The sequence below is a fragment of the Drosophila takahashii genome, chromosome 4 (assembly GCF_030179915.1).
Source record: "Drosophila takahashii strain IR98-3 E-12201 chromosome 4, DtakHiC1v2, whole genome shotgun sequence".
In the NCBI taxonomy this organism is placed as follows: Eukaryota; Metazoa; Arthropoda; class Insecta; order Diptera; family Drosophilidae; genus Drosophila; species Drosophila takahashii.
The window spans coordinates 2750955-2803165 of record NC_091682.1 but is presented as its reverse complement, the minus strand read 5'-3'; the positions used below and the strand labels follow the sequence as shown (position 1 = coordinate 2803165).

Here is a 52211-nt window from a genome sequence, read left to right as displayed (position 1 = left end):
TTCCGACCCTATAAACTATAAATGTTCTTGATCAGGATCCTTAGCCGAGTCGATCTAGCCATGTCTTGGGCTTCCTACGCAGCGCAAGTTTATTTTAGCCGAGTGCCACGCCCCCTCTAACGCCCACAATCGCCCACTAACGATTTGAAATGTGTCTAGCGCCCACACCTTTTAAGATTTCCGAGAAGTATAAATGCAATTTTGTTGTGCATATTTATACCTATCGAAATGTAGAAGACATTTTTCAGGTCGGACCATTCATTAAAAAGTTATACGCAATCAAAATTTCTATATATATCTCCCTCGCACTCCCTTTAGCTGAGTTACGATTATTAGTCGGGTCACCAACCCGAGTACAGCGTTCGCACTCCCTTTAGCTAAGTGACGGGTATTAGATAGTCGGGACACGAACCCGACTATAGCGTTCTCTCTACATACAACGCAATAACTTAGAAAATCTAAATAAATTCGTTAAAAATACTTTAAAAAAATGTATAAACTTGAAAACTTAAGCATTCGGGCCATAGAATAACCATTGACCGAAAAATCATATCGATCGGATCAGCGGTTTAGATTTTTAAAATCGAAAAGTTAGTTTTAAATGTAGCCCCCAAATTATGGGGGATATCGAAATTTCTTTTAGATTTCTAATTAGGCCCTTTCAAGACCTAAAATTCTGCAAAATCAAAATTTCGAAATTCCAACCATTTTAGAAGTTAAGCTTAAGTACATCTAATGATTTTTTCCTCTAAATATGGATATTGGAGCTGTTTGGGGCCACTGGGGGGACATGTCGGACATGCCCCCAATGGAATACTGTGAAAAAATTTGGCTGCTCTAGCTCCTACGGTTTGGGCTGTGGTCGTATCCCCTTAAAAATCGGTCTTTCATTTTATAATCTTTAGAGATACCCAAGTAGCAACTTAATCTAATCAATCTATAATTTAAATTTGTATTTATTCCTCAGTGTTTCTTAAGACTAGCTTTTTAAAAACAGTAAAAAGCGGGGCAAATGGCCTAAAGCCCGATAACGTTATCGATACGTACAGTATTAAATCATCGAATAAGAATGTATATTCTCTGTGGTTATGCGCACGCATGTCATGTCATGTCAGGTCAGTCATGCCATAAAGTATGCAATGTCATTTAGACCGTCGGACATACAAAGTTCATTTCTTGCTAAAACGAAATCAAAATAAATTGTAATAATGTGAAAAGTCCTGAGGAATTTAACAGACAGTGTTTATTAATAGTCGTCTCGAGGAAATTCACAGTAAATAAATGACGAACATTTTCGCTTATTTTACAGATATTTTAAAAATACAAAGGTGATACATTTTATGAAAACCTCTAAAGTGTAGCCAGTACGCAGGGTTTGGCAGTAAAACACATGTTATTTGATATCTCCCCTTTACGTTGCCGCACTTGTAAGTGTCCAGTCTGGCGTCGTCTCGTCTCGACCCCGTCTGACTGAGTGTCGCCTTGTACATGTCTGTGGCTGTGTGTGTTAGTCAGCCTAAGTACTACCTATTCGGCAGTCGGCACAAAGCCTGCCTAGACTTTAAATAGTGCTACTACATACATACATACATACATACATACGTCTAGGCTAGGAAATGGCTTGCATGGCAAAATATGTACATATACATATGTACCCAAACTATAGAAAATCGACCTTCCTTTTTACGACTTTGGAAAAAACCCGCGATAATACTCCAGTTTAGGGGAGTCCCAACCCGAAATTCAAAGCTATGAGCAAAAATTTAAACAGCCGTTAGATGGAGCCATCAAAAATTTCAACAGACGCTAGATGACTCCAGTAGTTTTGATAACTGCATATCTCCATCTCACTCGCACAAAACAAATATGAGGATTGAATTTTTTTTTTAATGACACAGTTACTTGCTTAATCCTGAACACAATGTATTAAACATTTGTTTGGCATGCGGCGCATTCTTTGCTTTCTTTTTATACCCTTGCAGAGGGTATTATGATTTCAGTCAGAAATTTGTAATGCAGTGAAGAAGACATCTCTCTGTATGTCCGTCCGCTTGTCTGTCCGTTTCTCTGCAAATTAGTCTCTCAGTTTTAAATTTATTCGGATGAAACTTTCCCAAAACTCTTTTATCTATTGCAGGTCGGAATCGGCAGGATCGGACAACTATATCTTATAGCTCCCATAGGAAATATTGGAAAAATAATCGAAAAAATTATAGCTTTCATGTTTTGTTAATAGTCTAGAAGAGGAGCCTGTGCACCAAAAATCGCGAATAAATTACCCTCGATGGACCGCGATTTTTAGAGATTTTACATCCAGAAAAAATGCGGCGGAAATGCATGGTTCCCTTGTAATTGCATTTCAAAGTGGCGTGTTTTTCTATAAAAACAAAGAAGCATTTTCTAGGATTTTCAGCTGTTTTGTGACATATTGCTATAAACAACTAACGGGCTTTCCGTTTGTTGTCAAAATAATAGGCGTTCAAAAAAACTCGACAAAAATGTGAAATTGTTTTTATAGCAAGCCGCGGTTCTAGGAATGCAATTAATGCGCCATAGCACTTCTTTACATTTTCTTAAGTACTTGTATTGTGGTTAGGAAAGCAATAAATGCATGCGGCGCATAAAACTTCTTCTTTACATTTTTTTTACTACTTGTATTGCGCTTAGAATTATAAAATGCGTGCATTATTGGTCTAGACTTTTCTACAATTTTCTTTAAAAATATAAAAATTAAGGTTCTATAACGGCTAAGACCGTGAAAAAGGTTAAAATATGTATGTCTTGGTCATCCATAATCACTCCAGTTCTTAAGGAATCACTGCTTACCGAAGATATTTAATTCGCTGTTGTGGGGTCTGGCGTGCTATAAAAACAATTTCACATTTTTGTCGAATTTTTTCGAACGCTTAATATTTTGACAACAAACGAAAAGCCCATATGTTTTTTATAGCAAATTGTCACAAAACACTAGAAAATGCTACGTTGTTTTTATAGCAAAACACGCAACTTTGAAGTGCAATTACAACAGAACCATGCATTTCCGCCGATAATCTTCTGCACGTAAATTCCTAAGAAATCGCGGTCCATTTTATATATATATATATTATTAATTTTTCCAAAGTGACCGATGCACTATGGGAAAAAAGTCTATTTTTTTGGCATAAACTCTAGTTTTAGAGATACAATTTAGAAATTTTTTATATATACTATTAAGATAAAGCTGTTATTTCGGTTTTTGTTGCTTTTTGAATCGGACCATTGCTTTCATCCACCGCCCACGCCGCATATTCAAATTAATTGGCAGGGATTTAAATAAATTTGTATTTGTTTTGGTAAGACGGTAAGATAATTTTGGTTTACGTTAATTTTTAAAATTTGTCAAAAAAAAAATTGCTGACATGTACAAGAAAAGTGAAATATTATCTAAGAGCAGATGCCAATTTAAGCTTTAACGGGGGTCCGGCTTCATTATATTTGAGCCCTTTGCAACCAGGATTTTCACTTGACTTGTCCCTTTCCATAAATTCAATTTTAAAGATTAATGAAAGCCACTTAGATTGTTTTTTTATTTACAAAATATTTTTTTTGATGTTTATAAGTTGCTGTATTTAAGTAATTTTTTTGAAGAAACGTGCAAAAAGTTGCAAAAATGATTAGTTTTGCGATATTAAGGATACATTTGGTAATAACTTTGCGTTTTTACCTTTTTGCAACTTTGTGCCAATTATAAGTTGTACACCACGGAACACAAACAAACTTGTTAGTTTTAAGCTAAAAATGTGCACATTTAAAACAGTTCACAGTTGGACAACAAACCATAATAATCAAAACATGTAATCTAAGATATATTTATAAATACCTTTGCTACGATTTGACATGATCAGAAATAATAAACCATTTTGTTGCTCCACAAAATAAGCACTGAAAGTTTGCAAAGATTTTTCACTAATTTACGCACACAACAAAGTCAATCGAAGAGCTGACTTTGTTCGCTTATCAACACTATAGTGTTGTTAGTAAAAAATCTTTGATAACTGTTCTTGGCTAATTAGGGTATGTAAATTCACAAAATATATTTAATTTTTAAAAATAATTTGTAAAATAAGTTGATTTTATGCCAAAAAAATTGACTTTTTTCCCATAGTGCGATGTAATAATTTATAAGACCTAGTCTTGTCGCATAGGGATAAAACAAATAAATAAATTAAAATTAATTTGTTCGCGATTTTTGGGGCACAGGCCCCTCCTCTAGACTATTACCCATGTTTTTTGACATATAATTAATTTATAATTTTATAAAAATCGAACGACTATATCATATAGCTGCAATAGGAACGATCGGAATATTGATGGGAAATTAATTCGAAAGAAATTATAGCTCCGTTGGTTTTTTGATTGTATTCTCTACCACTATGGGATATGGCTCTTTTTAAGTATTTCAGAATTTCGAATTAAATTTAAGAACAGTCGGACGACAATATTTTATAGCCTCCATAGGAAGGAAAGAACAAATAACACTAGTTTACAACTTAAAATTTCTTTCGAGATAATCGCAGAAACCATTTTTTATACCCTTGCAAAGGGTATTATAATTTTGGTCAGAAGTTTGTAACCCAGTGAAGGAGACGTTTCCGCCCCCATAAAGTGTATATATTCTAGATCAGAATCAATAGGGGAGTCGATATAGCCATGTCCGTCTATCCGTCTGTTTCAATACCGTTTGCGAACTCAGTTTAAAAGCTAGCGACTTAAAACTTTCAAAGTCATCCTAAAACATGTGTACGCAGATCAAGTTTGAAAATGGACCCGATCGGACGTCTATATCCTACACCTCCCATAGGAACAATTGGATATAACTTGCAAACATTGATGATTTTTCGCGCAGTGTAAAACTTGTTGACAGTGTGAAAGCACGTGCCAATCTATATCCTATAGCCAGGGATCGCAAGTAATGCCCTCTGCTCATTATGGACGCGTCGCGTTTGCATCCATTTACCGTTTAACGCGCCCAAATCCCATACAAAACTTGTAGGCGAGGAGTGAGGAGGGGAGGGTGGAAATTTGTCGCGTTACAGGGCTGGAAAGTGAAATTTGTGGTATATTTAAGCAGTATTAACCAGGCATGAACATTTTTCTGGACCCGAAACTGATAAGAGGCTGATAAGAAGCGGGAAATATTAAAACCATTTTTTGTTGATATTTACATGAACTTTATTTCGTATAGATTGGTATTTGATATATGATATATGCCAAATGATCTGGCAATAGTTCAGAATTCCGAGGATGATCCAAGCGCATAAAGAGCAGTAGCAGTTCGTTTATCCAATGGAATGGCTCGGCTAGAAAGGATCGGAAGCGAAATATTGGTCGTTGCAGCGCAGCCACATGGGCTTTCCCGTCTCCATGATCTTGACGTTTGCTTCGCGTGCGCCATTCGTCCATTAAGGCGACCTCCTGGTTAGACCGTAGATGGCCATTCCATATTCAAATGACACACGTTGACAGGCGACTGCTGGAAAAGGGCACATCTCCCTCTTTCTTGCGCACAATGTTCTTGTAGGATTTCTGCCCCGTATCAGATTCTTTTCAGTGACGTGCCGCCGCAGAAGCTACTGCTGTCGCGGGTCGTGTCAAAGAATTAATTAAATGACTGTTCAGATCTATATATATGAACGCCTTCTGCAGCAGATCCTTTTGCTTTCTGCCGTAATAAATGCTCAAGCAGCGTAACGTGGGATGTTGTTGCTTTCATCATTGCAGCAATGTTTCCAGGTTCAAAAGCTGTTCTGCGATTACAATTATCAATAACAAATTATTTAAATCCATTGTTTACTTCAGCTCGCAAATGACAACAGCACAACAGCTGTTTTCAGACGCGTTTGCCAATGGAAACACCTCACGTCCGCCTATCGCGTTGCCAATCGAAAATACACAAAAATACCGAAAAAACCGCATAGTGGAAAAATGCCTTAAGAGTTACTTTTTTAAAAAAATTGACAAATAAGTTTTATTTTTCAATTTTTATTATAAAAGTTGACAAATAACTCTTATGCTTCAATTTTTATTATAAAAATCAACAAATAAGAGTTATTTGTCATAGTTGTGCCTTTAAGCATTATCATTACTTTTTCATTATCATTACAAAATGTAATGCTAGTGAAATCAGTTTACATTATCATTAGAAAAAGTAATGCTTTTAATGCATTACTTTTGACAAATATAATGCTAATGAAAATTCAATTCATTATTTTTGACAAATATAATGCTAATGAATATTCAATGCATTACTTTTGACAAATATAATGCTAATGAAAAATATTTCATTACTTTTGAGAAAAAGTAATACCAATGATATTTTTTCCTTACAATTAATAATGCTAATGAAAAAATTTGCATTAAAAATTTCATTAAATATTTTTTAACTATCCTTTTTTGATAAAGTATTGCAACCGCAAACCATATGTATCTCAATTGAATACAGCCATTTTTAAGATAAGACGCTACTTTAAAGGCAAGGTTTTACGTCAGTACTACAACATGCACTTGACTTACAAGAACTTAATAGTCGTAATGCAACGCCAAGTGCATTTATTTTATCAATGAAAAAGATTGGTCAAAATGGAAAAATATTTTTTTACTGAAATCGCCATCTTTGTTGTGTACCCTTTACTGAACACCTCTGCTGGTTAGGGGCTGTCTTCATCCATAGAGGCCTGAAGGTTTCGCGGTTTGATTTGTATCTTTTTTTTGCATTAGTTACAAGTTTAGTATACTAAACTTATAAACTATAACACATTCATACTTAACTTACAAAACTTCTTGACAGTGCTGAAGAAGTCGCGGTCCATGGAAGAAAATTTGTTTTTAAAGTTTTTTGGGGGTATTGGCCGCTGTACTGCACAGTTGCAGAAAAGTATCCAATGAGGATAGTCTTTTGGCGGTTTTACATTTAATGTCTATATTGTGGAATCATTGGATCTGACAGATCCTAAGAATCTGTCAACCAAAATGGCCAGGATACAAATGATTTGCCAGGAATCCAGGAAAAAGTAAAAATTTTCTATTTTATTTTGTTAAGTATATATGTGGGGCTTTATTTTGTAAGTGATAGAATTTGAGAAACTTTATTTAATAGAAAACATAATATAGTTTAAGTTTGATAGTTCTTCGATTGAGTATTTATCGTCGTCGCGTCGTTTGATAAAGCACGTTTTTGCTCAGTCGGCCGTCATGACCGTCTTGGCTTCGCTTCAGGTCATCTTTTTGTCGTCTTGATTGCAGTCTTCTTCATATTCGTAACGATGGTAACGGAGTTTTGTATTTGAAAGGAACTATGCGAAGTGCTGGCTCTAGTTTTAATTTTTTTTATTAACTAGTACGTTTTTTCAAACGTTTAAGAAGAATACTCACGAAATGTTGGAAAACGAAGTAATCATTGACTGATTGCTGCATCCGTCCATCCCGTCAATCACTGGTTTATTTTCACTTGCCATTTCACTTGTTTTTTTTTTTTTGTAACTTGCACTGATTTTTTTTTATTTGTTTGCTCCGACACTGATTTTTCCTTATTTGTGTGTTCCGACACCGCTTTTTATGATATGTTTGCTCCGACACTGCTTTTATATAATGGTTTAATCTGACACTGCATGTCATTCGTTAGTGAATTTGACCGCAAAAGCCTGCTGGGATGCTTACTTAAAACTGAACAAAATTAAATAGAATACGGACCCCGATTTTTTATGAATAACCGCCAAAATATGTTGTAAGTTAAGCATAGCACTAATGTACTTGCTTTTACGAATACAAACAGCAACCGATCCAAAAAACAATCGAAATCAATCCGCGAAATCTTCGGGCCACATTGGTTGAAGACAACACCAATGGCACAGCGGTCCATAACTCAAAAAACGTTAAAATCTATTTTTTCTCCATGGACCGCGAGTTCTGAAGAACTACCACCAAGAAATTTTCGGAAACTGCATAGTACAGCGGTCCTAAGCTCGAAAAACGTTAAAAGCTAATTTTCCTTCATGGACCGCGACTTCTTCAGCACTGGCACTAAGAAGTTTTGTATGTTAAGCATGAACTCGTAACTAATGCAAAAAAAGATAAAAGTGAAATCGCGAAATCTTCAGGCCTATTTGCATGAAGACATGGTTTGCGGTTGCAACACGTTATCAAAAAAGTATAGTTAAAAAATATTTAATGAAAATTTTAATGCAAATTTTTTCATTAGCATTATTAATTGTAATGAAAAAATATCATTGGTATTACTTTTTCTCAAAAGTAATGAAATATTTTTCATTAGCATTATATTTGTCAAAAGTAATGCATTGAATTTTCATTAGCATTATATTTGTCAAAAATAATGAATTGAATTTTCATTAGCATTATATTTGTCAAAAGTAATGCATTAAAAGCATTACTTTTTCTAATGATAATGAAAACTGATTTCACTAGCATTACATTGCTTTAATGCTAATGAAATTGCTAATTCATTACAAATCTAATGCATTAGTCACAACTCTGTTATTTGTCAACTTTTATAATAAAAATTGAAAATAAAGATTGAATTGATATAACTCTTGAACTGTACGGTACATTGGTTTAAAATTTATATATATATAATCTACGCTTTAATACCTTTCTGTTGATATGCCATATGTCCCCTAAATATTTTTTATAATAATAATATTTGTTACATCATAAAAAATATTTTGGGGACATATGGCATATCAACAGAAAGGTATTAAAGCGTAGATTATATATATTTAAATTTTAAACCAATGTACCCCACAGTTTAAGAGTTATTTCAATTCAATCTTTATTTTATTATAAAAGTTGACAAATAACTCTTATTTGTTGATTTTTATAAGAAAAATTGAAGCATAAGAGTTATTTGTCAACTTTTATAATAAAAATTGAAGCATAAGACTTATTTGTCAACTTTTATAATAGAAATTGAAAAATAAAACTTATTTGTCAATTTTTTTTTCAAAAAAGTAACTCTTACTTGCGATCCCTGCCTATAGCTCCCATAGGAATAATAGGGTAAAATCGGTAAAAATTTGATGTTTTTCAGGATATTTCACGCAGTGTAAAAGCTAATGACAGAATGACATGAAGGCCAAAAATTTGCAAATTGGCGATATGCATTTTTTAGTGAAACAACCCAATCGCAAAAATGTTCAATTTTCTATTATTTCTCATTAATTTTCCGATTGTTCCTATGGCAGCTATATGATATAGTAGTTTAATTTTGATAAAATTAAAACAGAAATTCGGAAATATTTAAGAAGACTCATATCCAAGAGTAGAAGAGAATACAATAAAAACCAACCAAGCAATAATTTGTTTCCTATTAATTTGCATTTAATATTCCGACCGTTCCTATGGCAGCTATATGATATAGTGTCACAATTTTTTCTAAATTTTATTCGAAATTAATAAATATTTAAAAAAGAACATTCCCAGGAGTATAAGTTAATATTTCAAAAAAACACCAAAGCTAGAATTAAAAAAAAAAAAAAATTTTCCGTTCTTTCCTATGGGAGCTATAAGATATAGTTGTCCGATTTGACCGGTTCCGACTTATATACTACCTGCAATAGAAAGAAGACTTTTGGGAAAGTTTTAAGCCGATAGCTTCAAAATTGAGAGACTAGTTTGCGTAGAAACGGACAGACAGACGGACGGACAGACGGACATGGCTATATCGACTCGTCTAGTGATGCTGATCAAGAATATATATACTTTTTGGGGTCGGAAACGTTTCCTTCACTGCGTTGCAAACTTCTGACTGAAATCATAATACCCTCTGCAAGGGTATAAAAATGTTTTTCAAGCCAGGTGGCCTGCTTTTTATACCCTTGCAGAGGGTATTATTTCTATATATTTCTGAATTTCGGTTTTTTTGTTTTTTAAATCGGATCACTTTATCATATAGCTGCCATAGGAACGGTCGAAAAATTAAATGGAAATTAATGGGAAAAAATTATATCTTTGTTGGTTTTTATTACATTCCCTTCTTCTCTGGGATATGACTATTTTGAAATATTTCCGAAATTCGATTTTAATTTTTAAAAGATCGAATTACTATATCATGTAGCTGTGATAGAAACGATCGAAAAATTAATGTGAAATAATAAGAAATTTAACATTTTTGCGATTTGTAAATTAATAGAATGATCTGCAAGGGTATATAAGCTTCGGTTTGCCGAAGCTAGCTTCCTTTCTTGTTTTAATTTGGTTTTTGACATGTATTCGTGCTAACAGCTAGAAGGAAGCATTTCCGAGTAAATATCTGTCCGTCGGTATGAACGCTGAGATCTCTTAAACTACAAAAGCTAGAAAGTCGGGATTACCCTTAAATGCAGTTTTATTGTGTTTATCAGTACCTATCAAAATGAAGAATACATTTTTCAATATAAATAAATTTACTCTAAGAGTAACAGGTATACATATAAGCAACACCTAGAGGCATATTTTTTAGAAACCACTATCCATCTTTTCGTTTTTAAGGCACAAAATGAATATACACAGCCCCAATGAAAAGGATTTGCAATGGACCGGAAGTTGGATACCAGGAATATAAAACTGCCACTACTCTTACATCTCTTCTAAGGGTCACTGCCAGTATTACCCGTTGCCAAATATCAAGATGCGGTTTGCTTTTGACCCCAATCAATCGCAGTCGGAGCCGCCTTTCAAAGGCAACAGATGCTTCTTTAATTGCCAATGCCTATGCTGTCGCCAAGGATGCTGTGTGGTGGTTGTTAAGTGCTGCTGTTGCTTTAGCTTCAACTGCTGCAGCAGCAATGGATCCCGAAAATCATTTATCCAGCCGGCTGTGGCGCGCAAGAAAGTTCTTGATCCAGAAGTCTTAGGCGTGTCAAAGCTTATGGGAGCCATTTTGGTGCTTGCTCGATGGACGACTGCACTAGCCACCCTTCTTACAAGCTGCATCCTCCTGGATATTTTCTCGGTACTTGCCCAGTCCGATGTCTCCGATGGAAGCAGGGCCAACAGTAGGGCAGTCCACATGCCTGTTCCTACCACGCCAAACGAAACTCCCAGCAGCAATACGGACTCGAAGCTGAAGCTATTTTACGGGTACACCTCGTACGACATAAATAATGACCAGCAGGTGAAGTCCAACAACCTGTGCCGAATGCTTTGCAGCAGTCGCAATCGCAAACGACAACGAAGAAGACGTCGTCGGCGCAGGCGCAGGCGCCGCAGGAACCGAAATGCGGTTAGCGATAAACGGCAACCAGTTCAACGCAAACCGCAAAAACACCTTCGAACCGATCGACCGATGCGAAGGAACGAGAGCGTCTTTCAACAAAGAATACGCCTTAGCGACGGCATATGCCAAACCTTAGAGACAAATTATAGAGTAGATTACGACACAGTTACAGGAATAAAACTGTTGGGTCAGTCCGAAAAAAGCGTTCTAGTGTCGCCTCTGAGGGAAATAATATCACCTTGGGCATCGACACATGGCTCAATTCGCAACTGCTCAAAAATTAAACGCAATAGAGCCAATCTTATTTGGCTTCTTATTGGGCTCGTTTGGTTTGAAGTCAAACTAATAAACTGCAACGGAATCAGCAGTGGCAATTACTATGCTTCCAATCTGGAGTCTCACAAGGGATGCACCTTGTGTCACGAAGGAGGCAAGCTCAACATTTACAACGATAAAGGTAGGTTCTTCCTTATACTCAGGCTTGATTAAATTCCAATATAAATCCAATATATACATCGCGCACATATTTCAATACGACAGGTGTTGCGTATAGCAATTAATTTAAAGATTCAGAAAAGAAATAAATAGTTCCACTATTGCTCTTGTGATGGTGAAAAGTAAAAGAGTAATACATTTTCGTCCTCCACACATAAAAATTGATTGGTAATATATAATAGTCAAAAATTCCCCAACCAAAATATTGTCAATTCTATCAATCAAATAGTTACCCTCACAACCACAAAATACACACAATTAGCCAAAACACACGCCCACTACAAAAACAAAATACACAGGATCACTGGCCGAGTCGATCTAGCCATGTCTGTCTGTCCGTCTGTATGTCTGTAATACAGACTCTGTATGAACGCTGAGATCTCGAAAACTACAAAAGCTTGAAAGTTGGGATTACCCACACATATTTTTGGGTCGAAACGGAAATTTTCTCACTATATGACTTTTGATTGAACAAGATATGTTTGGCATTTATAAACATTGCAATGGGGCCACATTTTTGTAATACATATGTATATTATCAGGGGTGTCACAGACATATCTTTCATCCACATTTCCCCCCAAAAGCAAATCTCGGTGTCACAGAAACCGTTTGAACATTCAGTACACGATTTTAAACCAACCGAATAATAGGTCTTGAAGCAAATGTTCCTAAAATCAGAGCAAATTTACTCCAAAACTCCTACCAAACTCTACAGATTCTGTGACACCGAAAAACTAATTTTATTTTAGTGCGGATTTTGTAGGTTTTCCAAAAGCGGTCACTTTAAAAACATGTTTACATAATAGTTTTTCTTTCTGGGCTCTGTCCGTCTCTCAGCTTTAAAGTTATCGGGCGAAAACTTTCCCAAAAGTCTTTTTTCGTTTGCAGGTAGTATATATGTCGGAATGAGCCGGATCGGACAACTATATCTAATAGCTCCCATAGGAATAATCGGAAAGAAAATGTAAAACAAGAAAGGAAGCTAGCTTCGGCCAGCCGAAGCTTACATATATACCCTTGCAGATAAAGTAAATACCTATAGTTTAATGCTCACTCACTCGCTCGGTGCAGTTCCAGGGATTCCATTTTCTGCGTGCCTATTTAAAATTTTGTTTTTGGGTTGTCAAAAATCAAAAACGCCTACTTCCTACAAAGTTACAATGAATTTTCTTATATTTGTTTGATTATTATGGGAGCCTTAAGTCCGATCCGGCTCGCTCCGACATATGTACTACTTGCAATATAAAGAAGACTTTTGGAAAAGTTTCATCGCGATAGCCTTAAAACTAAGAGACTAGCTCGCATAGAAACGGACAAACGGACAGGCGGACATAGCTGGATGAACTCGGCTATTGGTGCTGATCACGAATATATATACTTTATGTGGTCGAAAATGCCTTCTTCACTGCGTTACAAACCTCTGACTGAAATTATAATACCCTCTGCAAGGGTAAAAAATTATATCTTGGGTGTTTTTTAACATATAACCTCCTACCTTTGGAAATACCTGTTATATCTAATTCTGAATTTCGAATTAAATTTTAACAAATTAATTTTATTGTAACAGGGAGAAGGAAGCGTTTCCGACCCTATAAAGTATATATATTCTTGATCAGGGTCACTAGCCGAGTCGATATAGCCAAGTCCGTTTGTCCGTCTGTCTGTCTGTCCGTATGAACGCTGAGATCTCGGAAACTACAAAAGCTAGAAGATTGAGATTTTCCACACATATTCTTGGGCTTCCTACGTAGCGCAAGTTTATTTCAGCCGAGCGCCACGCCCCCTCTAACGCCCAAAATCGCCCACTAACGATTTTAAAATGTGACTGGCGCCCACACCTTTAAAGATGCTAGAACTCTAGATATGACAAACATTTTTAGCATTTCAACACACTTGCACTCACTGGGGAATGAACCTCGGACTTTCGGCCATTTGCAAATATCGGTACGGAATATGTAATTAAGAATTACATACTTCTAGGATTTTGACATATTTAAAAGCTTTGTCGCTTAAACTTTTAATGAGTGTAAAAGCTATAATGGCTGTCTGTAAACAGCAACATTATTAATTAATTGTTGATTCGTAAAAGATTTTTTTTGGATGAAAAAACTCCTATTCTACATTTATTATTACGTTGAGAAATTTCTTTTCGCAAAGGTGAATAAAGGTTTTTATTATTAAAGAAGTTAAATGAGATCTCGACTAATTTATCTACACCCACATTATATTATACTAAATTTAAACTACAAATACACTCCATACAAAACCAAACGAAAATTAAATCTAATGTAACTTACATAACACTTTACAATTATCACATTTACACAGATAATCCACATACAGACTACAACATCTACAACAAATACCATACCAACAATTATTTCAACAAAAAAACTAATCAACCACATAACAACATTGCACCGAGCGACCAAGTTCGCTTGGAGTCGATTAAACGGCAAATTTTGACGAAGCTTGGTCTTAGCCACAAACCCAATGTATCTCATCCCCTTCCTAAACAATTTATTTGGGAAACTATATATCGTGCAGATGGTGGACGGATGGACAATGCCTTTGAGAGCAGTGGTAATGATTTTGATCAACAGAACTCCAGAGCACGGACGTTAGCCCTACCCGAAACACATAGGTTCAGTGGCCGGGGCGGTAGGAGTTATCCTAGTAGTCAACATCAATATCGATCCCCGTTCGATTATACTTTTAACACAAGTAAAGGGAACGTTTATGAAAAGGTCTTGAGAAATCGGCCTGCAGACCGAAGAAGGCATTATATGCAAAAAGACGATGAGAAAAACGTATTTTTGAAAAGATGGACAGAGAAACGTCAATTAAAAATGAATTCTCGTATTGCGTCTAAATCTACATCACAACACGAAAGCCACCATGGCAGTATTACGAAGATGCTTAAAAACGGAGATGCCAAAAATGTTAATAGCATCGGCGGCAAACAAATGAATGCGAATGCGTACAGAAAATCTACATATCTGATAGATATAAACCGTAGTAGTGATAGTAGCGCCAACACTGGCATTAATGGTGAGATCAGGCGCAATGCTTATGATTATTTTAACGATTACAGTGTTCAGACTAATGAGAAAAGCCACGAAAGTAGCTCTAGCGTTGGATATCATTCAATGGTCCAAAATATTGAAGGAGAAAAACAGAAGCGGCATTACGAATCGGTTGTTCATGACCAGGAAAATATTGATCATGAAGACTTCTTTGGAAATACTCAGGAAATAATTACATTTGCAGAAGAAGGTAAGTGGTTTTCGGTGAGAAAAGGGTCTACGGAAGAAAGCTAAAATTCGTGAAAAGGAAACAAAATTTTTGTTAGACTCTACGTGACTCGAACCACGGACCCTCGAGCTCGCACCAACCGGTTTCATCAATCACGCATGTAATGTATGTGTTTTTTTATGGCTATAATGCTAAGGGCCAACTAAAAATAAAACCTTAGTATTTAAATCTGTGCGACATGTCTCCTTTACTGCGTTGGTGGTCTCTGACTGAAATCATAGCATCCTCTGCAAGGGTATTTAACGACACGCAATTTTGGTTGAGATGCTATTTAATTTGATACAAAAAAATAAAAGGAAAGCCGTTTGCCTTTCGGACATTTTACATTTGTGATGGAAAATGTACAGTTTCGAAGTAAATTTGCTCTAAAAATCCTTTGGACTTTGACGACCTGTGTAATCACGAATCTATAAGTTGTGTAAATGAATTGTCATTTTTAACTTTACAAGAACGTAAACAAACCATTATTTATAATCCGCTCAAACAGCTTAATTCTTTCCATCAACTAATAATACTCAATTGTCATAATATTCTTATTTCAAGGAACCCAATATCGACAATATCGAATACTTGAATTTTCGCCCCAAAATCGGCGTGTTCCTAACCAAAAACTCTCCATACGCAGCGCTCAGATCCACATACGAATAGACAAACCACACAGTTTCTGGATGGAAAGAGCAAAAAATTTGCAAGAAGAACATTTGCCAAATACTAAACGGAAATGGCGGGCAAATAAACCTCACCATAGAATAAAAATCTGGGTTTTTCAATTATCAACTGCGATAAATATTACAGAAAAGGTAATATAATGATGATATGTTGTGATTTTAAAAATGTCTTTATGAATTTTATTATAGGGAATAGACAAAGCTATTTTGTTTCGGGCTTCCTTTGATGTCGACACCAAGCATTTGGGATGGCAAAAATTCGATTTAACCGAAACAATCCGTGAGTGGTATGGGCATGGCAGTGACGAAAAGCTACGACTGTTGATTGATTGCACTGGCTGCGGTGGTCGGTACTCATTGCACCTGTTCCAAACTGCGAAACTAGGAGACAACTCATCAGAATCAGAGTATATGAGCCCTAATCTTAATCGACCATTTCTCGTACTTCACACGGAATCAACGAGGACAAGACGTGTTAGGAGACGCGCCGTGGATTGTGGCGGTGCTCTTAGTGGTCAATGCTGCAAAGAGTCCTTCTATGTATCCTTCAAGGCACTTGGTTGGGACGACTGGATTATCGCTCCAAGGGGATACTTTGCCAACTATTGCAGAGGGGATTGCACGGGGTCCTTTAGGACACCAGACACTTTCCAAACATTTCATGCCCATTTTATAGAGGAGTATCGAAAAATGGGTCTCTTAAATGGAATGCGACCCTGTTGCGCCCCAATAAAATTCTCTAGTATGTCTTTGATCTACTACGGGGATGATGGAATCATTAAAAGAGACTTGCCAAAAATGGTTGTTGATGAGTGCGGTTGCCCTTAGCGTAGGTATTATCCATTTTCAAATCTTGCTTTAATTAATGAATTTTAAATATACTTCCTTTTACAGCGTGCTCAATATCTGCCTTTACATTTTCTATTTTCCGTCCGGTAGACATACACATAAATGTCCTCGGTTGTCTTCAAAGTCAAAACGGGAGTTCTTTAATATAAGTTTTATGTTCTAATACATTCTATTGACTTGGAATGAAAATGATGTGTTATCAACATAGATTAGTCTCAATTGTATTTTATTTTAAGATAGGCTGATGACAATATTTATATATTTACGAACAAACCCTAAATTGTGAAAGTGCCTAAATTAAATCAAATCTAAAACTATAAGAATCATGAAACTAACACTAAAATATCTTTGAATATGGTAAAACCCGCTTTTAATAAATTTACAATCCCTCAATAATATCTTCAGCAAATATTTCGCCTATATACTTATATAAATCAATATGTTTTCCATCTTACAATCGTCCTTTGTGTTTGCCAAAATAATACAATTGCTAATTTTAAAACCTAATATCGAAGAGCATAAAAATTTATTTCATATTACACTTGAATAAAGCATTGGTATATCCTTAAAATATAAGGATTAAAATCTATGATTACTATAGAAGAATGCCTATTTAAACGGGAATAACAGACGGAAGAAAAAACGGTTTGACATATGTAAAAATTTTAAATGAAGGGAATTTATAAAAAGTTTAAAGCATTCACCCATAATACTTTAAAGTTTAAGCTTTTTATAAAGTGGAAAACTATAAATACTATGTTTTCTGGATTTTATTTCTGCCTTAAAAAAATCCTAAAATTATTCTAAGTATTGGGTCTGAAAGAAAAAGAGTATATCTTTTAAAAAAATTTAACATCGAATCAAACCATGCATCCATTTGCCTCTGAGAACTCCGCAAAGTTAGCCAATTTCAGCATTTTTCGAACTTTGAGGTCGTTTTGCTAAGAATCCTTGCGTCGCGGAACTTATTGGAAAATGCAGTTTAACTTGGGAATTCGTAACGAATCCAAAAATGTAGCATCCATCGAGGTGAATTTTTGATGCTGCATAGTGTTATCAGATACCCGTTACTCTGTAAACCAGAGTATTTAAAATACTAGGTAGTCCTTTTACGTTTTAATTCATTTATTTTGTTCACTTATATTTTAGGTGCAAGATTTTTCATTTTAATGGATTAAGGTTCAATGTACATGATACCATTTTAGGCAGCTTTTGGCTTTTTGGTCGCAACAAATGTCGATGACTTGATGACGCACTTGTGTTGGCCATGCAATCCATGGACCGGCAGACAGCGGCAGTCGCTGACGATTTCGGTCTTGAAGAGAGTATCTGCCAGGGATGATGTAATCTGGTTTAGCATTTTCTTTTGGTCTGCTGCTTTTAGCTTGTCAAAGTTTTGTGTCGCAAACACCCAACCGCCGTTATTGAGGACAAAGTCAATGCCCATATCATTATCGAATTGCAGTTTGGTTCGCTTCTTTTGGTCTTTTCCATCTACAGTGGCCACCAAACGAGAGTTGAAGCCTGTGAAAATCAAACGTTACTGATATCATATATATAACGCGGCTTAGATCCAAGATCCTACCAATTAATTTTTCGGCTGGTACTCCTTCCAGTGAAAGCGCCTTTACTGGGGCAATAAGATGAAGAAGCGCACCGTCAAATTTGGTAACGGATCCCGTTAATTGAGCTCGAACAAATTTCCACTAAAACATAAAAGATCGAAATAAAAGAGACTTGTAAGAAGTTAACGCTTTCTTACCCAATTTTTATATTCCAGAGAATCGCTTCGGACACCGATAATGCTCTTGGCTGCACCAGCACGGAATGGATAGTCCAATGCCAATTGGAACGCCTTTTCATCGGCCTGAGGTGCAATGCCCTTGACTATTTCCTTAAGTGAGTTGTAAATATCCAAAATTCGTTTTTCAGTTATAATCTGCTCGACGCAATCGTCACAGAAGTTCTTCACTCCATTTAGCTTTACATCGGCCAAGTTTCCCTTGTAGTTGATTTTCCCATTTTCGCTTGTGAGCAGGGCGGGGTAACGCTTCGACTCGTCAAATACAACAACACCGACTTGGACATCTGTGAAACCACGGCTCCTAAGCGACTCGCGAATGTCATTGATGGCAGGCGCTATTAGGTTGGACAGGACCACGGGCGTCACATTGATATCAACGACAAACACAACGTCCGCCTTGTTGTTTGGCAGCTTGACAGTAAACTCATCTCCAAGATCGCGTTGTCCTACTGGTCCAACGCACTTGATGCAGCGCGGTGGCAGCAGTACCCACCTGTGGAGCTGCTTGACAGCAGAACCGTAGGCCAGCGCAAACGTACACGCAGTAGCCTCCCTGTCCTTTTCAGCTGTTTTGGCAAGGGCAATGTCACACGCCTGGCGGTAAGGTCTGGAGTCAACCGTAGGGAAATGGAAGGCAAGGAGTGATTCGATTCCGAATATCTCACTACAGATGTCCTCTCTTTTCGGGCTACTGACTTGGTCATTGTCAAACGCAACCGCTGCACACTTCCCAACTCCGTAATCGTTGCCCAGGGCGGCAGAGTCTGCGGCAATCGTGCCATCGATTCGCAAGAAGTCATCGTATGGCTCTGCGTTGCCGTTTCCGAGAAGTCCCCGCGTCTTACTTGTATAGAATCCATTAATGTTGAAGTGACAGACCTTCAGATCCGTGGTGCACACTACACTAACTCCGTACTCAGAGTGCAGGTGAACGGTGTAGAATCGGCGCCATGCATGAAGACCAGATAATTGCTGAGGATACTCAACTGGGTTTCCGTTTATCTTCAGGGCCACATTGTCGGCTACTTCGGCATAGTTACCATCCCGATCGACAAGCGTGATGGCCTTTAGCTTTCCATTTGCAAGTTGACCGATTATTGTGAAGTTATTGTCCACGCTGTCTTGGGCTAGGATGTACTTGCAATTTCCAGGATATGCGAAATTCTGACCGTCGAAAGTGAAGATGTGCTGCCCATCGACGACATGACCTCGAAGCTCAAAGTCATTAAAGAATATCCATGACTTTAGTATATTTTTGTTAAATACAGTGTCCCAATTTTCATTTAGCAGATAATTTAAAGTACTGGATCGGAATGAAAGAATGGTTGGAAGAACAGCAAGGGAATCCAAGGAATGCGTCAGAGAACCGAACCATGTTTGGAAATCAATTGCATGGGCAGATGACCCTGGAGCAGAGGTCTTAATCGAGACCCAAATGGAGCGTGCGGCCTTAATTAAAAGCTTACCGAGTTCTTCAAGAGACTTTTCGTCATTAATTGGTTGTTGCTTTAATTTTGCGCTTAAGTAATCGTGCAGTTTTTGAAGGAACTCAGTAGTCTCTGGAGTTTGCGGTAGAATGCTCAACTGATCAAAAAGACTGTTCACAAACTCTGTAGCCTTTTCAATGAGTTTAAGGGTTTTAACTTTGTCATTAACTTCATTACGAATACTCTCAAATGATGGAAGGCTCGCGGCATACTGTTTAAGTTCTTCGACTATACCTTCAACCGCGTGAACCACAACTTTAACTACTTCTTGAACCGCATCATTGATTGGTTTCAAAGTTTCAGCGACAGCTTTTCCATAGTTTTTCAGTGCCGGTCCATACTTCTCCAGCGCAGAAAGAAGATTTTTAACTGTCTTTGTGTAAGCCTTGATTAATTCATTACGCAGAGTACCAATTAGTTTGTTTGCAGTCAAAACAAAATCTTCCCACGCTTTGAGGAGCGAGTCCTTCCAAAGAGCTTGCAGCTTATCATAAATTTCAACAAACGACTTTTGAATCTTTTCAAAGGTTTCCGATATTGCCTTGCTTAAATCATCAATTATTCCGGTTATTTTTTCAAATGCGGTACGTCTAGAAAAAATGTAAGAGAAAAAGTCATGATTTATATATTAGGATTCAATTTATTAAATTACTTACATGCCATCAATAATCGGTGCGATTGATGGATCTGCCTCAAGCTCTTGAATGAGACCCTTTGAATTTTCTACCAATTGACCCTTCAGTTTCGAGAAATCAGGAGTAGCTTCCTTTGCCAATTTAACATTTTTATCAGTGGCTTGCCGTAGTTTTTCGAAACGCTCTTTGATGTTCTTAGCAATATATTCCGAATCTTTATTAACTTCGGTTTCAGCGTTAAGCTGGTAAAATAAATAAATATAACATTAGTTAAAAAAAGGGATTTAATTTATTTATTCTTACCAAGAAGGCATTAACCTCGTCGTCATTAAAAACATAGTTAGTTTGCAAAAAGTTGGTTGCATCCAAAGCCACACGCCCGTTGAATAATGGTTTGCCGCTACCAGAAACATCAAATTTGAATTCCTTGCCCAATTTGATTTCTGCATTGCCGTCAATGAAATCCTGACGCTTTAGTGAAATCTTAGCAAAAGTAGGTTGTATCTCGCTGGCAATTTCAATTGGAGTTTTATCAAGAACTTGGACCTTCGTTGTAAATTTTGCAACTCGTTTTTGCCTATTAATGTCGCCAACTATTTGAATTATCTGCTTATTTGATTCGCTTAAAGAGATTTCCAACTTTTCCTTATTCAAAACCGATATCGCCTTAACATTGATGTCTCCGTTATTATTGAGTTCCAGGCCAAAATTGTACTCCTGGGCCTCAGTATCAACTGCCGCGTTGGTGTTTATTTGGTACTGGAACTTAAGTCCAGCAGACTTGACAGTTGTAGTAGACGCAATGTTGAAGCCATTGCTGGAACGCGAATTACGCAATTCGCTGCTTCCAATAACCTTTTGTTCCGGAATTCGGAAAATATCAAATACTACTTCAGCACTTGCGACTTGTTGATCTACATTACCATTAAGCCTTCCCGAAATACTCAATGGGCGAATAGTTGGGTGCTCAAGCTTAATTTCACCATTGGCGTTTAGGGCAACGCGTTCTTTGCCCGAAACGTCAAGAATAGCAGAAACACGGACCACATCGTCGGGTCTTTGCAGCTTGTCAATAAAGAATGAAGCCGATTGCTCATAATGGCCAAAAATATTTCCATCCGTCGGTATTTTCTGCGCGGTTTCGAACAAAACTTGACGTTTTGGAAGAGTTAGTTTAACAGTGGATGACGTGGGCTGAACGTTTGCTGTTAGTTGGTACTTCAAGTTATTTCCGGTTATAATAAAACTATCTAGATGGTATTGGTACTTAAATCCTTGGCGTGTATTCTGGGACTTTAACTCAAACTCGTATGGATATCCAAGCTCACGGAGATCAACCAGGATTAGGGTGGAGTGTTCCACGCCATCCAGTTTTTGATCATCTATGCTTACAAGTGATTGCACTTGAATGTTTGTGCATTGTCTCTTTTCTTCGCAAATGGAGAACTTCGTGTTGAATTCCTTGTTTGTAATCTTAATTGTGGATAGGCCGTTTTTGTTTCCAAAATTACCATTGAACGTGTACGAGAAACCAACCTCCTTATCCGTGTTAACATCAAAGTGCTGGCGGGTCAACTTAAAACTACCACTATGTGATTTTCCTTGATACTGCACTTGGCCTTGACCATCAATAATAGCCTTATTTTGTTCCTTTTTAAGAGCATATGTGGCTGTTCCTAGGAATATTACGCCACTCACGTTCTTAAGTTGCACTTTAATATTCTTACCCTGAGCGCGTGCTTCAAGTTCGTAACCATCAAGTTTTAATTTCTTCGAGCTCCAACTGCCAACAAGATAGAAATCGTCAATGCTGACGTACGAAGCTTCGCTGCTTAATTTTATGTCCAATTCAGCCAAGTTTTCTACTTCAAAGGTAACCTTTCCCTTTCGCTCTCCCAACACTTCGGCAATACTCGTGATTATAATAGGTTTTTCCTTTAACAAATTCAAACGAATATCTACACCTTTCTTATGGGTCGCCCGATACAATTTTGTGTCCAAACCGTATGACTTATCAGCCTGTTTGGCTTGTACACTGACTTCATACGTCGAGTCGTCAACAGACTTAAGAGTGCGGATATTAACGTTGATGTCCTTTGCAGATTCGAAGCTGGAATCAAGCACATATATTATATCTACTTTCTCGGCCCCAAAAGAGAGAGATGCGTCCGTCTTTACGTATTGCTTTCCATACTGTGCATTAAATATGTACTTTTGCTTGCCGTTAAGGTCACCATCTTTTAAGCTGCCTGTTTGCTCCCGCTGGTAGTTGCCACTGAATTTCAATGGAGACTCCATGTTATTGGTTTGGGCTTCAAAATCATATTTTCCATCATTAGGCGTACCGTTCCATAGTGTGTTGACACGAGCATATTGTCCCTGGCCGGTTTTTGAATCCAAGAAAAACTCAATTTTGTAGGCACCGTTGCTATCACCCGTAGATGGTTTTAACAGGCTTCCATGACTTTTAATTTCCACGGACTTTAAGCTGGATTTTGGGATTTCGACGTTAGCTTGGAACTCATATGCAGCTGGTAAATTGTTTTGCTTGTTATCGTACTTTCCATTTGCACTAATTGAGAAGAGCTCCCCATATTTAGTAGTGATGCTAACCAAAGCGTGCTGAGCACTGTACTCGCCTAAGACAACTGCAGCCTCAATGGGTTGAGGAAGTGGATTTCCGTTGGCTCTAAGGTTAATATCCAAGTTTTTAGCTTCGCCGTTAAGTTGCTGCTTAATTTGGAAGCTTAGCTCAGACTTCTCTCCATCCAATGCCGTGTATACTAACGAATTACTTGCGGAAAATTCCTTTGTTTTAGGATTAAGCCGGTCCAGTTTTCCCTTTAGTGTAATTGATCTTTTTTTGTTACTGCCAGATGGTGTATCACTAATATGAGCATCCATGTTGCCTTGAACCACACCAGTTTTGGCATTTGTTGAAGACTTACGATTGACACTACCGTCTATGACTCGCCCATCGGGAGTGGTAAATGCAAAAGTTCCTTGTATTTCGCCATTTGATCGCAATTCTCCTTTAACACTTCCACTGGCATCGAAAGCAATTTTTTTGTCGTTTGACTCGCCAATATTTTTAGTAGAAAACTTTAACTTATCTATGGTGTTTTCAGACTTAAAGTGCAATTTCTTTTCTCCATCTAGCGTTATGCTCGTATCAATATCGTATTTGGGAGCTTGAATGTGAAATTTGGATTCAACTTCTAGTTTATGCTTCGGTTCAGTCTTTAGAGTTTCAAATGTGGCCGTCAAGTCACCCTTGCCATTTTTCGCTACGCGGAACTCGCCTTTAGCAGTTAATTGATTCTTAACAATAAGATTAAGCTTTGCCGCGGATATTTTGTCTTGTGGATGCTGAGACTCACCAGTTAATTTGACAAGCTCCGCGGAATCTCGGCTAATCCTGAAGTCACTGCTGGTTTTGTCAGGGGTGCCTACTACTTTGAGTGTCCATTGGGTAGATTTGTCTTTATCACTTACTTGAACACTGCCCTGAAGGTCAACTTTGATGTCTTGGGCAGTGTATCGTTGGCCTAATTCACCCTTCGCAGATAGCACAGTTCCCCAACTAGTTGTAATAGTGTTGTCGACAACATAAGTGTTTCCGTTAAAATCGCATTTGGATACAACATCGATAGAGTATTTGTTGAGTTTTGCACTGGCCTCCAGGGAATAGTCTTGCACGTGTCGCTGATTGCTCTTGTATTTGACGTCAAGAGAACCGATTTTTTGCTCACGTAAAATTTCCACGTCGAGATCCAATTTATTTACGTCAAAAGTGGACTTTACCTTAACTGCTCCCACTCGCTTATTTTTATGCTGGACTTCCACATTTTGCACAAGTGAACCTGAACGTAAAGAATTGGAATCACTGTCTCTTTGGAACTTAAAACCAACATCGCTATCAATGGACCAACTCGCAGCTTTGCCATTAGCCTTAAGGGCATACGACTGATCAGCTATTGTCAAGTGTACAGAGCTTCCATACACACTTTCGGGTGTTCGCTCATCGTTTATAAAGAAACCTGCTGCATACTGACCGTTCTCCAGTTCGAAATTTCCCTTGATCAAGAATGACTGCTGGTCTGAAGCGATACGAAGTTCAGAGTTCAATGAACTTTGTCCAACATCAGTCCATCCATTTACAATTATACGGGCGTTGTTCGCATTCGACACTTGGAAGTTTTCAAAATTATATCTTGTTAGCCTATCACTGGTTTTCTTAACAACAATTTTACCATCTGCGCGATACCCGTTTATGCTGTTTGAGATACCATTATTGTCTTGAATTTCAATCAAAGGCTTATATTCATTTCCGTGCTTGCTAAGGCCGATCTTACTTTTCTTTATGTCCCTATCTTGTTCGTACTGACCATATAACACCAATTCGCTATTGTCATTGTTTACACCAGCTTCAACTCCAAAGTGGTATTGGGAATTATCGAAGGATAATCTACCATAAGTCCTAGGCTTTGATCCAAGCTCGAAAACAACACTTGTGTCATGAGAAACTTTGGATCCAGGAGTGGAATAATCTAGCTTCCACTTCTGGCCGGCAGGCTCATTTGTGTGAACTCCTTTGAAGGTAAATTTGCGTTCAGCAGTCATGTAAATGGCCAAGCTGAATGGTTTAGATAAATGAAATTGGTCCGAAATAGCAAGTCCCCTCTCTGCATCATTACCGTTGCCAACTTGAAGATCACTCAAGCTCGTTGAACTCTCAATGCAAATGTTTAGGCCAACGACTTCCAATTGGTTAAAACATATCTCACTGGGCTGAGAATTCTTATTCTTCTTGCTTCCTTTAAGAGCAACTGCTTTTTGTTTGTCCTGCTCGGCTACATAAAGTTCTGTGTCAATTTTAATATCAATAAGCTCAAGTTTTTCACGTGGCAGTTCGACGTCGAGATTAAAGCCTTCCCCATCCTTGATAACCGCTACGGTTACATCGTTTCCAGTCGCGGAATGCGCAGATGATACCACACGGAGGCCGGTGGACAGTACTTGGGCATTGAAGCCCACTTGAAGGTTGACATTAACATCAACACTTGGAACCACCTTTAACCTATACTTGGCCTTCTGCCAGTTCTGTTCAAGAATTGCATTGATATCAAGGTTAACAGCAAGATCAATCTTGGTAGCTGCAAAGCCTTGAGCCACGAGTTCCAGAGGTACTCCAATACTAGTTGGATAGGCAAAGTCTGTATCGAGGAATAGGTGATGACTGCTGAGTTGCTTTTCAAACGAAGATAATTCCTGTTTTGCTTTTTCAAACGAAGCTGAGAAGTAATTTATGATATCATCCAGTGTACTTGGTATGTTGTCACCAAGGCTTAAAAATGCCAATTCCGAGCCAAAGAGCTTCAATGATATATCTAAATTGAGATCTTGCACATTTTTGCTACCATAGGTTTTATATTTCTTCGATGTCTTAGCAACATCTTCGGCTATTGAGCGTCGGGCCCGACCACCAGCTCCAGCAGCTGCGCTGTTTCCAACTTCAATGATCTTGACAATTTCATCAAAATCTTTGTTTAACAACCCTTTTGGTCCGAGATAGTATTCCAACACATCCTCAAGATTTTCTTGTCGTACGCTTGCTTCGAATATGTTGAAGTTAGTTCCAAAAATTTCAGTTGTTATATTGATACGAGATGACCGGGGCAAGAATCCATGTTGCGAATATATTAATTGGTAATCAGAGCTGGCTCCAACGCCAAGGGATTCCAGTTTGTATGAAACCTCATTGTTGAAACTATATCGCCTGTAGTCCGCAGGGAATTTCTTAGTCACTCTAATGTTTCCCAAATGGTACCTTTGCTGCTCTCGGCTGGCATCTGTCGAGTCGCGAATGGCCTTTAAATTAGACGAAATGAAGCCACCGACCTGGTTAACCGTTTCGGAGTTGACTATATCAGAAACTTGATTAGCCACTTCTGCGTTGGGACATGAAATCGCGGACAAATAGGCTTCGATGCGCAACTCAGAATCCTCGTTGCGGTTCTTGAGTAATTCCAACGACTTGGTTTGTAGCGACCCATTGCATTCAATGGTTGAAAATGCCTGCAATGCTGCTACACGTATCCGATTAGACCGGCCTGTGGAGACGCACTCACTAAGGACAGCCGCCGTGTTGCCACCTAGGCTCTTAGCATTTCCTATTCCCTTAAGAATATACACGATGCGTTCTTCTTCCTTTTTGGTATTTGGCTTACAGTGCTTCAGGCCATCCGAAAACTTTTTAGATATGGCTTCGATTTCAGGTCCTTGGCAATTTTTTCCTGAACAAAATTTAGCAACCAAGTTACCGACAGCTAGATATAATTCCTTGGGCGCGTTCAATACAAGCTGAGCAGCCGCTTGATTAAGTGTTTCCTTGTCCACGCTTTTCACCAAGTTTAGCGACAGTACGGCTAGTAACTTCTCCTTATCATCAAATTTAGCCAGCTGCTTTAGTACAACTCTAGCTGATTCTGCGGTGTTCGTGCGGAACAAGCCATCCAAGTACACTTTGCGGGCCAGGACCTTATTCGGATGGGGATATGCAGCCAGTTCTAATAAAGTCTCACTATCGGATTGACGGAGCAACCTAATAAACTCAACGAACTTCTTTCCGCTTTCCTTTTTTACATAATCGCCTGTTGAGTCCACAAGGTCTGATAGTGCCGTTTTCAAAGCGTTTATATTTTTGGATGTGTAGGTTTCTGGTCTCTGGAAAATCACGCTTCTGACAGTGGATCCTGTAGCTGGTGAGTTTGCTTTGGCCCCGGTAGGATTTTTAAGTTTTAGTGTTGTTACTACCTTTGCACTGATTTCGGAATTTCCCTTAGTGGTCCCAATAAACTTGTATGTTTCCGTCAGCTGAACGTTTTCAATTAGACTGTTCACAATCTTTGACTCTTTTATATAATTCGCCTGTAACAGCAGACTGGACGTAATCCCAGCTTTTTCGTTCACTTTTCCGGACACCAGACCGCTGTTTATTTGCTCCCTGTGTGCACAGCTGTTTAAGTTGCGAACCTTTGTAATTATATTCGCGTTACCTAATTTGGATGTTGAAGTATGTGTGGGACACTGGCCAAATACGTCAACCTCATGTTCCGCCTTTGTTCCCGATTGCAGCAATGAAATAACTGCACGCTTAATATTCAGCGAGTAGTCCAAATCGCTGGAGTCGGAGCAAATTTGCGGCTCCAGAAGTCCACTGACCAGTGTAAACTGCACTGGCTTCTGAATGCTGTTCAAAATTTTCTTCTCCACGGACTCTTTCGTGTTGGACACCTTCACAGCACTGAGCTGTAGCGTATACCCACAGTTTCCTTTCGAAAAAATTTTCGCTGACCCGGACACTTTGAGACTGGTGTCATCGGATTCGCTAAAAACCCCGCTACTCAGTCCAATTGTTAAAATACTGTCGAAGGAGTAGTCATAGAAATTGCCAGGTGTGTATTTCAATAGTCCATCGTCCGCTAAGAAAAAGTAACACTTTTTAGTATCCCAATAAATATATTTTAAATTCACGTGACTCACATTTTGGACATCCTAGATTGCAAGTGTTTTCTATAATTAGAAAAAAACAATAAAATTAAGTCAGTGCTTTATAAATTTGTGCCAAGTAAGAAATAAAATGTAAAATTATTTGTATACCCGTTACTCGTAGAGTATAGGGGTATATTGTATTCGTCGGAAAATATGCAATACGGGAAGGAAGCGTTTTCGACCCAATAAAGTATAGGGGAGAGGTCTGTAGGTTGGTACACCTTTTGTTTTTAATCTGCCATTTCGACATTCACTTATGAAACTTTACGCATTTGGTACTGATCGAAAGGTTAGTCTATTAGCTTAATTTGAAAAGTCCCAAAAAACGACATTTTGAAAAAGAGATCTGTAAGTTGAGACACTTTTAAAAGTCAATAATACTCACACAAAAAGTACTCCAAACTATAAGGAACTATTTATTTATGTTAATTTAATCAATTTTAGTTCGTCCTAAATTATTTCCCATCCATTTTTTAAGAACTTAGACCAAATAACAATTAAAATCAAAAGGCTCTTTGAACATTCACTTTTCCCCTAATATCAAAGAAATGTACTAGGCAGAAAGCGACCTCTGTTGGCCTAAGGCGTGTAACGGGTGTCTCAACTTACACGCTCAAAGTGTCTCAACTTACACAAAATGGGATGTTTCGGGAAAAAATTAATAACTTTTGTTCTGATTCTTTTTTAATTAGTTAACAGTTAATATACTAATGTTTTAAATCTCTTACCAAGTTAATTTAAGGACGTTATTAATTTTAAATGGAATTTTGAAAAATGTAGACAAAAACTTTTTTGGTGAAAAATGGTACACGGCTCTCACAGCTTTAATCTGGCTAGAGCCTGGCTTATAATGTTTTCCCCAAAAGTTTTGTCACTAAAAAGGATTAGTGGATAAGTTTTGAGAAAATTGAGTGTCTCAACTTACATACCGTCTCAACCTACAGACCTCTTCCCTATGTAATCTTGATCAGGATCACTAGCCGAGTCGATCTCGAAAAATCTATCTATCTATATCAATATTTGTCATGATTAAAAAACGGTCAGTAGCAAATTCCACCCAGAACGGATTGACCTAAAAATCTAGAAAAATCACAGTAATTACTAAAATTATTAGGAGCCGCGTAAGGGGTACTTTTTAGAACAAAAAACGACCCCAAAGTGCCCCAAAATTCGATTTGTTTTTTTTTAAATTCTTTCTTTTGCCATTTCTCTGTTATAAATGTTGTTAAAATGGTTTAAAAATGTGATGTTCATAATCTTATGGCATACCCGCAAATAACTGCATTTAAATTTCTTGGAGATTCAGCATCCTTAACCAAGTCCCCAATATTTTCAAATTTGGCTAACCTGATGTCACGCGTCCCCATATGTTTGTATGTATGTTCTGCTGGCGCATGTATGTATGTACATATGTATGTCCTTCTGTCGCAATTTAAGTGTGACCGCGCAAGGGGAAAATGAAAATACCACAGCCAAAAAAAAATCGATTATATCGCAAATCTTTTCTTTTGCGCCTTTTTCTTAAGTAAACGTTAAATTTTAAAATATCGGTAGACCTTACAGAAATCCCATTAAGCTGAATTTTACAGTCGAAATTTTCCTTAAAATTGCTTCTGTTTTTTTAAATGCAAAAGACCGATCAGCAAACTATTTATTAGTTTTCAAATGTTGAGTTATCGACAAACTTTGGATTTGTAAAAAACAAAAACAAACAATGATTTGCTCTGCTATGTACACACACACGCACAAAATAAATATATCAAAAAAATGCGTATTTTACACACACAGCCATTAGATACATATGTATATGCGTGTGTACGTTTGTGTGTGTGCATTGCAGCTGACTAAGGAATTGATATTCGCTCAAATTCAAATTCAAGATAATACTGATATCCTTTTGCTAAAAGAATATTTCATTTACGTTTCCACAACATACTTACATAAGACATTTTGTAACCGATTTTTGTGAACTAAAATTCAAATCGCATTGATAATATTAAAAGAACATTAAATATTCAAACCAAGTTATTCTCTTGCTCTTTATTACACGTGCTCATATTGTTTAAACAAATTCAAATGTTTAAACAATTTGATTCACGGCTTCCCCGCCCACCTGCCTTCCCTATTATTAATATAATTCTAATCAAGGTGAAAAATTAATGTGAAAACAAAAATACTGAAACAAAATATCAATGATAAAATGCAGTAATTTGGAATTGCCTTTCTTGATGTCTTTTCTTAAATTAGTCAAATACATAAAGCAAAACATTGCTCCGCATATTTGTTTCCCTTATAATAGTTGTCTACTGTGGATACCTTCCAAAAACCCCCGGTAGCAAATTCGCCAAGAGTATTTGGTTTGTAATAGTTTAAATAAATAGTTTAAAAATTGCATCTTTAAAAAACCAAAAATAGAAATAGAAAATAGAAATAGAAATTGTAGAACGAGGTAGCAAGGCCAATATCAACAGGATTTGTTTTAAGGGACCGATGAAATAAAAATAAGCCTAAAATTATCCTATCTCTGGCATTCATTTTTTTAAAATAAGAATTGGAGACATTAATTTTTTTTAACTGTCGAAGGGTAAACACATTTTGAAGCGGTTGTAACATTTCAAGGCGAACTTAAATTAAAAATATTCCCTCAAATTTTTAAAATCTTAATCACAATTATTATATTGGTTGTTGGAGAGCTATGTAAAACTTTTAGCAATTTTTTTTAAGAATACAAGTTTTTTTCCAGAGTTAAACGCTAATCGATTTGGAAATTAATTACATACTTAAGCGGCGTGATAATCCATATTTTGGCAGTTTTTTGCTTTGTTTTCGATAAAGTACTGCTTTGAAATTCATATTTTTGCACTCTTAATTCATACAAAAAAATGCATAAATTTATCTGGGTAAGAGCGGGACAGCAATAGTCAAAACTCTCCAAAATTGAAAAAGAGTTTAATATTTTTAACATGTAAATTTAATCAAATTCGTATCCTATCTATTTTTTTCTTAAAGAAATTTTTTTCAAATAATGTTTCTACACACAAAAAAAAAACTTGGTAAAATCAACTGTAATAATTGTCAAACAGGCCCCAACCAGCAAAATTGTCAATTCTACTAAGTAAATAGTCATTTCACAACAACAAAATACACACAATTAGCAAAGACACAAACCCAAAGCAAAAACAAAATACACGTAACAATTTTAATAGTTACGTAACTATCTTTGTTGGTCAATTTTACCAATCAAATTTTTTTGTGTGTAGGCTTTAATGGCAATGGATTGGGAATTTAATTACATGCTCAACGCAGTATGACATTCTATATATAAATAATATGTTTTGGACAAAATACTAATGTTTTGAATGAAATAAGTGTAAGGATTTGTGTCGAAAAAGGAATCTGTTTGTTTCTGTTTTGTCCATCTGTTAACTTATGCAAACAATCCATAATAATTTTAAAAAGATTTAAAAAAGACACATGTTTTTTTAAGTAGTTTTCAAAGGACAAAATATTTTTATTTTTACGGATATCAAGGGAAAAAGTTCTGATAAAATCTTTTCTCGGTTTATAGAATAAAAATTAGAAATTTTTTAAATTTAAAATAAGTACCAAAGATAAAGCAATGCTTAATTTTCAATTTTAATTTCCTCAGGCGAAGCTGCGGCCTCCAGACCCTGCTAGTACAATATATAGGCCTTTGGAATTAACCACACTTATACTAGGGCTTCCTACACAGCGCAAGTTTGTTTCAGCCAAGCGTCACGCTCTACAATAACTAGAAAGTTGGGATTAGCCATATATATATTTGGGCTTCCTACGCAGCGCTAGTTTGTTTCAGTTAATACGGCAAGTACCAACATTTTTTGCGGTTTGTTTATACGGATACTAGTTCTTAAAAAGTATAAAAGTCACCTTAAGGGCCGTTTTCTCGTCCGTCCTGCAAAGTAAAATTTAGCTAATAGAAGGATAAATTTATCCCGGTGGCAAATCAGTTTTCGTTTTCTCGTCCGTCATTTAAAACTCCAAATTAAAGGCGCACTAATTTGAGACTGGGTGGCAGGCCCACAATAGAAGAGTTAACTAATTGTCAAAAATTAATCGAAAAACTATCGAAAAATACCATAAAACAGTCATACTAACAGCTGATGATATAAACAAAATTTCAAACTAATAAAAAACAATGTCGGCAGAAAGAAAGTTTCGCGGTAAAAATTATACCGATGAACACGACACAATTCTTGTAGAACTGGTGTCTTCGGAATCGCCTCCGGGAGATTGAATTCTTACATGCGTGCAATCTATGGCTCCTATCTTGGACTTTCGGAAACTTGGCTATTTTATAAAAATCAACAACATTTTCTTGAAGATCTTTAATACGCCGGTACTTCATAAATTGTTTTGAAAAAGACGCTATAGCAAAATTAACGCCCTTAACAACTCGACTGGCAGTGGCCACGCTAACACCACAAAAATTGCCTACAGTTATAAGAAAACTGCCGCTTGCGTAGAATCTAAGAGCTATTAGAAGCTTAACCCATGTATTATCGTTTCCCGATAATAATGGTTTGTGATTATATGGAATTAGTTAAATCAAATGAATGCACTTACTGCTTTACTTTAAATTCAAGTCGCAAAACATTTTTTTGTAAAACAAATTTTACCGCTTTTTCTTAAGAGAACCCTTTTAAAAAATTCTTCATTACTGTAATGTTCGAAGTAATTTCTTTGGTCGTGATATCTGCGCCGATAGGTTCGCACTTCAGACTATTCGACGATATCCCACCGAGTTTGAAGATAAATCGCTCGGGAATTCATTTTAAAATCAATTGGATGACATTAACAATTTTGATTTGTATTTAACTGTAAATAGAATACCCTGTTTTCGAATGAAGAGTGGAACCAGATTGACAACGCTCAAATGTCTGGCAACACTTGCGCACAATCCAACCGCACAAATTTTGCTCGTTGGATGAAGTACCGAGACAAAATTTGTCCCTACCTGCGCTAACATAAGGACGAGTAAACCATTTTTTTTTTATTAAAGACTAATCTTTTGATTGATACCTACTGCGTGAAGTTTCATAAGCGAATGTCGAAATGGCAGATAAAAAACAAAAGGTGTACCAACCTACAGACATCTCCCCTATGTTGTATTTAATTCTGTTTTTAATTAATTCAAAGCCGTATAAATTTACCTTTATCGTGCCAAAGTAAATTTTGTCAAAATTTGCCAATAACAACCAACAATTGATGTTAAAACCAAAAAGAATGAGTGAATTAACGATGTATTAGTACGATCCAATTACGAGGTGTCACCGAAATCCATTTAAAAACAAGAGAGAACGCTATAGTCGGGTTGTTGTCCCGACTATCTAATATCCGTCATTCGGCTAAAGGGAGTGCGAGGGAGATGGATATATACCATTTTTTTATTGTGTATAACTTTTTATTGAATGGTTCGATTTGAAAAATGTCCTCAACATTTCGATAGGTATAAGTATACTCAACAAAAATTGTGTTTTATACTTCTCGGAAATCTTTAAAGCTGTGGGCGCCAAATACATTTTAATATTGTTAGTGGTCAATTGTGGGCGTTAGAGGGGGCGTGGAGCTCGACTGAAATAAACTTGCGCTGCGTAGGAAGCCCAAGAATATGTGTGGAAAATCTCAACCTTCTAGCTTTTGTAGTTTCCGAGATCTCAGCGTTCATACAGACGGACAGACGGACGGACAGACGGACATGGCTATATCGACTCGGCTAGTGACCCTGATCAAGAATATATATACTTTATAGGGTCGGAAATGCTTCCTTCTCCCTGTTACATACTTTTGCACGAATACAATATACCCTTTTACTCTACGAGTAACGGTAATAAGAGAGAACGCTGCACTATATGGCATTTGACCTGTTTTTTGGCATTAAATATTAATTCCAAAACAAAGCAACTTTTTTGAGTTTGGTTTTTTGAAATATGTTTATAATAATTAAATACATCTTTTTGAGCAAAAATTAAACACTATAATAAATTTATTCAAAAAAAAAAATTTTTTTCTTAAACCTATGGTTTATGGTTTCTAATAATAAAGAAACATATTAAAACAAACAAAAAAACATTTTTTTGAAAACTTTCTTCTTTGAAGAGATATTGACTTTTTCCTGTAAAATCCGACATTTTTGTATGCCAAATACTGGATATGCCGTATAAACAAATATTTTCATGAAAATAAGACGCGGAATGTTTTTAAATCAAATGTAATGTTATGGCGAACACTTTTGCATTAAATTTATTTAACATTTCATCTTACAAAACAAGAAGAAGACAAATAAAGTGTTAATTTGACCATTTTTGGCAGTGCCGTAAAAATTGAATTTCTCTTAAAGTCGCAAAAAGTGCACATTAAGACTGGATGTCCCAAATCGAGAATTTACCCCTCTTTAAAATGATTCAACCCTCAGGCTCAACAAATTTCAACATTTTTACTAATCTCTATTCAAAGTGGAACTTTCTTTTTCCAAACGTATTAAGAGAGACTACTTGGTATATGAAGCCATTGCTACAAATACACTCACGAAATAAGCATCACAGTAGTATTAACACAAAGTAAGGACAGTTTTAATGAATATCCATTTCAAGTTTTATGGTTCTACGTCTTGTCGTTGAAGAGATATTAATTTACATATGCACTGCAAAATCAAGCAAAGTATGAACACTCTGTGTTCGCTTGCTGCGCCTGACTTTAACAGCTGTTATTTTAACATTGGACTGTTAACTTAACATTTCATTTTGATCTATTCTTAATACGTGTTCAATAATGTTTTAAAAATTTGAATACTTGTAAAAAACACATTAATGCACAAAAAACAAGAGAGAACGCTATAGTCGGGTTGTTGTCCCGACTATCTAATACCCGTCACTCAGCTAAAGGGAGTGCGAACGCGGGTTGGTGTCCCGACTAATAATGGTAACTCAGCTAAAGGGAGTGCGAGGGAGATAGATATATAATTTTTGATTGCGTATAACTTTTTAATGAATGGTCCGATTTGAAAAATGTCTTCTACATTTCGATAGGTATAAATATACACAACAAAAATGCATTTATACTTCTCGGAAATCTTTAAAGATGTGGGCGCAGGACCCATTTTAAAATCGTTAGTAGGCGATTGTGGGCGTTAGGGGGGGCGTGGCGCTCGGCTAAAATAAACTTGCGCTGCGAAAGAAGCCAAAGAATATGTGTGGGAAATCTCAACCTTCTAGCTTTTGTAGTTTCTGAGATCTCAGCGTTCATACAGACGGACAGACGGACAGACAGACAGACAGACAGACAGACAGACGGACAGACGGACAGACGGACATGGCTAGATCGACTCGGCTAGTGACCCTAATCAAGAATATATATACTTTATGGGGTCGGAAACGCTTCCTTCTAGCTGTTACATACTTTTGCACGAATCTAGTATACCCTTTTACTCTACGAGTAACGGGTATAAAAACTGGCCGAATGCCCCATAGAGCGCTGTAGTCGGGTGAGTATCCCGATTATCTAATACCCGTCACTCAGCTAAATGGAGTGCGAGGGAGATGGATATATAAAATTTTAATTACGCATAACTTTTTAATGAATGGTGAAAATGTCTTCTACATTTTGATAGGTATAAATATACACAACACAAATACACATTATAGAATCGTTAGTGTGCGATTTTAGGCGTTAGAGGAAGCCCAAGAATATGTGTGGATAATCCCAACTTTCTAGCTTTTGTAGTTTCCGAGATCTCTGCGTTCATACGGACAGACAGACAGACGGACATGGATAGATCGACTCGGCTAGTGACCCTGATCAAGAATATATATACTTTATAGGGTCGGAAACGCTTTCTTCTACCTGTTAAATACTTTTGCACGAATACAATATACCCTTTTACTCTACGAGTAACGGGTATAAAAACGATACAAATTACACAGGCCAACGCATTACAATTTGCTAAAACTTTATTCATGTTATTAGTTTAGTGTTAACCAATAACAATTATTTAAGCGAAAGTTATGCTTTAGCTGTTGATTAAATTAAATTAGTCTACCAGATTTTAATTTAATAAAATATTAAATTTTTTTTTTATTTTTATTTACAAACATTTTATGGTAACAAACTTGCCCAGAAGAAATAACACTTATAGTCTCCGAGATCATAGCGTTAGCAGGGACCGACGGACATGGCAAGATCACCTCGGCTAGTGGTCCTGATCAGAATATATATACTTTAACAAATGCTTCCATCTACCTGTTACATACTTTTCACCAAATATAACTACCACTCTACGCCCACAATCGCCTTAAAGTATTTTTGAAAAAACCTGGCACCCACACCCTTCCATATTCTGTAAAAGGTAAAGCCATTTGGTTTGAATGGCTTTTCCGCTAGATGGCGCGTTTTTAAGCAGTCGCTTTGCTGGTATCCTAAAGATGGACTCTCCCATTTACTTAGATGAGTAACGGGTATTTGATAGTCGAGGCAATCGACTACAGCGTTCTCTCTTGTTTTGCATAGAAATTGAGTAAAAAATGGTGCAGCAATCGGTTTTGGCGCTAAGATTGTTTATCAGAAATGGCCATTTTCAAGACAATATAAACCAATCAAATGTTAAACCATATCCCTCCTTAACCTCGTTAAAACAAGTGGTTTTTGTAAAATTTGGATACAAAATAATTTAGCAGATTGAATTTGAGAATAAGACAGCATTTATTGCAATATTTTTTGTATACCCTTGCAGAGGGTTTTATGATTTCAGTCAGATGTTTGCAACACAGTGAAGGACACGTTTCCGACCACATAAAGTATATATATCAGGGACCGTAAATAATCATTATTTGAGATTTTTATTTTAAAAGGCCTACTGAGGTTTTTACAAGTTTTAATCAACAATTTAACTGGTTTTTATGCACTTTATAGACATGAACAAATAACAGTTAATTTGCTTTCCAGATTTGTTAAAACGCATATACTTTGTGGACAAGAGTAAAAAGAACGTTATTTTTGACGTTTAAAACAAAATATCACAGTAGTCTTTTCAAAATAAAAATCTCAAATAATGATTATTTACGGTCCCTGATATATATTCTTGATCAGCATCAATAGCCGAGTCCGTCTGTCCGTCTGTCAGTCTGTCCGTCTGTCCGTTTCTGTGCGAACTAGTACCTCAGTTTTAAAGCTATCGCGATGAAACTTTCCCAAAAGCCTTCTTTCTATTGCAGGTAGTACATATGTCGGAACGAGCCGGATCGGACCACTATATCTTATGGCTCCCATTGGAATAATCAAAAAATAATAGAAAAACTATTGTAACTTTGTAGAAAGTAGGCGTTTTGATTTTTGAAAATGTAAAAAGGCTATTTAAACTTCGGCTGGCCGAAGTTAACTTCCTTTCTTGTTCTACATATTTTCCTAATGAAAATTGCGAGCTCAGGATTTAATGTTTTAACAACAGTTTATTGCACTTACCGGCATTTGCTGCTATTGTTAATAACACAGTCAGGATGATTCCAATCAAAACGCAATTGTTTTTTATCCTAGCCATCGCGCTGGGCCCCTTAGGGATAGCCTGGGGATATGAAACAGCACAATTTGTATTAAATATTTGAAAGTCTACTTATTATAAAGCAAAAATATACATTTTTACCTTAAACAGCACAGATATTATTTCACTTTGTTTATACGATTTGAATTGAGAAACACATAGACCGACCGCGAATTGGACAGATACGAATACGATGACCGCTGACTACGAATTAAGCCGGATTATGTGAAAACACTCACTTTAAATACCTCGAATAAATCGAGAACTCTCACATCGGCACGTAGTACATAGAAATTAGGTATATACATATAAGTGTGTGCCCTGTAAATAAATATACACATACCCACAAATGAACAGATGAGCACGCTAGTGAGCGATCTGTGCGACAGAACAATTCTTTATCACTAGCGAAGGGTGCTTAAGCCGAAGCCGAGTACTTTATATTATCTCATAATAATCGGACTTCGACACACTCGACCCCGGCTCAGTAACTTACACCTACTCTCAATTATTTTGAGAAAATATAGATGGAATAGGGGTTACAGATTTATTCTCATTTCGATTTTCTACCCTCTAGTATGGCATTATCATAATAAACCTTTCAATGTGAAGAAGCCATTTCCATTTTTAAGCGACTCGAAAAAAGTAATCGCTTCAGGTTGCCCTATAACCATGTCATGTAAAAATACGCTCTCGTATAGACTTTCTAGACCTACTAGAAAAGACTTTCCATTTCGTTAGGAAGTGTATAGAGGTATAAATATGTAAGAACATATGTTTTTGGTCCGTACATACAGCGTCGTCATTTCGAGATAGAGCTAGAAGGAAGAACTTTACCCAAACTTCAAACAAACAGAAAAAGAGGGTGCGTAAATTTAATAACGTTATTTTTAGTTAAAAATACTTATTAATGGTATATTTCAAACGTACGAAAGATCAGTATATGAATGTTCGTTCATGAATTGCAGTTAACGCCTGATAAGAAACTTTAATCTCTAATTAAAAGTTGCTTGAAAGCAAAACGCTGCTCGATAAGCACGCAAAATGACTGGCTGTGAGACAGGGCAGAAAAAATTACAGTTCGAAAAAATGTTACTTCCATAATGGTGTTTTGTTCTAGGTTAGTAAATATCAGAAATGTACTTATGTAGTAACAATGGGAGATATACTTTTATTTCGTAAATAATCCCATCCATTTTTGATTGTAAGGATTAATTTCAAAAATCTCTACACATTAACACTTTATTCAATTGGTAGATTAAGTCCCGCTATTAGAGGGATCTCTGAGGGATAAACTACATACATACATACATATAAATAATCTTATTACCCTTGCAGCTAAAATAAATACTTAAAGTTTAAAGCTTAAACTCTTTCAATTTGCCTTCTCGAGAGCGCGCAGCGGTATTTACCTAGATTCTAGTGCTAAGCCTTACGGATCCTTATCTGAGATGCGTTTTGAGCGTATTGGGATCGGTGCTATTCCTGGCATATCAGAAAATTATCGCCTTGATTTCATGCGCGAATCCACGGGGATCTCCATTGTTGTCCGATTCCTTCCAACATGGAAAGTTTCATAGCGATAGCTTTGAAATTGAGAGGCCACTTCGCGTAGACACGGACAGTCGAGCTTATCAAGAATATATATAGTTTATGTGTTCGGAAACGTCTCCTTCACTGCGTTGCGAACTTCTGACAGAAATTATAATACAGAAATTATAATAAATAAATTATGATACAACAAGTACAACACTCTATATATCTATATATATGCAAAAAAATTGATAGGTAAAATTAACCCATACGGATAGTTACGTAACTATAAAAAATATTTACGTGTATTTTGTTTTTGCTTTGGGTGCTTTGCTAATTGTGTGTATTTGTTGTTGTGAAAGTAACTATTTAATTGGTAGAATTGAACATTTTTGTGGTTAGGGTCTGTTGGACAACTATATTGGTAATTTTACCAAGTTTTTATACCCGTTACTCGTAGAGTAAAAGGGTATACTAGATTCGTGCAAAAGTATGTAACAGCTAGAAGGAAGCGTTTCCGACCCCATAAAGTATATATATTCTTGATCAGGTTCACTAGCCGAGTCGATCTAGCCATGTCCGTCTGTCCGTCTGTATGAACGCTGAGATCTCAGAAGCTACAAAAGCTAGAAGGTTGAGATTTCCCACACATATTCTTTGGCTTCCTACGCAGCGCAAGTTTATTTAAGCCGAGCGCCACGCCCCCTCTAACGCCCACAATCTTCCACTAACGATTTTAAAATGGGTCCTGCGCCCACATCTTTAAAGATTTCCGAGAAGTATAAATGCAATTTTGTTGTGTATATTTATACCTATCGAAATGTAGAAGACCATTCATTAAAAAGTTATACGCAATCAAAATTTATATATCTATCTCCCTCGCACTCCCTTTAGCTGAGTTACGATTATTAGTCGGGACACCAACCCGAGTACAGCGTTCGCACTCCCTTTAGCTGAGTGACGGGTATTAGATAGTCGGGACACCAACCAGACTATAGCGTTCTCTCTTGTTTTTCATCAGTTCAAGCCTGTTCAAGAGTTAGCACATTAAAAAACAGATCATACCTATTAACTTACAAATCGCAAAAATGTTTAATTTCGTATTATGGCAGCTATATAATTCCGATTTTTGTTAAACTTAATTCGAAATTCGGAAATATAAAAAAATAGTTTAATACTAGAGTAGAAGAGAATACATAAAACACCAACCAATTAAATTTTGGATCGTTTCTATGGCAGCTATTGATATAGTCGTACGATTTTTTAAATATTTAATTCGAAACTCATAAATATTACCAAAAATAATATTCCCAAGAGTGGAAGGTAATATTTAAAAAAACACCCAAGCTAGAATTTTTTTCGTACTATTCCTATGGGAACTATAAGATATAGTTGTCCGATCCGGTCGGTTCCGACATATATACTACCTGCAATAGCAAGAAGACTTTTGGGAAAGTTTCATCCCGATAGCTCAAAAACTGAGAGACTAGTTTGCGTAGAAACAGAAAGACGGACAGACGGACATGGCTAGATCGACTCGTCTTGTGATGCTGATCAAGAATATATATACTTTATGGGGTCGGAAACAAATCCTTTACTGCGTCGCAAACTTCTGACAGAAATCATAATACCCTCTGCAAGGGTATAACAAACGCTCCGAATCCCCTACCTCCGTATGGTGTGGAAATGAGGGTTTATTAAAGTTTCAGCCAAAACTACAAATATATTTAAGGTAACATCTAGAATGCAAAATTATACAGTTCTACTGCAATAGAAAATAAGCTGCAATAAGAAAATTAACTTTAGGATATTCGGGTTTCTCGCCGCGACTTTATCCGCGGTAATGAAATGGTTTAACAGTGGTCGAAATGATTTTAGCACTATTTTGTCTCCATATATTCAAACCAATTTATTTAGTTCCGCGGAACTAAAGTTTGGGGGTGTAGCAACCTTTAGGGCTGCGTTTCTGTGAAACAATAAATTATTTTGCTCTTTGTCCATATTTTTTGGGAAAAAATCCCACCTAGGTGGCAATCTGATCGCAAAAAGATGACAAATACGCTTAACCACAATATAAGCAACATTAATAATACAATCAATCCCTAAACTGTTGAATTGCTGAATTGTTTAAAATTCAATAGAAAATTTCAGCAATTAAGGGAACGACCCAAAATGATTCCTGTTGAATTTTCAAACAGCTGTTATTTGTTGAAAAGTTTTACGGAACTTAAAACATGTAAAATTTTATTTAATCTTGCTAGTTACTGTCTAAAATTAATACCAAGGTAAAAAGAACCGCAAATATAATTTCTAAGTTAATTTTAAAATAAATAATGCGTACTGGTGATACTAAAGTGTTACAGAGTTGCCATGACTTTTATTAAAAAAGGTGGCAACTCTGGCTTTTCAGCAATTGAATTGCTGAAATTTCAGCCAAACGCCATGCCCCCTCTAACGCCCACAATCGCCTTAAACGATTTTAAAAGGTTTCTGGCGCCCACACATTTAAAGATTTCAGAAAAGTAAAAATGCAGTATTATTATGTTATATTAAATACCTATCGAAATTTTTCAAATCGGACCATTCGTTCAAAAGTTATGCACGATCAAATAATAATAAGTTCGAAGCTTGTAGCGTGTGACTTATTAGATAAATAAATTCAAAGTTAAAATACAAAGATTTATATCTCCATCTCCCTCGCACTCTCTTAGCTGAGTATCGGGGCATCCGACTATACCGTTCTTTCTTGTTATACCCGTTACTCGTAGATGTGAAATTTTTAGTAATTATACCCGTTACTTGTAGAGAGAAGGAAACGTTTCCGACCCCATAAAGTGTATATATTCTTGATCAGGATCACTATCCGAGTCGATCTAGCCATGTCCGTCTGTCCGTCCGTATGAACGCTGAGATCTCGGAAACTACAAAAGCTAGAAGGTTGAGATTTTCCACACATATTCTTGGGCTTCCTACGCAGCGCAAGTTTATTTCAGTCGAGCGCCACAATCGCCCACTAACAATTTTAAAATGTGTCTGGCGCCCACACCTTTAAAGATTTCCGAGAAGTATAAAACAGAATTTTGTTGTGTATACTTACACCTATCGAAATGTAGAAGACATTTTTCAAATCGAATGGTCAATAAAAAGTTATACGCAATCAAAAAAATGGTATATATCCATCTCCCTCGCACTTACTTTAGCCGTGTGACGGGTATTAGATAGTCGGGACAGCAACCCGACTATAGCGTTCTCTCTTGTTTTTAAATGGATTTCGGTGACACCTCGTAATTGGATCGTACTAATACATCGTTAATTTACTCATTCTATTTGGTTTTAACATCAATGTAATAATTTAATGAAACTTTTACTGTAGTTAGTTAATGTAATTAGCAATTTTCTGGGATGCCGTTCAATGTGGAGCACGCTCTGTGAAAGGGGAAATAATTCATTTTAAGTCGAAAACAGGAAGCACCCGATGGCCATTGGGGGCACTCCCCCATGCCGCTAAACTGTTGGACAAATATCTCGAAAACTGACGATAATAATTGTTTGAAACTTTTACTATAATTAGTTAATTTAATTTCTGATTTTTTGGGATACCGTGCAACATGACGCACGCTCTGTGAGAGGCAAAATAATTAATTAGAGTTAGCGTCGATATTGAATTTGTAAGTCGGTAGTAGTGTCGGATACTGAGGTTCATGTCATAGCTGGCCATGGTTCTTGTACTGGAGTTGGCGGTATTCTAATATCCGTTTAAAATTCAAACACTGTTAAGCGATTTTCTCGAAAACTGACGATAATTTTTTAATGAAATTTTCAGGGAACATAGCTTATTTAACCCCCCGTCTCGAAATTGTGGATCACGCTCTGTGAAAAAAGTTATGGATAAATTAATTTTTAAGATCTTTTTTTTGTATGGGCGGATTTAGAGGTTGGTCCACTGTTAACAGATTTTCTCAAAAACTGACGATAATTTTTTGATGCAATTTTCCTATATGTCCTTTAAAGCACGACCTTTAAGCTAAGCTAGCGCGCATTGTGAAGCACGCTCAGTGAGTGGAGATATTCCCCAAAACGTGGGGACCTGATTTTTTGAATGCATTTTTTTCATACTTCCGAACATAGGCCAGAATCGCGAATTACCTAGATCGAAATAGAATTTCATTCTAAACAAATTTGCATTTGTAAAATTGTTCGATTTGGCCCCCAGAAGTCCCAAAAATCAAAAAATAAAAAAATGGTTCCATGTTCCAGATTCCACCATTCCGCTATCGACGCTAAAGTCACCGACGCTAACTTGACGCATATGATTTTCTAGGCGTTCACGATCTTGCTTGGGCAGGAAATGCGATTGTACTGCAATGGCCCAAGAATACAAGAATATAATATAAATATATTATAAGAATATAATATATAGAAAGTGATATTGCTATGCCTTTTAGGTGATGACCAACATCCAGCGTATATCCTTTTAGCAACATTTGCTTCAAATTTCCAAACTTGTTTAAAAAAAATATAGTCAAAGAGTATATAGAGTAAGGTGTTATAAATATTTGAAATAATTTGCGAAAACTCTCGTTCTCATTCTTGGACAATTTGCTTATAGCATAATATTTCACTTTGGTTTCGGGAGTTGTTTGTGCCGTTCTGCTGCGCGCCTAACCGATTCTCTGTGGGGAAAAGCATTCGCAAACATGTTGCTATGTGAGGTTCAAAATTAAAGCTAAAAGTCAAAAGTTCAATTTGGCTTCAAATGACCGAAACAAAACCAAATGTGTGTTTTCTTTTACAATTTTCATATTAATATTATTATTAATATGGGCGTACGCGAGGTTAGGCTCTCCCCCAGTCAGCCATTTGAATGCAGGCTTTTATGTTTTCAACAATTTACTTATTCTATTTAATGTATTATTCTACAATCGAATTAGGAGATCGAAATTTTAAGACTGTTTTTCCAGGTTCTAGTCCCCCTTCATTTATGTTGAGTTGAGCAACTGCTCTTCAAGTCAGCTGTTATCGGATGGCGGATGTGGATGTGCTTTGTGGGAATTGGAGTTTCACATTTGACAAAAAAAATCCAACGGATGGACTCCTTGGGAAGGGGCTATAAAGTTCTTGATGAATAGTGGAAGCTAGGCTTTGCAAACACGAACTAAGCCTAGAAAGTCAATAGTGTGGATCTGCTATTAAGAAACAAATATCGATATCTTAAGTCTTTAGTTACAACCTTCTTGTCTATCAATCCAATGGCACTAAATACATACATTTAAAATAAGTTAAAAACAAACCAGTTCTGAAACAAACCAAATTAAAGTGATTAATCTTATTAGTGATAAGAACTGGCGAAATAAACTAAGAGGTTAGAACGGTTAATATAATGTTTTCGTATGAACATAATCAAATTTATCAGGTTTAAGAAAAGCACAGACAATATTTCAGTTTTCACTCAATTTCCAATGGAGTCCTTGGACCAGCAACTTAAAGAGCTGTCTTTTTTAAAAGACGAACCACCAAATAGCTCCGCTCCTGCTTGTATTGGACAAGTTAAAGTAGCAGAGTTAGTCAACCAGATACGCCAGAAGCAAAGTGAATCTTTTCATAGGAGGATGGACGTACCTCCTAAGCCACCGAAGAAATATAATGAACTGCCTCAGGTACCTTTTTACTTTATGAGATATGTAGCTATGAGACTTAAACCCAGCGGTGAACATGTGAATGGGGTCTGGAGAAAAAATTCATTATAAGTGTGGAAAACGTAATCTATTACGATTGTTGTTTTTCGTCAATGAAGTTGTAATCAGAGCTCCGATGACTTCGTTTTTTTGTTTGTTAACGTAATATCAAGAACATTCATTTTGAGTAAAGTTTAAGGACATAAAAAAGCACAGACAATAACCAAGCGGTTAGCCTTTCCTTCCATTATACAGTTATACCCATGTTCAATTCCTACGTGAGGAAAGTATGTAACAGGGAGAAAGAAGCGTTTCCGACCTTATAAAGTATATATAATCTTGATCAGGATCACTAGCCGAGTCGATATACCCATGTCCGTCTGTCTGTCTGCCCGTATGAACGCTGAGATCTCCACAACAACAAAAGCTAGAAGATTAAGATTTGCCACACATATTCTTGGGCTTCCCACGCAGCGCAAGTTTATTTCAGCCGAGCGCCACAATCGCCCACTAACGATTTTGAAATGTGTCTAGCGCCCACACCTTTAAAGATTTCCGAGAAGTTTAAATGCAATTTTGTTGTGTATATTCTTACCTATCGAAATGTAGAAGACATTTTTCAAATCGGACCATTCATTAAAAAGTTATACGCAATCAAAATATCTATATATATCTATATATCTATACGATTATAGTCGGACCACCAACCCGCGTACAGCGTTCGAACTCCCCTTAGCTGAGTTATAACACACATCATTTTTATACCCTTGCAGAGGGTATTATAATTTCAGTCAGATGTTTGCAACGCAGTGAAGGAGACGTTTCCGACCACATAAAGTATATATATCAGCATCAATAGCCGAGTCCATCTAGCCATGTCCGTTTGTCCGTTTCTATGCGAACTAGTCCCTCAGTTTTAAAGCTATCGCCATGAAACTTTCCCAAAAGTCTTCTTTGGGCTCGGAACGAGCCGGATCGGACAACCATATCTTATGGCTCCCATAGGAATAATAAAAAAACCATTGTAACTTTGTAGAAAGTAGGCGTTTTGATTTTTGACAATGTAAAAACCACATTTTAAGTAGGCATACCGTCAAGGGTCTATAAACTTCGGCAGGCCGAAGTTAACTTCCTTTCTTGTTAAATAATTAAAACAGGTGGATTGCAAAAGCGGCCAGAGTAATAGCGCACCAGGAGAGTGTGCATAGCGACTACTATGTATATTGGGGTGGGTAGATTTGGAGGTCAACAAATCGTAGGGGGGGACGCATTCTATGGACAATTCCAAGCAATATTGCCAAATAAACTATACCTTGAAAATAACGTTTGACCCTGCGCATTTGCCAGAGAAAAATACTGGATTTTTAATAAAAAATATCTCAGTTGCCTGAAATTTTGAACATTTGTATCGACGCGAAAAAAGATATAAGTCGTTTGATCGGAACATAATCAATGGACCTTTCTAAGACATATTGGCCAAGAAACTATATGCCTAAAACCACGTTTGACCCTCCGCACTTGCAAAAGAAAAATACTGGTATTTCATTTTATTTTTGAGAAAAATGTAGAAGCCGTTACTAATATTCAAAATAACAGCATTGAAAAAAGCTCATACAAATCGACCCAGTCTAATTTATATACACAGCAAGAATTGAAAATCTGCTGTAATGGCCCGATCAGCGAGTGGTATACCAATCAAAAGGTGTCGCAAAACTTAAAGGATTCCATTCCAAGACTTAAAGAAAATTTAGTTGGCTTGAAAGAAAAAGCGGTGCAAGTGTGAAAGTAAAAATTTAGAAAATTGGAGCTGTTGGGGGCGGTGGGGATAAACCCAGTTGAATATTTACTAAAAATATGCGTAACGAGAGGTCATATGATAAAATCCGTTCAAAGGTAATAGCCAAAACAAGATTATAGAGGACTTTTGAAAATGTTTGTATGAATCAAATCGCTATTTTAGGGACATAAACTAATTTTTGCATTGTTAGGGAGCCTAGTAAAAAAGTTGTACGATTTTTTGAAAAACCCGCTAGTTAAGCGAGAGCACTACTGCTATTTTGACCGCAGCTGTATATTTTTACGTTTTGTTACTATGTTTTCTTTAATTTTGTTCTCCCTTTAAAAAAGTCCTAAAATTCGCAGTGAAGGAGACGTTTCCGACCCCATAAAGTATATATATTCTTGATCAGCATCACTAGACGAGCCGATCTAGCCATGTCCGTCTGTCCGTCTGTCCGTCCGTTTCTACGCAAACTAGTCTCAGTTTTAAAGCTATCGGGATGAAACTTTCGTAAAAGTCGTATTTCTATTGCAGGTAGTATATATGTCGGAACCAAACGGATCGGACAACTATATCTTAAACCTCCCATAGGAAGGATCAAAAAAAAAACGTAAAAAAATTCTAGCTCCGGTGTTTTTTAAAATTTTACCTTCTACTCTTGGGAACATTTTTTTTTATATATTTCTGAACTTCGTTTTTTTTGTTTTTTAAATCGGATCACTATATCATATAGCTGCCATAGGAACGGTCGAAAAATTAAATGGAAATTAATGGGAAAAAAATTATATCTTTGTTGGTTTTTATTACAGTTCCTTCTACTGTGGAATATGACTATTTTGAAATATTTCCGAATTTCGATTTTAATTTTTAAAAGATCGAACTACTATATCATATAGCTGTGATAGAAACGATCGAAAAATTAATGTGAAATAATAAGAAATTTAACATTTTTGCGATTTGTAAATTAATAGAATGATCTGCAAGGGTATATAAGCTTCGACTTGCCGAAGCCAACTTCCTTTCTTGTTTTTTTTATTATTTCTATGGGAGCCATAAGATATATTAGTTCGATCCGGCTTGTTCCGACATATGTACTACCTGCAATAAAAAGAAGACTTTTGGGAAAGTTTCATAGCGATAGCTTTTAAACTGAGAGACTAGTTCGCATAGAAACGGACAGAAGGACATGGCTAGATGGACTCGGCTATTGATGCTGATATATATACTTTATGTGGTCGGAAACGTCTCCTTCACTGCGTTGCAAACTTTTGACTAAAATTATAATACCCTCGCAAGGGTATACAAATGTTTAATTTAAATCCATTTATCCTCGATTAAAAGGGCAAGGAAATGAAAATTTCGATACAAAAATTTCATACACCAAATTTTATGTAGAGATTTTCAGTTCGTACACACAAAGAAAAAACTTGGTAAAATCAACTGTAATAATTGTCAAACAGGCCCCAACCAGCAAAATTGTCAATTCTACTAAGTAAATTGTCATTTCACAACAACAAAATACACACAATTAGCGAAGACACAAACCCAAAGCAAAAACAAAATACACGTAACTATTTTAATAGTTACGTAACTATCTTTGTTGGTCAATTTTACCAAGCAAATTTTTTTGTGTGTAGACTTTTTGGTCACAACAAGTAGGCTTTAATTAAAAAATCTGATTATTATACCCGTTACTCGTAAAGTAACGTGAAACGTTAGAAATGAAATATAATATAATATAATCTTTAAAGATTTGTAGAAGAATTTTTTCAAATCGGACCATTTGTTAAAAAGTTATGCGCGTCAAAAGTTTTATATCTCCATCTACCTCGCACTCCCTTTATCTGAGTAACGGGTATCTGATAGTCGGGGCACCGACTATAGCGTTCTCTCCGGTTTTAAAAATATAAATCTACATATTTATTTCTCTTATGAAGAGTGGTTACTTAGATATATATACATATATATTTTTTTACAGGTACCATCAAGTAAGCAGGTTTCTTGTTCGCGAGAACCGCTATATTCACAACCACTAATTGGAATCGATAAAACAATAAGTGGGGCCATGCCCCTTAGAAAACACGCCAATTCTAATTGCGGACTGGCTGAGATCCCAATAAACAGAAAAACCACATTAGACAATCCGGCTATACTGGAACAGCAATTAGAAGCCCTGGCCTACCACAAACTTCAAATGGAAAAAAAAGGTCTTTTAGGAGTCCAAATCCAACCATCACAATCTATCAACAGCTTTCCGGAGCCGCAATCAAACTCATTGAGGAAAAGCTCGATATATGGCAATATAAATTTAGAAAAATCTGAACTATTATCGAAGGAAACAGGCGTTTCTGCAAATACGTATTCAAATGTTCATGAAGCTGGTATGTTATCATGAAGATTAATTATGCGAATAATGCCAAGGGGCCTTTCTTAGGTTTGCCACATAAGATGCTCTCGGTCTGCACAAATTTGTTATCAGACAACGAAACAGAGGATGACGTGCCACCACCTCCTAGTCCAGAGAGCGCTGTGAGCTCTTCATATAGCGAGCTTCGGCGAGCCTCCACCGCCTTTAACAAGCCATTGGATTCTTTGCAAAATAAACAGAAATTAAATCCTTCATTACAAATATATGCAAACCAATATGCGCTGCAACATGGTGCCATAATGAAGGTACACAAAATATTTAATTTATAATCTTAGACCCAAAAAAAGGTGAATGCAATTTTTGTTATTTCTTTGCCAGTGTAAGCATGCATTTACAAAATATTACTGAATATTGTAGATTACAGATCATTAAAATTGTATTTAAAAAAAATTAAATTTTTTTATTTTAGTTTAGGTTTGAACCTTGTTTCAGCATATCGACTAGCCGGTATACAAACCGGAACCCTAGCTCTTCTTTCCTTTTTCGTTTCTATATTGAAATTTACACTGTTTGGAAAAGAACTATGTAGTTATGTAAATACATACAAAAAATAAATATTATATAAATACAATAATCCTAACCCCGAATCCTTTTTAACGGCTATTTCAGAATCTCCAGTCCAAAACGAATCCAAACTTGTATTGCTACGGTGGGCTATCACAGGTATATATTTATTTGTTTAAGCAAAAGCAATAAGCAACTTTAAAATAAACCTACATATGTACATAGCCTAAAGTTGGGACGGCTTACACAAATGACCCATCTTTATATTCTGCATAATAAGTCTGAGCCTTAGCCCTTTTAGTTTTCAAGATTTCGGCGTTCATATTGACATGGCTAAACCAAATTGCTCGTGATTCTGATCAAGAATAATTATACTTTACAGCAGCGGTCAAACGCAATACGCAATACTTTTGTCTTTTAGTTCTGTGAATGCAGTGGCTGTGCGGCTGCAGAGAAAGAGTAGTTTTTCCCTATGTGCGCTTAATGCTAAGCTGATTTTCATACATATACATATGGTCGGTTAAATACTTTTCAACAAATACAATATTCTTTTTACTCTTCAAGGAACGGTTATCTGATAATAAGCATTACCACACATAATCTTATTTTAACAATCTAAGACAATATAGTTACATATTAATAATATAATTTATTAATTGTTACAGAGTTCTTCTACATATGATTCAATATATGAACCTATAAACCCTCGACCTTCTGGAGACCTGTTGCATCGGGAAAGTTGTAATCTGTACGGTTCATACGTCAATGATAATAATATTCCAAGCATTTCCTGTGACCCAAATATATCGACTTCACATGAAGCTAGCCATTCGTTATACGCGCATGATAATGGTCGAACTAAATGTTATATGGAGAACACTATTCATAAAAATAATGACGAGGGAATGAATAACTATATTCCAATAGCCCCTGATCCAGTGCAAGAGTTTGAAAACTACGGTAAGTTTAAACACATTATTATTTTCAATAAATGGTTAATATTCTGCTAATAGGTAGGTGTGTTAAATGCAATTCACGTGTACTTGGAGAGAGTAGTGGGTGTACAGCAATGGATCAAATATACCATATATCTTGCTTTACATGCACAGACTGCCAAATAAACTTACAGGGAAAACCATTTTATGCATTAGACGGCAAACCATATTGCGAATATGATTATTTACAAACACTGGAAAAATGTTCGGTTTGCATGAAGCCCATTTTGGAGAGAATTCTCAGAGCAACCGGAAAGCCATACCATCCGCAATGTTTTACATGTGTCGTATGTGGAAAAAGCTTAGATGGTAAATTATTTACAGTGGACGCTACTAATCAAAACTATTGTATTACAGATTTTCATAAGTAAGTTATTTATTTTAGTGGTATGTCCTAATGACTAATTAATTTTAAATCAAAGAAAATTTGCTCCTCGCTGTTGTGTGTGTAAACAACCAATTATGCCAGATCCCGGACAAGAAGAAACGGTCAGAGTTGTGGCCTTAGATCGAAGCTTTCACCTAGAGTGTTATAAGTGCGAGGTAAACTGAACTAAATAACTTAAATAAAAACGCATGATGTCTCTTTTCCTTATAAATACAATAGGACTGTGGGCTATTACTGTCATCTGAAGCTGAAGGTCGCGGATGTTATCCCCTAGATGATCACGTTCTATGTAAGAGCTGCAATGCCCAACGTGTTCAGGCTTTGACAAAACGCATGACATCGGAACATTAAATAGAGTAAAATCGTATTATCGAGTGAACGAAAATATGTTTTTTTTATATATTTAATAATATGCACTTATTCGATAAGCAGTAGGCAACTAGAGTGGAAAATTCGCAAATGCAACTAGAGTGGAAAATTGCATAGGAATCAACCAGCGCATAGTAAACCGAATAATTACCTATTACTAACCACACATCATACAATATATATATAATATTAACTGGAACATCACTCTAAAGTCTGTATTAATTGCCAATATTTCAATATCTGCTGATATTGCAAAGCCTAATATGCCGACATAAGTTTTATTAGTTTAACATAAATTGGACTTGTCTTAGAACTGAGAAAAAAAAATTACATTGATATGTACTTATCCGAAGAACACAACTGCACAACTGCATAGTACTCATCCAGCACACCGTAAAGCTTAAAAATTACCTATTACTAACCACACTTCATACAATATTAAGGGAACACCATTAAAGATTTATAGAAACTTTGGAACTTTATAGGAGTTCATAGTACACTTTTTATTAATATTAGTTATTATTTACGAAGTGCAGAATATGTTTTGAATCTTTGCTGAAAACATTGATGTTTTCGTACGCAGAACAGCTTACATTTTGGCCCACTCATAGCAACCTGTTTGCGAACGCTTTTTCGCTCATAACGAACTACAAATAACACTGTGCAGCATTTTTACTGTTTTTTAAATTTAACTCGACGGATGCTATATTTTTGGATTCGTTACGAATTCCCAAGTTAAACTGCGTTTTCCTAAAAGTTCCCCGACGCAAGGATTCTTAGCAACAGGACCTCAAAGTTCAAAAAATGCTGAAATTGGCAACTTTCTAGAACTCTCAGAGGAAAACGGATAAAAAAAAGTTTTTTAAAAGATACGCTCTTTATCCTTCAAACCCCATACTTAGAATCATTTTA

At 36.5% G+C, this 52211-nt stretch overlaps 3 protein-coding genes across 7 annotated transcripts; 2 read left to right on the top strand and 1 right to left on the bottom strand.

Annotated features, from left to right (window-relative positions):
* Positions 1-1121: 1121 nt before the first annotated feature.
* Positions 1122-17173, top strand: Actbeta (inhibin subunit beta). Of its 5 annotated transcripts, none has more exons than XM_017159946.3 (6): positions 1122-1328; positions 10522-11705; positions 14073-15020; positions 15603-15859; positions 15917-16560; positions 16622-17173. In XM_017159946.3, exons 2-5 carry the CDS (start codon positions 10661-10663, stop codon positions 16553-16555), a joined length of 2889 nt encoding a protein of 962 aa, XP_017015435.2. In that variant the 5' UTR covers positions 1122-1328; positions 10522-10660; the 3' UTR covers positions 16556-16560; positions 16622-17173. The 5 variants fall into 5 exon arrangements, with proteins under 5 accessions (XP_017015435.2, XP_017015436.2, XP_017015437.2 ...); XM_017159947.3 differs by having other exon boundaries at positions 1122-1273; positions 15917-16556; positions 16622-17172; XM_017159948.3 differs by having other exon boundaries at positions 14292-15020; positions 15917-16556; positions 16622-17172.
* A 510-nt stretch (positions 17174-17683) lies between these two features.
* On the bottom strand, positions 17684-37848 carry apolpp (retinoid- and fatty-acid binding glycoprotein apolipophorin). Its single transcript, XM_044395378.1, has 8 exons — positions 37730-37848; positions 37552-37651; positions 28048-28077; positions 20806-27986; positions 20524-20744; positions 18339-20457; positions 18162-18282; positions 17684-18100 (listed from the first exon to the last, which is right to left on the bottom strand). Exons 2-8 carry the CDS (start codon positions 37625-37627, stop codon positions 17778-17780), a joined length of 10071 nt encoding a protein of 3356 aa, XP_044251313.1. The 5' UTR covers positions 37628-37651; positions 37730-37848; the 3' UTR covers positions 17684-17777.
* A 6522-nt stretch (positions 37849-44370) lies between these two features.
* Positions 44371-51780, top strand: Zyx (lipoma-preferred partner zyxin). Its single transcript, XM_070218029.1, has 9 exons — positions 44371-44522; positions 44574-44821; positions 48598-48996; positions 49050-49288; positions 49653-49706; positions 50213-50507; positions 50561-50909; positions 50965-51085; positions 51150-51780. Exons 2-9 carry the CDS (start codon positions 44620-44622, stop codon positions 51279-51281), a joined length of 1791 nt encoding a protein of 596 aa, XP_070074130.1. The 5' UTR covers positions 44371-44522; positions 44574-44619; the 3' UTR covers positions 51282-51780.
* Positions 51781-52211: the final 431 nt, after the last annotated feature.

Bases quoted from the DNA above. Each gene is read 5' to 3' on its own strand.
- Actbeta (XM_017159946.3), top strand. From the start codon at position 10,661: ATGCGGTTTGCTTTTGACCCCAATCAATCGCAGTCGGAGCCGCCTTTC. The intron at 11,706-14,072 runs GTAGGTTCTTCC...ACATTTACACAG, and splicing joins CAACATTTACAACGATAAAG to ATAATCCACATACAGACTAC. The intron at 15,860-15,916 runs GTAATATAATGA...ATTTTATTATAG, and splicing joins CGATAAATATTACAGAAAAG to GGAATAGACAAAGCTATTTT.
- apolpp (XM_044395378.1), bottom strand. From the start codon at position 37,627: ATGGCTAGGATAAAAAACAATTGCGTTTTGATTGGAATCATCCTGACT. The intron at 28,078-37,551 runs GTAAGTGCAATA...TTCTAATTATAG, and splicing joins AACAATAGCAGCAAATGCCG to AAAACACTTGCAATCTAGGA. The intron at 20,745-20,805 runs GTAAGAATAAAT...TTATTTTACCAG, and splicing joins ACGAGGTTAATGCCTTCTTG to CTTAACGCTGAAACCGAAGT.
- Zyx (XM_070218029.1), top strand. From the start codon at position 44,620: ATGGAGTCCTTGGACCAGCAACTTAAAGAGCTGTCTTTTTTAAAAGAC. The intron at 50,910-50,964 runs GTAAGTTATTTA...TTTAAATCAAAG, and splicing joins TGTATTACAGATTTTCATAA to AAAATTTGCTCCTCGCTGTT. The intron at 51,086-51,149 runs GTAAACTGAACT...TAAATACAATAG, and splicing joins TAGAGTGTTATAAGTGCGAG to GACTGTGGGCTATTACTGTC.